This window comes from Vulpes lagopus, chromosome 7 (genome assembly GCF_018345385.1).
Source record: "Vulpes lagopus strain Blue_001 chromosome 7, ASM1834538v1, whole genome shotgun sequence".
In the NCBI taxonomy this organism is placed as follows: Eukaryota; Metazoa; Chordata; class Mammalia; order Carnivora; family Canidae; genus Vulpes; species Vulpes lagopus.
In genome coordinates this window covers 10686208-10757155 of record NC_054830.1, presented here as the reverse complement: position 1 = coordinate 10757155, position 70948 = coordinate 10686208, and the positions used below count along the sequence as shown (strand labels likewise).

General features: G+C 39.6%; 4 protein-coding genes and 1 pseudogene across 4 annotated transcripts; 4 read left to right on the top strand and 1 right to left on the bottom strand.

The window, feature by feature from the left end:
* Positions 1–16913: 16913 nt before the first annotated feature.
* Positions 16914–17879, top strand: LOC121495082 (olfactory receptor 7C1-like). Its single transcript, XM_041762376.1, has one exon. It carries the CDS (start codon positions 16917–16919, stop codon positions 17877–17879), a length of 963 nt encoding a protein of 320 aa, XP_041618310.1. The 5' UTR covers positions 16914–16916.
* A 13164-nt stretch (positions 17880–31043) lies between these two features.
* LOC121495081 (olfactory receptor-like protein OLF4) lies at positions 31044–31913 on the top strand. The gene is made up of 2 exons (XM_041762375.1): positions 31044–31398; positions 31684–31913. Exons 1-2 carry the CDS (start codon positions 31044–31046, stop codon positions 31911–31913), a joined length of 585 nt encoding a protein of 194 aa, XP_041618309.1.
* Positions 31914–50349: 18436 nt separating this feature from the next.
* Positions 50350–51222, top strand: LOC121495356 (olfactory receptor-like protein OLF4). Its single transcript, XM_041762696.1, has one exon. It carries the CDS (start codon positions 50350–50352, stop codon positions 51220–51222), a length of 873 nt encoding a protein of 290 aa, XP_041618630.1.
* Positions 51223–54773: 3551 nt separating this feature from the next.
* On the top strand, positions 54774–63547 carry LOC121495080 (annotated as a pseudogene).
* Positions 63548–64378: 831 nt separating this feature from the next.
* LOC121495079 (olfactory receptor 7C1-like) lies at positions 64379–65335 on the bottom strand. Its single transcript, XM_041762374.1, has one exon. The coding sequence runs from the start codon at positions 65327–65329 to the stop codon at positions 64379–64381; it is 951 nt and encodes a 316-aa protein (XP_041618308.1). The 5' UTR covers positions 65330–65335.
* Between the last annotated feature and the right edge of the window lie 5613 nt (positions 65336–70948).

Genomic DNA, 70948 nt, shown 5'->3' with positions numbered 1-70948 from the left:
AAGATGAAGAAGCAGGTTATTCTGATAATAAACCTTGGGCACCACAGACATTGGTTCAAGACACGTTTGCCATAACAGTTAAGAATTTCTTAGTTTATACAAGAGCTGTCACTTATTCCTTTGTCATAAAATAGTTGATGATTATAACAAATGTATTTAGATCTTTTTATGTACTCTAACTTGAGTGTAACATCTCATAGGGATTGTTTGATTTAATTTTTATAAACATCTCATCCCTGAGAAAGTATATTATGAACTCCAATCTACATTGTAGACATGGTTCTTGTCTGTCTACTGATTTGTCCACATTTAATATCTGAGTTTGTGGTGGGCCTTGAGTGTCATTCTGTCAGGATGCTATTAGTTCTCAAGCTCTGGGACAGTGGTTCTCAAACAGAAATGAAATTTCCCCTGAGGATGTCTGAGAATGTCTGAAGGGATATTGCTGAACACCTATAATCCAATCCAAAAGCACCCCTCAAGTTCTATCCTGCCACACATGTTAACCATCAAAGGTGCAAAACCCACCTAGACCAGCAGCTATGTGCTTGTGAATCCACATGGATTCCACTACAAATGCAGAATCTGATCACACGTCCTGAGTGGCCCAGAGATTTAGCATTTCTCACAAGCTCCCAGGAGATGTTGATGTGTGGGTCCTGGTGTGTGGACCATTCTTTGATTAGCAAGGCTGTGATCCTGTGTTAGAGATAGGTTTAAGTCTTCTGCACCAAATATTGTCAGTGCATGAAATTTTGAAGGAATTGTGTATTCACTCATTCTTCAGGCTGTGTAAAGTCTGTGTTTATTGCTTTCATATGTAACCAAAATAATACATTTATGGAAAAGATCTTGTGGTAGCCAGAATAAGGCCTTCCCAAATATGTCCATGTCATATTATCCAGTCTTTAATGTGTTATTTGTTATAGCAAAGAAGGATTCAGGTAGCACATTGAACAGGATTGCTAATCAGCTGCCATTAAGATAAGAGATTAAATATGATTGTCCAGGGGACGCCTGGGTGGCTCAGTGTTTGAGCGTGAGCCCTTCAGCCCAGGGCATGATCCTGGAATCCCAGGATCGAGTCCCACATTGGGCTTCCTGCACGGAGCCTGCTTCTCCCTCTTCCTATGTCTCTGCCTCTCTCTCTCTGTGTCTTTCATGAATAAATAAATAAAATATTTTTTAAAAAGATATGATTGTCCAGGTGGGATAAGTTAATCATAACAGTCCTCTGGATGTTCAGGAGGGAGATGAAAGTGTTGGAGAGTGATGGGAAATGCTATGCTGTTGGCTCTGAAGGCGGAGGCAGAGCCATCAGCCCAGGAATGCAGACATCCAGCAATAGAGCCTGGAATTGGAAAGGAAACGGATTTTCTCATGAGCCTCTAGAAAGTACTCAACCTCGCAGACATATTGCTATTAGCCTGAAGAGAGTCCTTCCAAGTTTCTTCTCCAGAGCTATAAGGGCATGTATATGTCTGTTTTAAGCAACTAATATGGGGTTACTTTATAGCAGCATGAGGAATCTCATATGGGCATAGTCAATATAATTATTTGAGGAAACTTAGTTTAAGTCTTCCAATTACTCATAGCCTCCTTTGGATAAGGGAAATTGCAATGAAAGAACCCACATTAAGGGGAACCTGGCTGGCTCAGTTGAATAAGCATCTGCCTTTGGCTCAGGTGCCCCACATTCAACTCCTTGCTCAGCAGGGAGTCTGCTTCTCCTTCTTCCTCTACCTCTCCTTCTGCTTATACTTTCTCTCTCTCATTCTGTTGCCCTCTTAAATAAAATATTTTTTAAAAGACCCCACATTAAGTAGAAAAAAATATCAAATCTATTTGGTGATATTCTTCTCCATCATAAGGCTTGGCAAATTCCTCCCAGCTTAAATGTGAGTGTGGTCTGACTCTGAGGCCTTTCAGGCAGACAATAGAAAAGGAACTCATGGTCCAAAATAAAGTCATCCGTTATAATTTACAGTTTTGTGTCTATATTTCTGCATGCTTTTATATCATGTTGACTCAACATTCCTTCTTTCTATAATCACAACACTTGAATGTTTTCTTTGGAGTAAAAAATTAATTTCCACAGATTTCATTCTTTACTTATGATATTCATATGAAATTATGTTGAACATTTCATAGCCTTCAGGAATAAGGAAAGAGGCTCAGCAATTTGAAATTTTTAGCAATTACCTAACAGAGAAGTTAGAGATTTTTTTAAATTTATTTTTTATTGGTGCTCAATTTGCCAACATATAGAATAATACCCAGTGCTCATTCCATCAAGTGTCTCCCTCAGTGTCCGTCATCCAGTCACCCCCACCCCCCGTCCATTGCCCCTTACACCACCCCTAGTTCCTTTCCCAGAGTTAGGAGTCTCTCATGTTCTATCTCCTTTTCTGATATTTCCCACTCATTTTCTCTCCTTTCCCCTTTATTCCCTTTCACTATCTTTTATAATCCCCAAATGAATGATACCACATAATGTTTGCCCTCCTCCGATTGACTTATTTCACTCAGCATAATACCCTCCAGTTCCATCCATGTCGAAGCAAATGGTGGGTACTTGTCATTTCTTTTTCTTTTTATAAATTCATTCTTTATTGGTGTTCAATTTGCCAACATACAGAATAACACCCAGTGCTCATCCCATCAAGTGCCCACCTCAGTTCCTGTCACCCAGTCACCCCCGCCCCCCGCCCTCCTCCCCTTCCACCATCCCTAGTTCGTTTCCCAGAGTTAGGAGTCTCTCATGTTCTGTCTCCCTTCCTGATATTTCCCACACATTTCTTCTCCCTTCCCTTCTATTCCCTTTCACTATTTTTTATATTCCCCAAATGAATGAGACCATATAATGTTTGTCCTTCTCCGATTGACTTATTTCACTCAGCATAATATCCTCCAGTTCCATCCACTTTGAAGCAAATGGTGAGTATTTGTCATTTCTAATGGCTGAGTAATATTCCATTGTATACATAAACCACATCTTATTTATCCATTCATCTTTCGATGGACACTGAGGCTCCTTCCACACTTTGGCTATTGTGAACATTGCCGCTATAAACATCGGGGTGCAGGTGACCCAGCGTTTCATTGCATCTGTATCTTTGGGGGTAAATCTTACACCCAGCAGAAGAAGAGAGTTAATAACGATTCAAGCAGAACTCAACGAAATAGAGACCAGAAGAACTGTGGAACAGATCAACAAAACCAGGAGTTGGTTCTTTGAAAGAATTAATAAGATAGATAAACCATTATCCAGCCTTATTAAAAATAAGAGAGAGAAAACTCAAATTAATAAAATCATGAATGAGAAAGGAGAGATCACTACCAACACAAAACTGGAACAGGAAGAAATAGAAAACCTGAACAGGCCAACAAGCAGGGAGGAAATTGAAGCAGTCATCCAAAACCTCCCAAGACACAAAAGTCCAGGGCCAGATGGCTTCCCTGGGGAATTCTGTCAAGCATTTAAAGAAGAAACCATACCTATTCTACTAAAGCTGTTTGGAAAGATAGAAAGAGATGGAGTACTTCCAAATTCGTTCTATGAGGCCAGCATCACCTTAATTCCAAAACCAGACAAAGACCCCACCAAAAAGGAGAATTATTGACCAGTATCCCTGATGAACATGGATGCAAAAATTCTCAACAGGATACTAGCCAATAGGATCCAACAACACATTAAGAAAATTATTCACCATGACCAAGTAGGATTTATCCCCGGGACACAAGGCTGGTTCAACACTCATAAAACAATCAATGCGATTCATCATATCAGCAAGAGAAAAACCAAGAACCATATGATCCTCTCATTAGATGCAGAGAAAGCATTTGACAAAATACAGCATCCATTCCTGATCAAAACTCTTCAGAGTGTAGGGATAGAGGGAACATTCCTCAACATCTTAAAAGCCATCTACGAAAAGCCCACAGCAAATATCATTCTCAATGGGGAAGCACTGGGAGCCTTTCCCCTAAGATCAGGAACAAGACAGGGATGTCCACTCTCACCACTGCTATTCAACATAGTACTAGAAGTCCTAGCCTCAGCAATCAGGGGGAAAAAAAAGAAATAAAAGTCATTCAAATTGGCAAAGAAGAAGTCAAACTCTCCCTCTTCACCGATGACATGATACTCCACATAGAAAACCCAAAAGCCTCCACCCCAAGATTGCTAGAACTCATACAGCAATTTGGCAGCGTGGCAGGATACAGAATCAATGCCCAGAAATCAGTGGCATTTCTATACAGTAACAATGAGACTGAATGAAGAGAAATTAAGGAGTCAATCCCATTTACAATTGCACCCAGAAGCATAAGATACTTAGGAATAAACCTAACCAAAGAGGTAAAGGATCTATGCCCTAAAAACTATAGTATTTGTCGTTTCTAATAGCCGAGTAATATTCCATTGTATACATAGACCACACCTCCTTTTCCATTCATCTTTCGATGGACACCAAGGCTCCAGGGCAATTTACATGTTTAATGCAATCCCTATCAAAATACCATGGACTTTCTTCAGAGTTGGAACAAATCATCTGAAGATTTGTGTGGAATCAGAAAAGACCCTGAGTAGCCAGGGGAATATTCAATAAAGAAAACCATAGCTGGGGGCATCACAATTCCAAATTTCCAGTTATACTACAGAGCTGTGGTCATCAAGACAGTGTGGTACTGGCACAAAAACAGACACATAGATCAATGGACAGAATAGAGAATCCAGAAGTGGACCCTCAACTTTATGGTCAACTAATATTCGACAAAGGAGGAAAGATTGTCCACTGGAAAAAAGACAGTCTCTTCAATAAATGGTGCTGGGAAAATTGGACAGCCACCTGCAGAAGAATGAAACTAGACCACTCTCTTGCCCCATACACAAAGATAATCTCAAAATGGGTGAAAGGTCTTAATGTGAGACAAAAGTCCATCAAAATCCTAGAGGAGAACACAGGCAACACTCTTTTAGAACTTGGCCACAGTAACTTCTTGCAAGATTCATCCATGAAGGCAAGAGAAAGAATAGCAAAAATGAACTATTGGGACTTCATCAAGATAAGAGGGTTTTACTTTCACATTAACCCAAATGTTCATTCTTTTCATTCTTATCCTCTCCCATTTTCTCTCAAGTTTACTGTGTCATGAAAGATCACACACAGATAATGAGTCTGTGTGTGTGCATATGAGCACCCATGTTTACTTGAGACAAAAAAGTACATAAACACACACACATATCATACCTCTCACCATTGAACAATTTCTTAGGGATCTAAAAAATATGACCACCCAATTTTGTGTTCCCCACATATTACCCCTGAAATTACCTTTATTATCCTATGTTACCTTAAGAAATAAGAAAATTGAGGCTCAAGGGAATTAAATTTTAATAAGTTACAGAACTAAGTAGTTAAGCATATTGTACACTTTCTAGAATCACATAGAAATGGAATAATTCAAAATATGCTCCAAATTTTGTACAACTTTTTGAATGCAGCAAAATGCAACTTTATTTATTTTTTTATTGAAGTTTAGTTGACACACAATGTTACATTAGTTTCCTTTACAACATAGTGATTCAACCAACAACTCTTTATGTTATGCTGTGCTCATCACAGGTGTCAAATTATACACTTTGAGTAGGTGCAGTTTGTTAAATAAAAATATTAAATGTAATTATATATTAGTTATATAGCTGAAAGGAAAAAGTGTAGTGGAGCAGGCTATGGGTAGGATCTAGAGCACTGATGTAGCTTATTCACTTCAACCAGGGATGGTAGATATACCTCTTAACTAGAAAGAGAGCACAGTGTCTATATGGATATAGGACCAATGAAATTAAGCAATGTTTGATATACCTGCTCTAAATCACTATCAGTTTCTGATTTTATTTTCAAAGTATTCTTTCCTAAAGAATAAACTATGTCCATTGTGAGTAGAAGAGGGAAATAATAAGGATCAGAGCAGATTGGGAAGAGGCAAGATGGAAGAAGAGTAGGGATTCTCGTTTCATCTGGTACTTTAGTTTAGCTAGATAACTATCAAATCATCCTGAATACCTATGAATGCAACCTGAGATGTAAGAAAAGAATGGCTGGAATTATACAAATAGAAAAGTGACCACTTTTTGCATGGTAGTAGTGCAGAGAAGAGATACAGAAAGGATGTATAAGAAGATAAATGGTGGTGGTGCAGATCCTGCATAAGCCGGCTACTGGACAGTGTTACAGCCCTGGAGCTCAAAATTAGGACCTTATAATCTGCTGGAGTGAAAGACTTCCCTGCCTGAAAGGTGCTCGATAGTGAAGTGGGGCAGGATCCCAGATGGGACAGTGAGGTCTCAAGATTCCCAGAGTCACAGAAAGAATAGGGGTGCTTAAACCTACAGGATGCCCAAACATTGGAGCAGGGAAACTGGTTTAAATCAGAGGGCGGGGGGCTCTCAGTTCAGTTTACCATGAAATGCAAACCATGAAAGGTGTCTCTCATGAATAAATAAATAAAACCCTAAAAAAAATCAGACTAATATTAAAAATGATGTAAGTGAGATGCAGTATAAATTGGATGCTCCAACAGCTAGGGTAAATGAGGTAGAAGAGAGAATAAGTGACAGAGACAAGTTGATGGAAAGGAAGGAAGCTGAGGAAAAAAGAGAAAACCAATGGCCTATGAGGAGGGGCTCTGAAAAATTACTGGTGCTATGAAAAGAACCCCCATCATATTTATTGGAGTGCCTGAGAATGAAGAGAAAGGGCCAGAAAGCCAGAAGGCCTATTTAAGCAAATATCAACTGAGAACTTCCCTAATCTGGGGAAGGAAATAGGCATTCATAGCCAAGAGGTAGAGGGGATCCTTCCCAAAATCAGTAAAAATAGATCAACACCCTGACATATACTAGTGAAGCTCACAAATTCCAGAGATAAAGAGAAAAGCAGCTTGAGACAAGAAGTTCTTAACTTACAGACATAGGAACATTAGACTGACAGTGGACCTATCCATAGAGACCTGGCAGCCCAGAAAGGGCTGGTATGATATATTTAGGATACTAAATGAGAAAAACCTGTAGCCAAGAATACTTTTTAAAATACATTTATGCTGAGTGAAATAAGTCAATTGGAAAAGGACAAACATTATATGGTCTCATTCATTTGGGGAATATAAAAATTAGTGAAAGGGAATAAAGAGAAAGGAGAGAAAATGAGTGAAAATATCAGTGTGGGTGACAAAACCCTGAGAGACAGGTCACTGAGAGACAGCTAACTCTGGGAAATGAACAAGGGGTAATGGAAGGGGAGGTGGGCGGGGGGGTTGGGGTGACTGGGTGGTGGGCACTGAGGGGGGCACTTGGCGGGATGAGCACTGGGTGTTATGCTATATGTTGGCAAATTGAACTCCAATAAAAAATAAAAAAACATTTAAATTTTTTTTTACATTTTTAAAAAATTTAAATTCAATTTGCCAACATATAGTATAACTCCCAGTGCTCATCCCATCATAGCCAAGAATACTTTATCCAGCAAGACTTTCATTCAGAATCAGAGAGATAAAGAGCTTCCAGGGAAGACAGAAACTGAAAGAATATGTGACCATGAAGCCAGCCTTGCAAGAAATATTTAGGAATATTCTGTAAGCAAAGAGGGAGCCCAAGAGTAATGTAAACCAGAAAGAAACAATCTACAGAAACAGGGACTTTACAAGTAATACAATGGCACTAAATACATATCTTTCAATAGTTAATATGAATGTAAATGGGCTTAATGCTTCAGTCAAAAGACACAAGGTATCAGATTGGTTAAAAAAACAAGACTCATCCATATGCTGTCTACAAAAGACTTATTTTAGACCTAAAGACACCTGAAGACTGAAAATGAGGGGGTGGAAAACTATTTACCATGCAAATGGATCTCAAAAGAAAGCTGTGGTAGCAATCCTCATATTGGATAAATTAGATTTCAAACCAAAGACTGTAGTAAGAGATGAAGAGGTACACAATAGCATACATAAAGTGTATATGAAAAAGAAGATCTAAAAGTTATAAATATTTATGTTCTTAATTGGGGAACAGCCAATTATATCAACCAATTAATAACCAAAGTAAAGAAACACAGAGATAAAAATACATTCATAGTAGGGGACTTCAACACACCACTCATAGCAATGGACAGATAATCTAAGCAGAAGATCAACAAAGAAACAAAGGCCTTGAATGACACACCGCACCAGATGGACCTCAGAGTTATATACAGAACATTCCAATCAAAAGAAACAGAATACACATTCTTCTCAACTGCACATGGGACATTCTCCAGGGTAGACCACATCCTGGTTCATAAATAGGTCTCAGTCAATATCAAAAGATTGTGATTATTCTCTGAATATTTTCAGACCACAATTCTTTGAAACCTGAACTCAATCACAAAAGGAAATTTGGAAGGAACTCAAACACTTGGAGGTAAAAGAGCATCCTACTAAATAATGAATGGCTCAACCAGGAGATGAATGGAGAATTAAAGATTTACACAAACTCACAAAAATGAAAGCAGAATTGTCCAAAGCCTTTGGTATACAGCAAAGGCAATCTTAAGAGGGAAGTACATTTCAATACTGCCCTCTCTCAAAAAATTAGAAAAATTTCAAATACCTTCCACCTAATGGAGCCTGAGAAAGAACAGCAAATAATGCCTAAACCAAGCTGATGAAGAGAAATAGTAAAGATTAGGGCAAAACTCACTGAAATAGAAAGAAGAACAGTAGAAAAGATCAATGAAACTAGGAGCTGGTTCTTTGACTCCACTTCAAAATTGCTAAAACTCATACAGCAATTCAGCAATGTGGCCGGATACAAAATAAATGCACAGAAATAAGTTGCATTTCTATATACTAACAATGATACTGAAGAAAGAGAAATTAAGGAATAAATACCATTTACAAGTGCACCCAAAACCATAAGATATCTTGGAATACACTTAACTGAAGAAGTAAACAATCTGTGCTCTAAAACCCACAGAACACTTATGAAAGAAATTGAGGAAGACACAAAGAGATGGAAAAACATTCCATCCTCACGCACTGGAAGAATAAATATTGTGGAGCTATCTATGGTACCCAGAGAAATCTACACATTCAATGCAATGCCTATCAAAATACCATAGACATTTTTCACAAAGTTGGAAGAAATAATCCCAAGATTTCTATGGAACCAAAAAAGACCCCAAATATCAGACGAATGTTGAAAAAGAAAACCAAAGCTGAGGACATAACAGCTCCTGATTTCAAGCTATAGTACAAAGCTGTGATCATCAAGACAGTATGGTACTGGCACAAAAACAGACAATAGATCAATGGAACAGAATAGAGAACCCAGAAATGGACCCTCAACTCTATGGTCAACTCATCTTTGACAAAGCAGGAAAGAATATCCACTGGACGAAAAACAGTCTCTTTAATAAATGGTGCTGAGAAAAGTGGACAACTACATGCAGAAGAATGAAACTAGACCATTCCTTTAGAAAATACATAGAGATAAACTCAAAATGGATGAAAGACCTATATGTGAGATAGGAATCCATCAAAATCCTATTAGAGAACATAGGCAGCAACATTTTTGACGTTGGCTACAGCAACTTCTTGCAAACATGTCTTTAAAGGCAAGGGGAAAAAAGCAAAAATAAACTATTGGGCTTTCATCAAGACAAAAGCTTCTATACAGTAATGGGAACAGTTACCAGAAGTAAAAGGTAACCTATGGAATGGTAGAAGATATTTTCAAATGACATCAGATAAAGGGCTAGTATCTAAGATCTATAAAGAATGCATCACACTGAACACCCAAAAATAAACAATCCAGTCAAGAAATGGGCAAAAGACATGAACAGACATCCAAAGAAGACCTACACATGGCCAACAGGCGTATGAAAAAATACTCCACATCACTTGTCAGTAGGGAAATACAAATCAAACCACTATGAAATAGCACCTCACACCAGTCAGAATAGCTAAAATTAACAAGACAGGAAACAAAAATGTTGGTGAGGATGTGGAGAAAGGGGAACCCTCTTTCACTGTTGGTGGGAATGCAAGCTGGTACAGCCACTGTAGAAAACAGTATGGAAGTTCCTCAAGAAGTTAAAAATAGAGGCTACCCTATGTCCCAGCAATTGCACTACCTGAATGATACAGATGTAGTGAAATGAAGGGTCATCTGCACTCCAATGTTCATAGCAGCAATGTTCACATTAATCAAACTGTGGAAGGAGCTGAGATATCCTTCGGCAGATGAATGTATAAAGAACATATAGTATATATATCCAGTGGTATATCACTCAGTCACCAGAAAGGTTGAATACTTACTGCTTACACTGATGTAGATAAAACTGGAGGATGTAAAGCTAAGTGAGATATGTCAATCAGAAAAAAACAATTATGATATAGTTTCACCCATATGTGGAATATAAGAAGTAGCACAGAGGACAATATGGGAAGGGAGGGAGAAACGGAGAAACTAATGGTAAAAAATCAGAGAGGAGACAAATCATGAGAGCCTTTTAACTCTGGGAAACAAACTGGATTATTGAAGGGGAGGTGGGTGAAGGTTGGGGTAACTGAGTGATGAGCATTAAAGGGTGCTCAATAGTTAAAAACAGAGCTTTTCCCTAATGTCAGGAGCAAGACAAAGATGTCCACTCTCACCGCTTTTATTCAACTTAGTACTGGAAGTCCTAGACACAGCAATCAGACAAGAAAAAGAAACAAGGGGCATCTTTATTGGGAAAGAAAAAATTACTGTCACTGTTTATGACATGGTATTATGTATTGAAAATACTAAAGATTCTATCAAGAAACTACTAGAAATAACAAATAATTTCAGTAAAGTGCAAGTTACAAAATCAGTGACATTTCTACACACTAACAATGAAATATCAGAAAAAATTAGAAACACCATTACAATTGCACCAAAACCAATAAAATACATACAAATAAATTTAACCAAAAAGACCTATACTCCAAAAATAGAAAACAATGGTGAAATAAATTGAGATGATATGAACAAATGAAAGGATATACGGCATTCATGGATTGGGAGAATTAATATTGTGAAAATGTCCATATTACCAAAAGCAATCTACTTACTTAAATCAATCTCTAGCAAAATGCCAATAGTGGTTTTCACAAAACTAGAACAAGTAATACTAAAACTTGTATTGAACCATGGAAGACCCTGAATGGCCAAAGCAATTCTGAGAAAGAAGAATAGAGTTGGAGGTATCACAACATCATATTTCAAGATATACTACAAAGCTGTAGTAATCAAAATAGTATGGTACTGGCACATAAATAGATACAAAAGCCAATGGAACAGATTAGTGACCCCAGATATAAACTATGATTATATGGTTAATTAATCTATGACAAAAGAGCAAGAGTATGAGGAAAAGGCACTCTTTTCATGAAGTGGTGTTGGGTAAACTGGACACTACATGTAAAAAATGGAATTGCACCATGCTCTAATTACATACACAAACTCAAAATGAATTAAAGACCTAAATGTGAGACCTAATACCATAACAGTCCTTGAAGAGAGCACAGGCAGTAATTTCTCTGACTTCAGACAGCAAGATTTTTCTAGATAAGTCTCCCAAGGTTAGAGAAACAAAAGCAAAAGTAAACTATCAGCATAACATTAAAATTAAAAGCCTTTACACTGTAAAGGAAATAATCAATAACACAAAAAGACAACTTAATGAATGGGAGAAGATATTACACATGATATATCTGATAAGGGGTTAATATCTAAAATACTTAAGGAACTCCTACAACTCAACATAACCCCCCCAATATCCCAGTTAAAAATGGGCAGGGCATCTGAATAGAAGTTTCTTTAAAAGAGACATACAGGGATGCCTGGGTGGCTCAGTGGTTGAGCGTCCGCCTTCGGCCCAGGGCATGAACCTGGAGTCCTGGGATCAAGTCCCACATAAGGATCCCTGCAGGGAGCCTGATTCTCTCTCTGCCTGTGTCTCTGCCTCTCTCTCTCTGTCTCTCATGAATAAATGAATAAAATATTAAAAAAAATAAAAGAGACATACAGATTACCCAACAGGCACATGAAAAGATGTTCAATATCACTTACCATCAGGGGCTTTCAAATCAAAACCACAATGATATGTCACCTCATACATATCAGAATGGTTAAATAAAAAGCCCAAGAAACAACAAGTGTTGGTGAGGATGTGGAGAAAAGGGAACCCTACTGCACCATTGGTGGGAATGCAAACTGATATGGCCACAGTGAGAAACATTGTGGAGGTTCCTCAAAAACTTATAAATAGCACTACTGTATGACCCAATAATTCCACTACTGTTTTCAAAGAAAACAAAAAAATATTAAAAGATGTACACACCTTATGTTATTGCAGCATTATTTACAATAGCCAACACATGGAAGCAACCTAAGTATCTATCAATTATAGATAAAAGGATAAGGAAAATGTGGTGTACACACACACACACACACACACACACACACACACAGGAATATTTCTCAGTCATAAAAAAGGATGAGATCATGCCATTTAAGACAACATGGATGGACCTAGAGGATATTATGCTAAGTGAAATAAATCGTACTGAGAAAGATAAATACCATATGATTCCACTCATAAGTGAAATCCAAAAAAATGAGTGAACAAAAAGCAAAATCAGACTTATAAATACAAAGAACAAACTGATGGTTACTAAAGAGGAGAATTGTGCAGGGATGAGCTGAGTGAGTGAAGGGGTGAGGGTACAGGCTTCCAGGCATGGAATGAATATCTTGAGAATAAAAGGCACAGTATCCAGAATAGAGTCAATGACATTATAATAGTGATGTATCAGGACAGATGGTAGCTACACTTGTGGTGAACATAGTGCAGTGTATAAACTTGTCAAATCACTTTGTGGCACACTTGAAACTAATGTAACAATATGTGTCAACTACATTCATATAAACAAAACAACAATAAGAAAATGCAGAAAGTATTCTTTCCCATGAGAAAAGAATGCTCTGAATAGCCCACCTAGGAATATAGTCAGAAAAAAAATACCCCTGTGTGTTTAAAGATGTGAATGCATTTACCCCAGATGAAAAACCTGAATAACTGGATTTGGGGAGCATGTATGAAGAAGAAAATTCTACCTTTATAGCCAAAAAAATTACCATCCACCAAATGTAATGGTTCACACATTTTCTTCGGAATCTGTCTGAAGTGTTGAAAATAGAAGTTGGAACAAAGTTCCAGGGAGGATCCTAGTTGGGATGGTTGTGGTCAGGTGACATAGCTATATCTCTGAGTTAAACACTGGAGACTGGGATCCCTGGGTGGCGCAGCGGTTAGGCGCCTGCCTTTGGCCCAGGGCGCGATCCTGGAGACCCGGGATCGAATCCCACATCGGGCTCCCGGTGCATGGAGCCTGCTTCTTCCTCCGCCTGTGTCTCTGCCTCTCTCTCTCTCTCTGTGACTATCATAAATAAATAAAAAAAAATTAAAAAAAAAAACAAAAACAAGAAAACACTGGAGACTGTCAGTCACAGCAGCCCAGAGGTCACAGAGTGGTCTATTGATGTGCCTACATTGAGAAGTTATATACTTTGGAGAGATGTCCACTCAAGGGGGAGATGAACCCATTGGTAGAAAGGGAATATTCACTTGGCTCCCAAGGTGGACGCATGGGGACTGAAATGACATAAAATTTTACTTTATTTATTGTCCCTTGGGTCAGGAGAGCTGAATTGCTTAGAGAATTGAGCAACTTGAAGTGAAATTACTTACTAAGGAGCTCTGAGCATTCAGCCTCTGAATCCCCTCTGCAGAGCTCACCTGCTGCTCATCAACCAGAGGTTAGGAGCATACTCTCTGTGCCTTTCTGAGATGTCCAATCACTCCAAAAAACCAGCCTGGCCCCCATTTCTTATCCTTTCTACATCAATTGTCCTTGGCAGGAAGGACCAGTAGAGCCACATCCATTGAATGAGGCCTTGGGGGAGGACAAAATAGTCCAGTAAGTACTCCAGGAAAATGATGCAGAAGGAAAGAAAGCTTTTTATTAATCATGTCTTCTATGGAAACAGTCAGGTTGATGAAATAGTAAAGTGGGATTGATTTCAAATCCTGAACATTTCATGTCTGCAGAGGATTCCTGCTCTTCATTCCTTCTCAACTCTTGCTTCTCTTCTCAGAGCATCATTGCGGGGCTCCCCCTCCTCCTACAGAAGGAACCAAACCTCCCTTAGGTTTTTCACCTCTCAGGTTCTGCTTTATTTCAACATTAGCCTTTCCTCCTATTTGTGAAAAACTGACTGCCTGAGACAGCCCAGCAGAGTGAAAAGAGCCTTAACTTGGAGTCAGGCAGATGTGAATTTCAAATGCCCCTTTCCATCTGGTCCTTGATGGACCATGGAAATGTTTCTTCTATTATATGGATCTTTTTTTCCCATCAGCGCAAAAGTGAGTATAAGATGGTCTCAGAGAATGCTTGTGGGAGGGCATATGTGAAGGATTGAAGTGTCCAGGACATGGTGCCATTTATTTACTCATTCATTCTTTTACATGACATGTTTCAAAAGAATTTTAAGGTGCCTACACAAACTTGGAAAAACAAAAACTATTTAAATGTATATGACAAGAAAAATATTGTGGCCAAGAGAAAAGGACACATAAAGCCATAATTACATGAGCAAACCAAATATCTACCACGAAATGCTACCTAGTTACCACAATTGGGCCCCTGATATGAATCTGTGAATTCCAGTGAAGGCAAAAGACTCTGTGCTGTTAAGATGAAATTTGACTACACAGATCGAAAAAACTACAAAGAAAACATGTCCCTATTCAATTAGGGATTAATTTGTCTCTGCCATCAAAAAGGAGCTTAATGTCTCTATGCTAACATGAGGGAATTGAGGGACAAGGGTCTATTCCATCTTTGCTTCCACATCCACAGTGTGTGGTTTCCCAAGATACATCATCTGTGGGAGTCCCAGTATCATGTGTGAATTCTAGACAAGGAGGAGATACGAAAGGGAGCATTTCAGTATTCCCATTCAGTAACTTCTCATACTTCCCACCAACTGTCCATGATTGAAAAAAAGGTAGGAAATATAGTATCTTAGCTGGGCATATGACAACCTTCAAATTTAATCAGGTCATGATAACAGGAAGAGGAGAATGGATTTGTTATGTTGGCCATCTCTGGCCCAATGATCAATTACAAGAGTCACAGTATCCATAACACTAATACAAACAATTGTTTGATAGAAGCATGACTCTTATTGACATTAAAGCAAGAAGACAATTCTTTCCCCAATTCTCAGGGAAAATGACACCCATCCAGGATGTGATAATTATGTTTGCAGGTTACAAACTGCAGGGCCCAGAGATCTGTCTTGTCAAATTTACATAAGGCCAGGATGCAAAATTACAACAGCTCCAGAAAATATTTATTTGAATATAAAAGTAGGATCAGATGGTGACTTGCTGTTCGGAGCCACCAAAATTAATGTTAATACAGCTAAACAAGATGCCAACATTAGTCTTTATGATTCATGAATCTTAATACTCTTGAAACACAGATGGGCTAGGTACCTTTAAATTTGGTCAAGGTTTACTTCTGATTTTTTTCAGAATGCTTTATTTTAATATTTGAGCCATGATAATATGCTCCTGCCTCACCTCTCCCACATTGTGGCTCTTACCCCTTGTGTGATGCCTCTAGCCTACATTAAGAAACATTTCAAATATCTTAAAATGTATTCTGGATTCTTTGAAGGGAATTGGCTACACACATTTCTACCATCACACAGTGTGACTTTTCTGACAATTGGGGATTTCACTGTTTTTTGTTTTGTTTTGTTTTGTTTTGTTTTTGTTTTTTGCCTACTCAGGCATGAATGAGCAAGGGAAACCCCCATGATCTCTCACAATGTGGATTCTGATTCAGCAGGTCCAAATGCAGCCTGAGGCTCTATTCAAAGAATCCCTGGGCAATGCTGCTCCTGCTGGTACACAGACCACACTCTGAGTACCTAAGCTATAAGGGGAACAACTGCTGTGGAACTGGGATTACATTTTCCAGAGAGCAGTGGCAGCAGAAGGGAGGATGGAAGCATTTCATTTTATATATACATATATATTTTTTTTCTTTTTTTTTTTATTGGAGTTCAATTTGCCAACATATAGCATAACCGTGCTCATCCCATCAAGTGCCCCCCTCAGTGCCGGTGACCCAGTCACTCCCACCCCCTGCCCATCCCCCCTTCCACCACCCCTTGTTCGTTTCCCAGAGTTAGGAGTCTCTCATGTTCTGTCTCCCTTTCTGATATTTCCCACTCATTTTTTCTCCTTTTCCCTTTATTCCCTTCCACTATTTTTTATATTCCCCAAATGAATGAGACCATATAATGTCTGTCCTTCTCTGATTGACTTATTTCACTCAGCATAATACCCTCCAATTCCAACCACATCAAAGCAAATGGTGGGTATTTGTCATTTCTAAAGGCTGAGTAATATTCCATTGTATACATAAACCACATCTTCTTTATGGATGGAAGCATTTCAAATTACCCAAGCAAGGCAATTATAACAGGGTAGAGGGAATCCCTGCCTGCCTTCAGCCCAGGTCGTGATCCTGGGGTCCTGGGATTGAGTCCCACATCAGGCTCCCTGCATGGAGCCTGCTTCTCCCTCTGCCTATGTCTCTGCCTCTCTCTCTCTCTCTAATGAATAAGTAAATAAAATCTTTAAAAAATATATAACAGGGTAGTACTTTGTTAATTAATTTGCCTGAAATTAAAGACAATCACATTTTTGTGCTGTCAACGTGATGGTCATCGAATGTTGATTTTTTCTCTTTCCTGTTAGTTCATCCACATGGAATCAGGAAATCAAACACACACTTCAGAATTTCTCCTCCTGGGTTTTTCAGGGAAGCTAGAGATTCAGTTCATGCTCTTTGGGATGTTCCTATCTGTATACCTGGTCACCTTCACTGGGAATCTGCTCATCATCCTGGCCATCTGCTCAGACTCCCATCTCCACACACCCATGTATTTCTTCCTCGCCAACCTGTCCTTTGCTGACATCTGTTTCACCTCCACCACCATCCCCAAGATGCTGTTGAACATTCAGACTCAGAGCAAAACCATAACATATGAAGGATGTCTCAGCCAGATATTTTTTTTCATTGTGTTTGGATGCCTGGACAATTTACTCCTGACCGTGATGGCCTATGACCGCTTTGTGGCCATCTGTCATCCCCTGCACTACTTGGTCATCATGAACCCCCAGCTCTGTGGACTGCTAGCCTTGGGGTCTTGGTGCGTCAGTGTCATGGGCTCCCTTCTCGAGACCTTGACCCTTTTGAGGCTATCTTTCTGCACAAACATGAAAATCCCACACTTTTTTTGTGATCTTCCTGAAGTCCTGAAGCTTGCCTGTTCTGACACCCTCATCAATAACATAGTGGTGTATTCTACAACTGGGCTTCTGGCTGTGATTCCTTTCCATGGAATACTTTTTTCGTACTATCAAATTGTTTCCTCTGTACTCAGCATTTCCTCAGCTGCAGGCAAGTACAAAGCCTTTTCCACGTGTTTGTCTCACCTCTTGGTGGTCTCCTTGTTCTATGGCACAGGCCTGGGGGTCTACCTCAGTTCTGCAGTCACTTCATCCTCTAGAATGAGTCTGGTGGCCTCAGTTATGTACACCATTGTCACTCCCATGCTGAACCCCTTCATCTATAGCTTGAAGAATAGGGACATGAAGGGGGCTCTGAGAAGTGTCCTGGGCAGGGTGGTACCTGTCAGCATTGGGACCATTATAGGATTCTCCTGAGTAGCTGGAACACAACATGGAGGCCCAGAAACCCTGGCATCTTTCATCCACTATTGATGTTTTTCCCCAAGTGTACACAAATTAAAGCAGTTCTCTCCTTGGGTCTTCCTTGTCTTCTCTATTTTCCTTCAGGTTATATCTTGGGTTCCCCTTTTTACTTTATAAACAGTCATTTTCACTTGGTGTGAATACAACCTGTATTTTCTCAGTAATATTCAATGATGGTTTGGATTTCTTAAAAAAGTAAGTCAGACTTCATGTAGTTAATATCTATCCTCAAAGTGATGGGATGTGTGCCTATTTTGGAAATGTCCTGAAAACTCATTTACAGAGATGATTTTCTTTGGTCACTTGAATAACGTCAACCCAAAGATTTGCCCTCCCCAGTTTTTCTTGATCTGATTCACTTTCCTTCCAGTCACATCAACTTTACTAAATTTATCTGCTTGTCCACGATATAGATTCCTTGAATTTCAGAACTCTTAACTAACTTTGAGACTGAAGTACCTAGTACGGTTCTCAGGATGGAGTTAATGCTCAGTGAATTTTTGTTTTGAGTGAAAAATAGATGAGCAGATGGTAAAATACAGTCAGAACCATAAAATAAAAATCTGTTGTTTTAATGAAAGCTTTTGAGGTGGAAAAGAAATGTTTTTTTTCGTTGTTTGTTTGCTTGTTTAATTTTTGTAGGCTCCATGCACAGCATGGAGCCCAACACTGGGCTTAAACTCAGCACCTAGAGATCAACACCTGAGCTGAGATCAAGAGTTGGCTGCTTAACAGACTTAGCCACCCAGGAACCTCAAGAAATTTGGTTATTGATATGGATCTTGATAACAAAAAATAATAATAGTACTTTGCCAGCACTACTTAAGTGTTTATACACACGATCTCACTTATGTTTTCCAATAATACTTATGTGATTAGTATTATTCCCCAGAGAGATTATTACAGAGGAGGAAGAGCTTATGGTATCTAGCTGACTCACTCAAGGTCAGGCTGTGGTGAAAAGACTCAAACCTTCTGAGGTCTGTGGAGAGCTCCCTGATTCAGATGCTCTCTCAGGTATCATGTTTTGTTGCCTCCAGCCAAGTCTTATTATAATAACTGTTCAGCCCCTAGCACATAAATGTGTACTTCTAGAAATCAGCACCCCAGGTAAGAAATGTCTAGTTTCTGGGGGCTGCAGCCTTAGAAATAAATCACACCCTACTGTGAGATTTATTAAGGTTTCCTTCATTTTATAATTTCACTTCATTTGACTGTTAACAATGTTTAGCACATTTTTATGTTTATGGATTTACTCACATGTATTCTTTCTACATTTTTTTTGTCTGCATCCTTAGATCATCTCTCATCTTAGGTATTTTTATTCTAAAATGTTTAAAAAGAACTTTTTAAATGTCTACACTTTATGCATTCTAATAGACAATGTGTTCTAAAATTTTTCACTAATTTTACACTTGTTTTAAAATTTTCTTTATCATTGACCTATAAGTTTTCACATACTGGAATCCATCAATTATATTCTCAGTTCCTTTACTTTCACCTGGTTTATGTCCAGAGGATTAATCTAATCTGTCTTCTGGAAGTCAGTTGCTATTTTATATTTTTTTCCAACAAGTTATTTTAGTCATTTTATTTTCCTATAAGTTCACTCACTTTATACCAACAGATGGTTGGTGTTACAGTAGAAATTTAATGTTACATTTCTTCTAATAGTAATTACCCAAGCACTATTTATATCAAATCTTGTTTTAATTTTTTAATTTAATTTTTAAAATTTAATTTCATTTTGCTAACATATAACACCCAGTGCTTATCACATCATGTGCCCTCCTTAAAGCCAGTCACTCAGTAACCCCATCCCCCACCCACCTCCCCTTCAGCAATCCTCAGTTTGTTTTCCAGAGTTAAGAGTCTCTCATGGTTTGTCTTCCTCCCTGATTTTTCCTCAGTTTCCTCTCCTTCCCTTATGGTCACTTGCACTATTTCTTATATTTCACATATGAGTGAAGCCATATAATTGTCTTTTTTTGGATTGACTTATTTCACTTAACATTATACCTTCCAGTTCCATCCACATCATTGTAAATGGTAGGTATTCACCTTTTCAGATGGCTAAGCAATATAGTGTAGTGTAGTCTTTTGGGCTTTCTGCATAAAGATTCATGTCATTCATAAAGAATGAGAGTTTGACTTCTTTGCCAGTTTGAATAGCTTTATTTCTTTTTGTTTTCTGACTACTGAGGCTAAGACTTCTAGTACTATGTTGAACAATAGTGGTGAGAGTGAACGTTGCTGTCATGTTCCTGATCTTAGAGGCAAAGCTCTCAGTTTTTCCTCCTCTTGAGGATGATGTTTGCTCTGAGTTTTCCATATGCCTTTTATTATATTCAGGTATGTTCCTTCTCTCCATACACTGCAGAGAGCTTTTATCAAGAAAGGATGCTGTAGGGCACTTGACGGGGTGAGCACTAGTTGTTATTCTGTAAGTTGGCAAATTGAACACCAATAAAAAATAAATTTATTATATAAAAAAGAAAAGATGCTGTATTTTGTCAAATGTTTTTTTCTGTATCAATTGAGAGGGTCATATTGCTCTTGTCCTTCTTTTGTTAATGTAGTGCATCACAGTGATTGATTGGCTGGTGTTGAACCATCCTTGCATACCAGAAATAAAACCCACTTGGTCAAAACCTACTTGGTCATTGTGAATATTCTTTTCGTGTACTGTTGGATCCTATTAGCTAGTAACTTGGTGATAATTTTTGCATCCACATTCATAAGGGAAATTGGTCTGTAATTCTCCTTTTTGATGGAGTCTTTGGTTTTGGGATCAAAGTAATACTAGCCTCATAGAATGAGTTTAGAAATTCTTTCATCCTATTTTTTTAAATAAGTATTTTTTTAATATATTTATTCAGAGAGAGAGAGAGAGAGAGAGAGAGACTGAAAGGCAGAGACACAGGCAGAGGGAGAAGCGGGCTCCATGCAGGGAGCCTGAAGCAGGACTCGATCCTGAGTCTCCAGGATCAGACGCCAGGCTGCAGGCGGCGCTAAACTGCTGTGCCACCGGGGGTGCCCTCATCCTATTTTTTTAAATAATAAATTTATTTTTTATTGGTGTTCAATTCGCCAACATACAGAATAACACCCAGTGCTCATCCCGTCAAGTGCCCCCCTCAGTGCCCGCCACCGAGTCACCCCCACCCCCTGCCCTCCTCCCCTTCCACCACCCTTAGTTCGTTTCCCAGAGTTAGGAGTCTTCCATGTTCTGTCTCCCTTTCTGATATTTCCTACCCATTTCTTCTACCTTCACCTCTATTCCCTTTCACTATTATTTATATTCCCCAAATGAATGAGACCATATAATGTTTGTCCTTCTCCGATTGACTCATTTCACTCAGCATAATACCCTCCAGTTCCATCCACGTCAAAGCAAATTGTGGGTATTTGTAATTTCTAATGGCTGAGTAATATTCCATTGTATACCACATCTTCTTTATCCATTCAACTTTTGATGGACACCGAGGCTCCTTCCACAGTTTGGCTATTGTAGACAGTGCTGCTATAAACATCGGGGTGCAGGTGTCCCGGCATTTCATTGCATCTGAATCTTTGGGGTAAATCCCCAGCAGTGCAATTGCTGGGTCGTAGGGCAGGTCTATTTTTAACTCTTTGAGGAACCTCCACACAGTTTTCCAGAGTGGCTGCACCAGTTCACATTCCCACCAACAGTGTAAGAGGTCTCCGCATCTCTCCAACATTTGTGGTTTCCTGCCTTGTTAATTTTCCCCATTCTCACTGGTGTGAGGTGGTATCTCATTGTGGTTTTGATTTGTATTTCCCTGATGGCAAGTGATGCAGAGCATTTTCTCATGTGCTTGTTGGCCATGTCTATGTCTTCCTCTGTGAGATTTCTGTTCATGTCTTTTGCCCATTTCATGATTGGATTGTTTGTTTCTTTGGTGTTGAGTTTAATAAGCTCTTTATAGATCTTGGAAACTAGCTTTTTATCTGATAGGTCATTTGCAAATATCTTCTCCCATTCTGTAGGTTGTCTTTTAGTTTTGTTGACTGTATCCTTTGCTGTGCAAAAGCTTCTTATCTTGATGAAGTCCCAATAGTTAATTTTTGCCTTTGTTTCTTTTGCCATCGTGGATGTATCTTGCAAGAAGTTGCTGTGGCCGAGTACAAAATGGGTGTTGCCTTTGTTCTCCTCTAGGATTTTGATGGAATCTTGTCTCACATTTAGATCTCTCATCCATTTTGAGTTTATCTTTGTGTATGGTGCAAGAGAGTGGTCTAGTTTCATTCTTCTGCATGTGGATGTCCTATTTTCCCAACACCATTTATTGAAGAGACTGCCTTTCTTCCAGTAGATAGTCTTTCCTGCTTTGTCGAATATTAGTTGACCATAAAGTTGAGGGTCCACTTCTGGGTTCTCTATTCTGTTCCATTGATCTATGTGTCTGTTTTTGTGTAAGTACCACACTGTCTTGATGATCACAGCTTTGTAGTACAACATGAATGCCCGGAAGTCAGTGGCATTTCTATGCACTAGCAATGAGACTGAAGAAAGCGAAATTAAGGAGTCAATCCCATTTACAATTGCACCCAAAAGCATAAGATACCTAGGAATAAACCTAGCCAAGGAGGTAAAGGATCTATACCCTAAAAACTATGGAACACCTCTGAAAGAAATTGAGGAAGACACAAAGAGATGGAAAAATATTCCATGCTCATGGATTGGCAGAATTAATATTGTGAAAATGTCAATGTTACCCAGGGCAATTTACACGTTTAATGCAATCCCTATCAAAATACCATGAACTTTCTTCAGAGAGTTAGAACAAATTATTTTAAGATTTGTGTGGAATCAGAAAAGACCCCAAATAGCCAGGGGAATTTTTTTTTTTATTTTTTTATTTATTTATTTTTTTTAGCCAGGGGAATTTTAAAAAGAAAACCATAGCTGGGGGCATCACAATGCCAGATTTCATCCTATTTTTTAAAAGCAGATTCAAAGACAAGGTATTAATGCTTCTTTAAATGTTCAGGAGAATTCTCCTGGGTGGCCATCTGGCCTTGGACTCTTGTTTGTTGGGAGAAGTTTTGATTACTGCTTTAATTTTTTTGTTAGTTATGGGTCTGTTCAGATCAACAAAACTAGAAGCTGGTTCTTTGAAAGAATTAGTAAGATCATTAAACCACTAGCCAGACTTATCAAAAAGAGAAAAGAACCAAGGAAATAACATCATGAATGAAAGAGGAGAGATCACAACCAACACTGATGAAATGCAAACAAGTATAAGAAAATATTATTAGTGATTATATGGAACATTTTAGGCAACCTTGAAGAAATGGATCCATTCATAGAAACATATAAACTCCAAAAATCAAAATAGGAAGAAACAAATGTTTTTTAAAATAGAACTTTATCAGACTTTTTAATCTTGGACAGAGCCTAGATTGGTTTTCCAATATTGATTCTTTGCTTTTCCTAGCAGCAGGACAACTGATTTAATAGGGGTCTCAATATACTCAGATTAAAATATCCATATAGGGGTGATAATGTGCCTTAGCTTACTGTTGCTGTGGTAACTAATAACCACAGACTTAGTGACTTCAAAGATCACAAAGATATTACCTTATGGTTCTGGAGATCAGAAGTCCAAAATGGTTCTCCCCGTAATAAAAATCAAATTGTCTGCATGGCTGTATTTCTGGAGACTCTAAGGAATAATCCATTTTCTTGCATTTTCCAGGTTCTAGAGATCACCTCCATCCCTTGTCCATAGTCCTGCCCTCCATCTTCAATGCCTGCCATGGCTGGCTGAGTTTTTCCTCATGTCTCATCTCTTGGACTCTTATTTCTGCCCCCCTTTTCCATTCACAGACCCTTGTAATTCTAGCTTCCTTAAGATAACGCCAGATAACCTCTGTTTTATGGTTGGATGATTATGAAACCTAATTCCTTCAATAATTCCGTTTCTCTTTTAATCTAACATTTTCACAGGTTCTGAGGATTGGGATGCAGGCATTTTTGGAAGGCTATTATTCTGCCTAACATACCATGAGACAGAAATATGCTCAAATATATGTGAAATGAAATCTGTCAGTGGAACTTCAAGGAAAACATGTTTTCTTAATGAAAAAAGAAAAATATCCTCAAAATGATCTAAAATAGATCCTACTCCTCCTGCAATATGAGTTTTCTCACATCTTTCCCCAAAGAGCACCACTTTTGACAGTAACTCATGGCTGAGAGTACTATCGTGGAAAACAAGGGATCCATCAAAGAAACTCAAGCCCAAATTGCACAATAAACACTCAATATTGAACACACTGAAGAGAGTAAGATTAAAAATTGCACTAACCACATACCCTCTATCCCAAGGCAGCACACTCAGTGCCACAGGAGATTGTCTACACCAGGGACTTTTCCCAGGGATGAATGTGAGTGTGCAAGTGAGAGCCTAGCTTCCCCAGCTGTGCAGGATGCTGCCACTGACAACCACTTCATTCCCAACCTACTCAGAAAACTGTCCCAGAGGCAGAGGGATCCTAGACTCACTTCCTATCCCAAGAGATCATTTTTGGTGTCATCAGGAGCTTTGGAAATGTGGAACAATAGTCCCTATGGATGGAATACCTGCTCAGTGTCCAGGGAATTTCCTGTGAGGCTCTAAAATATTATTAAGATCTCAGACCAAACCCTTGGATGGAATTTCTCCAGTTTATGGATAAGGGTACAAAGACTTTGCAGGTTCATTTCCTGTCCTGAGGAAAAATAGACATCTGTAAATTTGTTTGACCACCTAAAGTCAGATCTGAGGTGGGTGAGGGGATTCTGGGAGAAGAAGAACACATCTGAAATTGACACTGGACCACAGTCTTACCATACAAATATGTATACAGACCAAGAGAATAAATTGCTTTTGGCTGGTTTATTATTCTGGGCATCAAGGTGCTATAACTGGGGCCAGAGTGTTGCCAGAATCAAGGACGTTTGCTCATCCTCACCATTTCTAGGGGCTACCTGAACTTATTAGATCTTTCCCCCACACTTCTTCCTCAAAATTCTTGGATTGAATTTTTATGTTTCTCTAAGTATTGACACAAAATGGTCCTATTAATTTGGAGACCCAAAGATCATATGCTCATAGGAGACTGAACTGGAATTTGGATGCAGTTTTACATTTGTAGGGGAAAGACAATCAGATGTTGACAGCTGGCCTTGTATCATTGTTTGCCTAATTATTGTGGCTGGAGGTGAGAATAGCCTAAAGTGACATGGTCCCAAGAGGCCATAGTATGTGTTTGTGTCTATGTGTGTGTGTAACAAGAGCATTGTTACCATTTCCAATGGTATCTGCTAATATGACTCTTATATTGTAACATAAAATAACTCCCTTTTCCTAATATTTGTCAAAAATGCTAAGGGATGGGAAATGAACAGTATTAGAATCATCCATTTTGTACCTCCTTCCTGCTCTGAAATGTCTTCCACTTGCATGATCAGAGGATGCTTCATACAGGAGTCGTATATCTTGCTGGTCATGTGGATCATGGTCTCCAGTTCTTAAATTCTCCCAGAAATCCAGAAAGAAGCCCACATATGGTCACTTCCTCATAAAATCATTGGAAATAAACTTGAATAACAGAATGATCATGCCTGCTCTCCTTAAAGTCAGATCATATGCCACAAATAAAAAGCAGCATGGGATCCCTGGGTGGCGCAGCGGTTTGGTTCCTGCCTTTGGCCCAGGGCGCGATCCTGGAGACCCGGGATCGAATCCCACATCGGGCTCCCGGTGCATGGATCCTGCTTCTCCTTCTGCCTGTGTCTTTGCCTCTCTCTCTCTCTCTCTCTCTCTCTCTGTGACTATCATAAATAAATAAAAAAATTAAAAAAAAAGCAGCATGTATTCTAATTGTCCCATGAGCGTTTGCTTGGATTATTGTGTCAGTCAGCTCTTGCTGTGTAACAGGCTGTCCTTGTCAAATGGGATGTCATAATACATTTACAGTCAAATGGAATTATATGCTAGGGAGTGTTTCTGATATCTGCTGGGTCTCATGGATCAAAAGTCAGGTGTGAATCTCTAGACAGTTTTTCTAAATTCATCCATAGTGTTGTGTGGCTGTAGTGCTTTTCTAACTTAGCCGATTTGTGGACTCTTATTATTACTTTTCCATAGGTAGGTTAATCTTCTATTCAGAAAAAAATGGTTTATAATGTGAATTAGATTTAATTCCATTGTTATACATCCTTAATTAACACTTGGCTTTTTTCCCATTAGAATTGCTATATATCACCCCTTTGTAAGTAAGGATCAGCTACCTATGCTCTAGATCTTACCTGTATCCACGTACCATTTGATTTGTTCCACTGAGTTAAATCACTGGAGTATAATTACACACAATAACCTGCATATAAAACGCACACTTTGGTGAATTAAAAGACATGCACGAAAATGAAGAGTCCGCAGTGCATGTTTCTATTTGTGTATAATTAGGACTGTTACATAACTTTTATCTGCTTTGTTAGGTAATTACTAAAAATTTAAGCATCCTAAATATCATATTCCCTATTTCTGCAGGTAATGTGGGATTCTAAACATAAGTTTATATGGACATTTTGGTTAATAATAAAACGTGAGGAGCTTCCTTTTTTTACCTCAAAGAAAACATTTGAGAGTAATCATTTTGTCTTGGATATGTGTGTGTTTGCATACAATTACGTTCAAATAAGCTTACTCATACATGTAAACACACAGACACATTTATGGTTTCATCTTTTATGTTGACAGGAATCTTGAGGAAGCTGGAGAGGATAGCACTAAAAAAGAATGAAATTTTGAATTTATGTGAAATTAAAGGATTCAGAAATGCAGAAAAAGATGTAAATTACAGTGAGGGAACTTAATTTTGAACATGAGTTCCTTTCCTATGTCACTGTCTCAAAGGCCTCAGAGTCAGACCACACTCACATTTATGCCATGAGGAATTCACTGGACTAGCTGATAGGGAAAAATATAACCACATCGATTTAAAATTCCTTTTTATCTACTGTGGGCTTTTAATATAAATTGCCCTTATCCAAGGGAAGCTGGTGATTTAATTGAGAGGCTTAAACTCAGTTCCCTCAAATAATTTTGTTGACTATGTCCATATGAGATTCTCCTGCTGATGCAAAATATCCCCCCACTAGTTGCTTGAAGCAAAGATGTATGTGTTCTTACAGTTCAGGAGTAGAAGCTTGGAAGGAGTCTCATTAAGCTATTAACAACATGTCTGCAAGGGTTGAGTTCCCTCTAGAGCCTCAAGGGAGGATCTGTTTCCTTTCCAAGCGCAGTCTTTCTTGCTGGCTTTCTGCATTCCTGGGTTCATGGCTCTTCTCCACCTTCAGAGCCACAGGATAGGATTTTCAGTCTTTCTGACACCATCTCTTTTGCCTCCCACCCCCCATCAACATATGGGAACCACTGTGATTATCTAAGTCCCACCTGGGCAATTATGGCTAATCAATTTATCTTTTATTTTTTTCTTTAAAAAATTTAAATTGTTGGATAATTAACATACAGTGTTTTCTTAGTTTCAGGGGTACAATATAATGATTCAACACTTCCATACATCACCTGATGCTCATCACAACAAGTGATATATATATATATATATATATATATATATATATATATATATATATATATATATGTCTGGGCCATTTAGACATGAAAAAGGGAGATGGTTTCTCTCCAGGTTGGCCTAGTCACTGCTTCTGGCCACCTGACTGACATCTAGGGTGAAACCTCTTCCATCAGCCCTGGTGAGCAACGCTGTAGGATTATACACTGTAAGGACTGCAGCATGTACCATATATCAGCAGGAAGCATAAGAATATATAATAATATATTGTAATATATTAATACATATAATATAATATAATACATATAATATATATGTAATATATATATTACATATAATATAATATTATAATATATATATATTGTAATATATATATACATATAATATAGAATATTGGTTAGGCATAGCAAAGAATGAAATCTTGCCTTAGACTATATTTTCCATTTCTATATGTATATGATGGATAGATAAACATATATATATATATATATCTCCACATATAAATCTATCATACATTCATCTATCAATGGACACTGGGCTATTTCCATATATAAGTTATTGTAAACAATGCTGCAAATAAACATAGGGATGCATTTAGTTTTTCTAATTAATGTTTTTGTTTTCTCTGGGTAAATACTCACAAGTAAAAATACAGCATCATATGTTAATTCTATTTTTTCTTAGTACTGTATTTCACAGTGGCTTCACCAACATGCAGTTTCATCAACAGTACACAAGCGTTCCGATATCTCTAAACCTTGTTAATATTTTATCTGAAGGTAAGTTGATTAGCAACTCTGTTCAGTGTGCCACCTTAATTCTTCCTTGCTACAAATGATATTATGTGCATAGATACTGGGGATTAGGATATGCACATATTTTGGAGGCCTTTATTATGCTTTCCAAAACATTTTTTCAGAAGTATTTTAATATGTGTCATTCAAGGACTATATATAAAAGAAATAAACGCAGAATTTACACAGCCTCTAGAATGAATGAATATCCTATTCCTTCAAAGTATATTCAATGATGATTTTTAAAAAATATTTAATTTATTTATTCATGAGAGACACAGACAGAGAGAGGCAGAGACACAGGCAGAGAGAAAAGCAGGCTCCATGCAGGGAGCCTGACGTGGGACTTGATCCCAGGACCCCAGGATCATACCCTAGGCCGAAGGCAGATGCTCAACCGCTGAGTCACCAAGGCATCCCTGCAATGATGATTTTTGGCTTGGAGACCTAAAATTACCTACACCTAACTCTAACACAGGATCACAGCCTTGCTAATTAAAGAGTGGTCGGTCCTCAGCTGGACCCAAACATCAACAGCAACTGAGAGCTTGTCAAAAGGCAGAATCTTTGGGCCACCTGGACTTGTGACCAGATTCTGTATTTGTAGTGGAATCCATGTGGATTCATGTACAAGTTGTAGATAATTTGAAGTTGGAGAAGTGCTGGTCCAGAAAAGGTTTTCTCACTTGTTCCCTTTGACATTTGGGACAGTGTAGCCCTATTTTTGGAGGACGCTTTCTTGTGAATGTAGGTGTTTAGAGCATCAGACATTACCAGGCATCTCCAGGGGAAAATTCATTTCTGGTTGAGAACCACTGCTCCAGAGCTTGAGAACTAGAAGCATCCTGAGAGAATGACACCTCAAAGCTCACCACATACTTGAGCATTAACTTGGGGCAGATCACTATATGTAACCAAGTGCCACTCCTGCATGGAGAATGGAGCTGAGAAATGTACTTTCTCAGGGATAACACATTTTCAAGAACAAAATCAAACAATTCCTATGAGGTGTCAGGATAGGTGATAGCTCTCAGAAAGGCCTAGGAATATCACTTAGAATTAATAAACATTTTACAACAAGGGACAGGTGACAGCTTTTAACTTGAGATGGAGAAATTCCTAATTGTAATGGCAAATGTGTCTTTAAGTCATTGTGTGTAGTGGCCAAGGTATATTATCATAGGAACCCACTTCTCCACTTTCTTGAAAAGAATAATAGAGCCTATCTGGAGATAGCAGGCCTGGGTCCCCACCACATATCAGTGCTTTGAAGATCAAGAGACCTAACCCAGGTAGATTACTCAGTCATAGACTTGGAGAAAATTATAACTTTGAGGTGGAATAAGATCCTAGGGGATTCACACATCAGGAAGACAGCATGTTCAGGGAAAGGGAGTTAAAAAAAAAAAAACCTCAGTGGAGTCACTACTTCTGAATGGGTCTCTTGGGAACAGAGGTTCATTAGAACAATTTCCTTTGTGTACAAAACAGTTTTCCTCTAGGGAACCATGTTGGAGTAACAAGAGTAAGTGTATCCAATGAGCAGACACAGGGAGCTGTAAATATCTCATCTCCAGTGCCTCAGCCCCTGCAACTTTGGACAGGAAGGGCCATGCTCCTTGTCTGGTTGTTATATTATATATTATAATTATATATTATATCATATATTGATATATTAATTATATATATTATTATTTTAATTATATATTAATTATAAATATATTGCATCTTTTTTTCTTCAGGTCTAGGATTAGAGTTAGGGTTAGTGTTACAGTTATGTTTAGGGTCAGAGTGAGGGTATGTGCATGGTATCTTGCATTTCAGGGACCCCTCCAGAGGGTTAGGCCTTGATTAGGGTTAGGCATTAAGGTTGGGACTAGGGTTAGGGTTTGGGTATGTGTCTAGCATCCTGAAGTTCAGATACCTCTTCAGAAAATAATACCCCAGATTTCTGCTGGGGTGAAAAAAAAGCACAGCCATCAACTGAGTAGAGGCAAGAGGGGATTCGAAGGTCTAAATTCTCTTTAAATAGATATCCAATTGTTCCTTCTGCTTTTATCTCTAACTTCGAGCAATTTAAAAAATATTGCCAGTTGTTTAATATTTGGGTTCCACTTCAGAATAACTAGGCTGGGGATGCCTGGGTGGCTCAGCAGTTGAGCGTCTGCCTTTGGCTCAGAGTGTGATCCTGGAGTCCTGGGATTGAGTTCCACATCTAGTTCCCCACATGGAGCCTGCTTCTCCCTCTGCTGTGTCTCTTCCTCACCCTCTGACGAGAAGGCACAACAGAATTCTAGAGACATATGTTCTTTAGTACTCTAGACTCCTTGCTTAACAATTGGTAAGCACTCAATTTATAATCTTTAAAATTGGAAGGATATCTCATTAAAACTGTAGAATATATAAACCATTAAGGGAAAGAGTGTTGGAAGAAAAATTGGATAACTAAGATGACATGGGAATCTCCTACAGGGGATGATACACATACATAGAATACTAAAATAAATTTCTGGATGGCAAAATATAAAATGTAAGATTTCAAATATGTGAATAATGCAAGTTTGTATGAAAATCAGTCAAGCTATTTTGTTCTTTCCCAGAAGTCACCTCCACCACATGGAATCAGGAAATGATACACAAATTTCTGAATTTTTTTCTTCTGGGATTTTCAGAGGAACCAGAACAGCAGCCCCTCATATTCGGGCTTTTCTTCTCCATGTACCTCATCACTGTGTTTGGAAACATGCTCCTCATCCTGGCCGTCATCTCTGACTCCCATCTCCACACCCCCATGTACTTCTTCCTTGCCAACCTGTCCTTTGTAGACATTTGTTTCACCTCCACCACTATTCCCAAGATGCTGTGGAACATCCAGACTCAGAGCAAAGTCATCACCTATGCAGGCTGCATCACTCAGATGTACTTTTTCACCCTCTTTGCTGTGTTGGATGTCTTTCTCCTGAGTGTAATGGCCTATGACCGGTATGTGGTCATCTGTCACCCCCTGCACTACATGGTCATCATGAACCCCCTCCTCTGTGGACTGCTGGTTCTGGTGTCCTGGATCATGTGTATTCTGAACTCCTTGTTACAAAGTTTAATGATGTTGCGGCTTTCCTTCTGTACACACCTGCATATCCCCCACTTTTTCTGTGAACTCAACGAAATGGTCCAACTTGCCTGTTGTGATACATTTCTTAATAACTTGGTGATGTATTTTGCAGCTCTCCTGCTGGGAGGTGGTGCTTTTGCTGGGATCCTTTACTCTTACTCTAAGATCGTTTCCTCCATATGTGGAATCTTATCAGCTCAGGGCAAGTATAAAGCATTTTCCACCTGTGCATCTCACCTATAAGTTGTATGTTTATTTTATTGTACAATGCTTGGTGTGTACCTTAGCTCTGCTGCTCCCCAGAGCTCCCACGCAAGCGCAGTAGCCTCGTTGATGTACATGGTGGTCACGCTCATGCTGAACCCCTTCATCTACAGCTTGAGGAACAGAGACATAAAGAGGGCTCTGAAAAGAATTGTTAGGGTTCCAGTGATACCAGGGCCAATCGTCCCAGGTCTGAAGAAGTGCCCATGATTGCAGGGCTCACAGTCACAGAACCAGGATCTGCTATTATTTGATCAGGCTGTGGAAGTAGAATCTGCTGCTTATATTTATTTCCTGGAACTTCCATTTGTATGATTTCAACATATCCATACATTTAAGTAACTCACTTTATTAAGCTTCTGCTCTGTCTGATATACAAACAATTTCCTCTTTGTCCACTTTCCAGACATTCCCAGTGTTTTCCCCAATCTTGGATCACAAATGCCTAGAAATTTCTGTATCTTACATTGGACATATTGGATTTCTTTTTTTAAAAAGATTTTATTTATTTATTAGAAAGAGAGAGAGAGAGAGAGAGAGAGAGAGAGAGAGAGAGAGAGAGAGGCAGAGGGAGAAGCAGGCTCCACGCAGGGAGCCTGAGGTGGGACTTGATCCTGGGTCTCCAGGATCATGCCCTGGGCTAAAAGCAGCACTAAACTGCTGAGCCATCCAGGCTGCCCTATGTTGGATTTCTTAAAGATAATTTCATTTAAAATAACTATATCATGCCAAGTAAATTTTCCCTACTAGATTTCCCAAAAGAATAATCATGGGTTGTGTTATTCTTATGGAAAAAGAACTATACTAAGAAAAGAAAAAAAAAAAAAAAAAGAAAAAGAACTATGCTTAGCCACTAGGCTTTTACATAATTTTACTGTGGATAAAAATACAAAAACCCAGTTTTCACCTTGAGCTTGTCAATCTATTTACATCACTACTTTCACTCCTCTTCCTGATAATGTGGACTCTAACATTGTTCTGTTTAGGACTCAGGCTACTGACAGGGATGCTCAGGCTAGAAAAGCTTGGGCACTCCCTTGTACCCATGTGCTTGTGTACCTTCCCACAGAGACTTCTCTGAGCCTCTTCTGTGGCTGCACCTGCCCTTTGCCTCTTATTGTGATTGCAGTGCATGCCTCAGCAACACCTATCAGAAAACTCTAACAAAACCAGGTTTATTATTCACAGGTCCTGGGTGATACATGGGCTGCCCAAAGGCCATTTGGGGAGATCTCAGGGCAGGTTGGGGAGAGGCATTGAGAGAGAGAGAGAGAGACTGAGGTATCTATCTTCACTGGAGTCCATGGGTATGGTGGCTGGGAGTCTGTGGGCTTATTTTTTATTGGAGAATTTAAAACATGGGTGGAATTGGAGGATGGGCAAAATTGACAAAGGAGAGTGGAAATGGAGTTATAGAATGAATTAGGTCATAGGAATGGGAAAGTACAGCTTAGGGAATACAGTCAATGATATTGTACTAGTGATGTAATGGGCCATAGGGCAATTAGAATTGGGGTGAACACAGCATAAGGTCTAGAGGAGTTGAATTACTATGTTGTACTTCTGAAACTAATGTAATATTGTGTGTCAATATACTCAAATAAAAAATTAAAGAGAAAGTAATAAAATATTTTCCTACAGAGCTTAAAAATAATAACAACAAAACCATACAAAGAGCACACTAATATAATTTGGTACAGAAAGGGAAAAATAGAGTCACTCATGATAGTTATCTAGATTACCAGGGCTTTCTAAAGGGGTGCTTCCTGGATGCAGTGGCCTCAGAGCTTATATAATAATTATGTGATACATACAACTGGCAATATGTTAATTTGAATTACTGTCTTTGAAATGGATGCCTCAGAAATCAAAATCATAATTTCAGGCATGTACATTACAATCAAAAAGCTTAATGTCAGCCACTTACTCTACAAACCTGCTACTGTGTTTCCTAACTGGTCTCCTGCTTTAATTCTGTGATTCAGTTTAGTGTCCAGAAAGCCATCCATAGTCACTGCAAACACTGATTAGCAAGTATATATCTTCCAGTGGAATCTACATGGAAAGACAAATTTGAAGAAATACATTGTTCTAATGCATTCTTAGCATTAGAGATGTCCACAAACATGAGAAAGCAAAATTTCATTACACCCATCTTACTATGCAAAGCATTTCTGTTTAATGCTGTGCACGTATTTGTGGAAGCATAGAATATTAGTGTCAAAGACTGAAGAGATTTATTCATTGGGGTGAAGGGTTGATAGTGTCATATATATTTATTACCGAATTATCTTCTGTTTCTACTTGAAAACTTCCAATGCTACCTGTTAATCTGACTCTTCCTATTCTCACACGAATAAGCCCCCTTTCCTAATATTTGTCACAAATGCTAAGGGATGGCAATGAACAATACCAACATTATCCATTTCATACCTCCTTCCTTCTCTGAAATTCCTTCTTCCTGCATGACCAGAGGATGCTTCACAGGAGAGCTGGATGTCCTGCTGGTCATGTGGTTCAGGGTCACCGGTTCTTCTGCACAAATGTGCATGTCCTTCAAACTCTCCCAGTGCTCCAGAAGGGAGGCCACATATAGTCACTTGTTTGTAAAGACATCAGAAATAAACTTGAATAATGGAATTATCATGCCGTCTCTCCTTAATGTCAGATCATATATCCAAAGCAAGAAACAGCACATATTCTAATTGCCTCATGCATGTTTGCTTTGATTATTATGTCAGTCAGCTATTGTTCTATAACAGGTTTTCCTTGTCAAATGGGATATCATAATGGAATTACAATCAAAGGGAATTATATGCTGGGAGCATTTCTGATCTCTTCTGGGTCCTCATGGATCTGGAGTCAGGTGAAAATCTCTACATTGTGTTTCTAAGTCTCATCCATGGTATTGTGTGTGGCTACAGTGGTGTTGCATGTGGCTATAGTGCTCTTCTGTTTCAGTCAACTTATGGTTAGATTACTATGTTTCTATATGTAAGTTGATCTATTTATAGATAGAAATTAGTTTACCATGTAAATTACTTAAATTTAATTACACTATTCATATAGTCATATTAACGCTTGGCTTTCTTCCCCATTAGAAGTGCTGTCTCCCACTCTTCTCTTTTTAAAGATATTATTTATTTATTTGAGAGAAAGACCATGAGCAGGGGGAGGGGAAAAAGGAGAAGTAGACTCCCCACTGAGCAGGGAGACTGATCCAGAACTCGATCCCAGGACTCTGAGATCATGACCTGAGCAAAAGGCAGTCATTTAACTACCTGACCCACCGAGGTGCCCCCTTCCACCTCTCTTAAGTGATAGTTAGCTACCTATGTTTTAGATCCAACCTGCAGCCATGCACCATTAGTTTTTTTTCCACTGAATAAATCACTGGAGAATAATTATACACAATAACCGGCATGAGTAAAGTGTACACTTTGATGAATTAAAGGAACTCCACAAAAATGAAGAGTATGTAGTGCAAGTTTCTATTTGTGTAAAATTAAACACTGTCACATGAGTTTTAACTGCTTCGTTAGGGGATTTTTATTTTTTAAGAGGCTCCACACGCTTCATGGAGCCCAGTGTGGGGCTTGAACTCACAACCTGACATCAAAACCTGAGCTGAGGGGCACCTGGGTAGCTCAGTTGTTGAGCACCTGCCTTTGGCTCAGGCTGTGATTCCAGGATCTGGGATGGAGTCCTGCATCGGGCTCCCTGCAGAGAGCCTGCTTCTCCCTCTGCCTATGTCTCTGCCTCTCTCTGTGTGCCTCTCATGAATAGATAAAATCTGAAGAAAAAAAACCCCAAAAACCTGATCTGAGATCAAGAGTTGGACACTTAACTGAGCCACTGAGGTGCCCCAGTGCTTTATTAGGTAATTTCTAAAAATTTAAGGAGCCGGAGCCTTGGTATCCTTATTTCTGAGGGCAGTGTTGCATACTGAACATAACTCCATGTGGTTATTGTGAGGATGAATGACACGTGTGGAACTTCCTTTCTTACCTCAAAGGTAAGGGTAAGGGTAAAAGTTGTGCATTGTGTATGTATGTGTTTGTATACATTTTCTTTTACATAAGCTCACTCATATAGGTACACATACATTTATGATTTCATCATTTATGTTGAAAGGAAAACTTCCAGGAAGTTGGAAAGGGTACCATGATGAGAATGAATATTTGAATCAACATGAAATAAAAAGATGCAGAAATATAGCCACAAAGATGTAAATTACAATGAGTGACCTTGATTTTGATCCTGAGTTCCTTTTCTGTGTCACTGCCTCAAGGGCCTCAGAGTCAGACCATGCTCACATTTTATATCATGAGGATTTCACTGTCCTAGCTGATGGGGAAGTGTACCTCCAAATAAAAATAAATTTTCCTTTCTACCTACTGTGGGTTTCAACTTAAAATGCCCATTCCCAAGAGAAGCTGATGGATGAATGAAGATTGTATTCAGTTTCCTCAAATAATTCAAATAATTCTGTTGATTATGTCCATATGATGTTCCTCCTGCTGCTGTAAAATATCGCTACACTAGTTGCTTAAAACAAACACATGCTCTTAGAATTCTGGAGAGAGAAAGCTGGAAAGGAGTCTCACTGGGCTAATAACAACATCTCTGCAGGGTCGAGTTCCTTCTAGAGGCTCAAGGGAGGGAGGATCTGTTTCCTTTCCAATTCCAGTCTCTGTTGCTGGCCACCTGCATTCCTGGGCTCACGGCTCTTCTCCACCTTCAGGGTCAGCAGGGTAGGATTTTCAAAGTCTCTCTGACACCAACTCTTTTGTCTCCCTTGTCAAAATTTGGAAAACCATTGTTATTACCTTTGTCCCACCTGGGCAGTCATAGCTAATCTTTTTATCTTAATGGCAGCTGATTAGCAACCTTGTTCAATCTGCTGCTTAATTTCCCCATGCTCTAGAACTTTCAAAACTTTTCATAAGTACTGATTAGGATGTGGGCATATTTGGTAAGCCTTTATTCTGTCTTATATTTTTTAAATATTTAAAAATTTTTATTTTTTTTATTGAAGTTCGATTTACCAACATATAGTATACCACTCACTACTCATTCCATCAAGCGTCCTCCTCAGTTCGGTTTTCTAAAAAGTTTTTTCAAAAGTGTATTGTTTTCAATGTACAACATAGTCATTTGAGAAGTTCATACATTATGCTCTGCTCACCATAATTATAGCTCCCATATGTCCCCATACAAATCTATTACAAGGTACTGACTGTATTCCGTATGCTGTAACTTTTATTCCTGTGACATATCATTTCATATCTGGAAACCTGTATCTCCCACTGTTGGACTCCTGAAATTTTTTGTATATTTTTTATTGGAGTTTTATTTGCCAATATAGAGTGTAATATCCAGTGCTCACCCCATCAAGTGCCCTCTTCAGTGCCCATCACCTGGGCACCCCATCCTACTGCCCACCTCGCCTTCCACTACCCCTTGTTCATTTCCCAGAGTTAGGAGTCTCTCATACTTTGTCACCCTCTCTGATTTTTCCCTCTCATTTTCTCTCCTTTCCCCTATAAGGCCTTAAACTATTTTTTATATTCCCAGTATGATTGAAACCATATGATGATTGTCCTTCTCGGATTGACTTACTTCACTCAGCATAATACCCTCCATTTCCATTCATGTCAAAGAAAATGGTGGGTATTTGTTGTTTCCAATGGCTGAGTAATATTCCATTATACATATATTTAATTTATTTCATATATATATATATATATATACACACACATATACATACCACATCTTCTTTATCCATTCATCTTTCGAGGGACACCGAGGCTCCTTCCACAGTTTGGCTATTGTGGTCATTGCTGCTATAAACATGGGGGTAAAGGTGCCTTGGTCTCTCACTCCATTTGTATCTTTGGGGTAAATCCCCAGCAGTGCAATTACTGGGTCATAGGGCAGATCTATTTTTAACTCTTTGAGGAACCTCCACACAGTTTTCCAGAGTGGCTGTACCAGTTCACATTCCCACCAACAGTGCAAGAGGGTTCCCCTTTCTCTACATCCTCTCCAACATTTGTGGTTTCCTGGCTTCTTAATTTTACCCATTCTCAGTGATGTGAGGTGGTATCTCATTGTGGTTTTGATTTGTATTTCTCTGATGGCCAGTGATGTGAAGCATTTTCTCATGTGCTGGTTGACCATGTATATGTCTTCCTCTGTGAGATTTCTGGTCATGTCTTTGCCCATATCAGGATTGGATTGTTTGTGTCTTTGGTGTTGAGTTTAATAAGTTCTTTATAGATCTTGGATACTATCCCTTTATCCGATAGGTTATTTGCAAATATCTTCTCCCATTCTGTAGGTTGTCTTGTAGTTTTGTTGACTGTTTCTTTTGCTGTGCAAAAACTTCTTATCTTGATGAAGTCCCAATAGTTCATTTTTGCTTTTGTTTCTCTTGCCTTCATAGATGTATCTTGCAAGAAGTTGCCGTGGCCAAGTTCAAAAAGGGTGTTGCCTGTGTTCTCTAGGATTTTGATGGAATGTTGTCTCACATTTAGGTCTTTCATTCATTTTGAGTTTATCTTTGTGTGTGGTGCAAGAGAATGGTCTAGTTTCATTTTCTGTATGTGGCTATCCAATGTTCCCAGCACCATTATTGAAGAGATTGTCCTTTTTCCAGTGGATAGTCTTTCCTGCTTTGTCAAATATTAATTGACCATAGAGTTGATGTCCCACTTCTGGTTTCTCCAATCTGTTCTATTGATATATGTGTCTGTTTCTGTTCCAGTACCACACTCTTTTGATGATCACAGCTTTGTAGTACAACTTGAAATCTGGCATTGTGATGCCCCTTACTCTGGCTTTCTTTTACAATATTCCCCTGGCTATTCAGGGTCTTTTCTGATTCCACACAAATCTTAAGATGATTTGTCCAACTCTCTGAAGAAAGTCCATGGTATTTTGATAGGGATTGCATTAAACGTGTAAATTGCCCTGGGTAGCATTAACATTTTCACAATATTAATTCTTCCAATCCGTGAGCATGGAATATTTTTCCATCTCTTTGTGTCTTCCTCAATTTCTTTCATAAGCGTTCCGTAGTTTTTAGGGTATAGATCCTTTACCTCTTTGGTTAGGTTTATTCCTAGGTATCGTACACTTTTGGGTGCAATTGTAAATGGGATTCACTCCTTAATTTCTCTTTCTTCAGTCTCATTGTTAGTGTATAGAAATGCCACTGATCTGGGCATTGATTTTGTATCCTGACACACTGCCAAATTACTATATGAGTCCTAGCAATCTTGGGTGGAGTCTTTTGGGTTTTCTATGTGCAGTACCATGTTCATCTGCGAAGAGGGAGAGTTTGACTTCTTCTTTGCCAATTTGAATGCATTTTATTTCTTTTTGTTGCCTGATTGCTGAGGCTAGGACTTCTAGTACTATGTTGAATAGCAGTGGTGAGAGTGGACATCCCTGTCTTGTTCCTGATCTTAGGGGAAAGGCTCCCAGTGCTTCCCCATTGAGAATGATATTTGCTGTGGGCTTTTCCTAGATGGCTTTTAAGATGTTGAGGAATGTTCCCTTTATCCCGAAACTCTGAAGAGTTTTGATCAGGAATGGATGCTGTTTTTTGTCAAATGCTTTCTCTGCATCTATTGAGAGGATCATATGGTTCTTGTTTTTTCTCTTTCTGATATGATCTATCACATTGATTGTTGAACCAACGTTGCATTCTGGGGATGAACATGGTCCCACTTGGTCAAGTGAATAGTCTTCTTAATGTATTTTGGATCCTATTGGCTAGTATCTTGTTGAGAATTTTTGCATCTGTGTTCATCAGGGATATTGCTCTATAATTCTCCTTTTTGGTGGCGTGTTTGTCTGTTTTTGGAATTAAGGTGATGCTGGCCTCATAAACTGAGTTTGGAAGTATTCCGCTCCTTCCTATCTTTCAGAACAGCTTTAGTAGAATAGGTATTATTTCTTCTTTAAACATTTGATAGAATTCACCTGGGAAGCTATCCGGCCCTGGACTTTTGTGTCTTGGATGACTGCTTCAATTTCCTCCCTGGTTATCAGCCTGTTCAGGTTTTCTATTTCTTCCTGTTCCAGTTTTGGTAATTATGTGGTTTTCCAGAAATGCATCTATTTCTTCTAGATTGCCTTATTTATTGGCGTTTAGCTGCTCATAATAAGTTTTTTTTTTTTTGATTTTCTATTTCTTCTTTTTTTTTTTTAATTAACTTTTATTGGTGTTTAATTTACCAACATACAGAAAAACACCCAGTGCTCATCCCGTCAAGTGTCCACCTCAGTGCCCGTCACCCATTCCCCTCCAACACCCGCCCTCCTCCCCTTCCACCACCCCTAGTTCGTTTCCCCGAGTTAGGAGTCTTTATGTTCTGTCTCCCTTCCTGATATTTCCCAACATTTCTTTTCCCTTCCTTTATATTCCCTTTCACTATTATTCATATTCCCCAAATGAATGAGAACATACACTGTTTGTCCTTCTCCGATTGACTTATTTCATAATAAGTTTTTAAAATCTTTTGTATTTCCTTGGTATTAGTAGTGATCTCTCGTTTCTCATTCATGATTTTATTAATTTGAATCTTTTCTCTCTTCTTTTTAATAAGGCTGGCTAATGGTTTATCTATCTTATTAATTCTTTCAAAAAACGAACTCCTGGTTTTGTTAATGTGTTCTACAGTTCTTCTGGTCTCTATTTCATTGAGTTTTGCTCGAATTTTATTAACTTTCTTCTTATGCTTAGTGTAGGTTTGATTTGCTGTTCTTTCTCCAGTTTTTTTAGGTGCAAGGTTATCTTGTGTATTTGAGTTTTTTCCAGTTTTTTGAGGGATGTTTGTATTGCGATGTACTTCCCTTTTAAGACTGCTTTTGCGGTATCCCAAATATTTTTAATGGTTATATCTTCATTCTCGTTAGTTTCCATGAATCTTTTTAATTCTTCTCTAATTTCCTAGTTGACCCATTTTCTTTTTTTAGGATGCTCTTTAACCTCAACGTGCCTGAATTTCCTCCAAATTTCTTCTTTGATTGAGTTCTGGTTTTAAAGCATTGTGGTCTGAAAATATGCAGGGCACAATCTCAATCTTTTGGTATTGGTTGAGACCTGATTTGCGACCCAGCATGTGTTCTATTCTGGAGAAAGTTCCATGTGCACTTGAGAAGAATGTGTATTCAGTTGCGTTTGGATGCAAAGTTCTGTATATACTGTGAAATCCATCTGGTCCAGTGTATCATTTAAAGCTCTTGTTTCTTGGATGATGTTGTGCTTAGAAGATCTGTCATTTGCAGAAAGTTCCATGTTGAATTCTCTTACTACTAGTGCACCATTATCTAAGTATTTCTTTACTTTGGTTATTAATTGATTGATACACTTGGCAGCTCCCACATTATGGGCATAAATTTTTATGATTTTTAGGTCCTCTTGTTGGATAGATCCTTGTAGTTTGATATAGTGTCCCTCTTCATCTCCTACTAGAGTCTTTGGGATAAAATTTTATTTATCTGACATGAGGATTGCTTCCCTAGCTTTCTTTTGAGGACCATTTGAATGGTAAATAGTTCACCCTTTCATTTTCAAGCTGGAGGTGTCCTAGGGTCTAAAATGAGTCTCTTGTAGACAGCAAATAGATGGGTCTTGCTTTTTTATCCAGTCTGAAACACTGCATCTTTTGATGCAATCATTTAGTCCATTCATGTTCAGAGTTACTATTGAAAGATATGAATTTAGTGTCATCATAATACCTATTCAGTCCCTGGTTTTGTGGATTGTTTCTTTGGATTTCCTCTTTCTTTTACAGGGTCCCCCTTAATATTTCTTGCAGAGCTGTTTGGAGGCCACATATTCTTTCAGTTTCTGCCTATCTTGGAAGCTCTTTATCTCTCCTTCTATTCTGAATGACAGCCTTGCTGGATAAAGTATTCTTGGCTGCATGTTCTTCTCAGTTAGTATCCTTAATATATCCTGCAAGCCCTTTTTGGCTTGCCAGGTCTCTGTGGATAGGTCTGCTGTTAATCTAATATTTCTCCCTATAAGTTAGAGATCTCTTGTCTCTTGCTGTTTTAAGGGTTTTCTCTTTATCTTTGGAATTTGCAATTTTCACTATTAATTGTTGAGGTGTTGAATAGTTGTTTTTTTTTTTTGGGGTGGGGGACCTCTCTATCTCCTGGACCTGAATGACAGTTTCTCTCCTCAAATTAGAGAAGTTCTCAACTATGATTGAGAATGATTTGTTCAAATATGCTTTCTGGTACTCTGTCCCTCTCGGCGCTTTCTGGAACCCCAATTATATGTAGATTTTTCCTTCTGAGGCTATCATTTATTTCCCTAACCTTTCCTCATGGTCTTTTAATTGTTTTTCTCGTTTCTCCTCAGCTTCCTTCCTTGCCATCAACTTGTCTTCTATGTTGCTCACTCTTCTACCTCATTAACCCTCAGCATTAGGACCTCCAGTTTAGGTTGCATCTCATTTAATTGACGTTGAATTTCGGTCTGATTAGATCTAAATTCTGCAATCATGAGGTTTCTTCAATCCTTTATGCTTTTTTCCAGAGCCACAGTAGCTTTATAATTGTGATTCTGATTGGCTCTCTGACATTGAATTGTAATCCAAATTCTGCAACTCTGTGGCAGAGAGTAGTTTCTGATTCTTTCTTCTGTGGTGTGTACTCCTGAAATTTATGTAACCTTGCTTGTCAATTCTATTACAAAACATTATAATATATAAATATATTTAAAAATCCCCCAAAAAACAAGTGCATTATTTTGTGTCGCTCATGGGCCTGTATAAAAAAGAAACAAACATAGAATTTATGCAGCCTCTAGAATGAGGGGATGTACTATTCCCTCAAAAGTACATACAACCACAGTTTTTGGTGCAGAAGACATAAAACTACCTACACTTATCTCCAACACAGGATCACAGTCTTGATAATCAAAGTGGCCCACAGACTAGAATCTGACCATCAACATCACCCAGGAGCTTGCTAGAAATGCAGAATCTCTGGGGCCCAGGACCTGTGATCAGATTCTGCATTAGTAGTATGATCTGTGTGGATGCACGGATATGTTGTAAAAATTGAACTTGGAGAAGTGCTGGTTTAGAATACATTTTCTCACTTTTCCTTCTGACATTTGGGGCAGTGTAATTCCATTTTTGGAGGATGCTTTCTTTTGGATGTAGACATTAGAGCATTAGACATTACCAGGAATCCCTAGAGGAAAACTCATTTCTGGCTGAGAACCATTGCTCCAGAGCTTGAAAACTGGAAGGATCCTGGGAAAATTACACTCAATGCCCATCACATACTTGAACATTAAGTTGGGGTAGATCACTAGATGCCACCACGTGCTACTCTTGCATGGAGAATGGAGCTGAGAAACGTACTTCCTCAAGGACTTCCTCAATTTTATGTTTACCAAAATAAACATGTTATATAAATTGAACAACCACTATAAGGTTCTCAGTACAAGTGATAGCATATACAGAGACCTAGGTATACCTCTTTATATTAAGAAATGTTGTATAATGAAGGACTAAATGACAGCTCTGATCTTGTGATAAAGAAATCCCTAATTGTACCAGCAAAAATACATTAAAAAAGTGGTCTCCAAACTCATCTTGGAGCCCATGCAGGGCTTGAACTCACAACCCTGAGATTAAGAGTTGGGCACTTAACCCACAGAGCCACCCAGTTGCCTCTTATAATGGCAAAATTGTCGTGATGTTAATGTGTTTAGTGCCAAATGTTTATTATCAAGAATCTGAAAGCAATTAAAAGCAAAAAGTTAAACAAAAATCCACATTGCTCTTTTACAGCTTGGCTACAGAGCTGAGCTGAGATGTCCAGTGACAGATGAATGGATAAAGAAGCTGTCACACACACACACACACACACACACACACACTGGAATATTGCTCAGCCATCAGAAAAGATGAATACTTACCATTTATATCAAAATGGTTGGAACTGGAGGGTATTATGCTGAATGAAATAAGTCAATAAGAGAAACACAATTATCATATGATTTCACTTATATGTGGAATATAAGAGACAGAGCAGAGGATCATAGGGAAAGGGGGGGAAAACTGAATGGTAAGTCATCAGAGAGGGAGAAAAACTATGAGAGACCCTAGGAAAAAACTGAGGATGCTGGAAGGAGGTAGGTAGGGGGGGAATGGGGTGACTGGGTGATGGGCATTAAGGAGGGCCTGTGATGTGTGTGATGAGGACTGAGTGCTATACGAAACTGATACATTGTTGAGCACTACATCTGAATCTGATGATGTACTACTATATGTTAGCTAATTGAATTCAAATAAAAAATTGCTGCACTATTGCTTCAATAAAGCTTATTTTTTTCATGGAAATAAATTTATCCTTTGGGGGATTTCCTCTCCACATTGTGTCAAGAAAAAAAAAGTTTTAATCCAGAGGATGATCTAGTTGTGGAGTCAGGAAGGGGATGAGGGGCACCCAGCAGGGATGGACCATCAAGTTAAGGCTGGAAGGTAGGTTGTTGTGTCTCTGGGTGCTGCTGGGTGGGGAGGTCTCCCTGGAAGGGGGAGAGCTCAGCCTTCTCCTGACTGACCTGGGACTTCAACCCTTAAAGTAACTTTTTTCTTCCCTTCCACAAATGTCCTCTCCTCCCTTCTCAGCCTTTTGTTTCAAGAACCCAGTAACCACCCTGAAGAGTGACAAAGGAGCTCTTGACACAATTCCTGCCAAAACCAACTAGACCCTCTATTTCTCTAAAAAAAATCCCAGCCCCTTCTTCCTGGTTGGGCTTTCAGTTTTTTTTTTCTTTCTTTTTTTTTTTTATTTTTAATTTTTAATTTTTTTTTATTTTTTTTGTTTTTTTTTATTTTTTTTTTAATTTTTTTTAATTTATTTTTTTATTTTTATTTTTTTTTATTTTTTTTATTTATTTATTTATTTTATTTTTATTTTTTTATTTATTTATTTTTTTTGGGCTTTCAGTTTTTTGAAGGCCTGGCATGCTGCAGCCTCCTTTGCCTGGCAAAACAATAAAGCTAGTGTTCTTTATCCCAAACTATGCCTTCCCATTGTACTTTGGCTCCAAAGCTCAGGGGTAGGTTTTAAAAAACAAACCAGCTTCTCCACCTTATTAAAAAAAACTTCTCCCTGTGAGGAGATAGTGGGGCTGGGTCCCCATCACAGGTCAATGATTTGAAGATCAAGAGACCTAATCCAGGCAGGTTACTTGGTCACAGACTTTGAGAAAATTATAACTTCAAGCTGGGATAAGATGCTAGGGGATTCACACATCAGGAAGGTGGTTAAGTTCAGAGAAAGGGAATAAAAAGAAATCAACTGGAATTTACATAAAAACTTAAAAAACCTGGATTCACCACTTCTAAACAGGTCTCCTGGGAACAAAGATTCATTAGAGAAATTTCCTTATCTGCAAAACAATTTTTCACTTGGGAACCATGCTGGAGACACAAGAGGGAAAGATGCCTAATAAGCAGATACAGAGAACTGTAAATACCTCTTCATCTCCAGTCCTTTAGCCCTTGCAACCTTGGACAGGAATGGCTATGCTTCTTGTCTGGCTGGAGGCCGATGCCTCACTCCTTCCTACTTCCTTGGCTGAGGTCAGAGCTTGAGTCCCTATCATCTGTCATCCACGGAGGAAGTCAGAATTCCACAAGGTGACCTTCCTGTCATAAGGACTCACCTCAGCCAGGTGAGTCCAACACTCCAGTAGACTGTAGATGAGATGGTCAGAGAGAATGAAAGCCAAGAACATGGACCCATCATCACCTGAGACCCAATTCAACTTAGGCCAGAGCAAGAGATCATTGTGTTTGTTTGCTTTAGTAATTAATGTATTTATCCAGTGCTAATGTCACAGAGTGACTGCAGCTCAGACTTTTGAAGGTCTTTCATATTGTTTATCATTAAATTGCTGTTATTGCAATGCTAGAAAAAGTATGTTGAGATTGTTAAATTCAATGTATGGCCTAATTGGGTGTGATTTTATTTCCAATGTCCCTGGAGGACATTGATCACTGTCTGGAGCCAGCTTTGCCTGTCACACTGGAGAGAGTGGGTGGAGGCTACGGATGCTCTAAACACTCTACCATACTCAGGACACACCTCACTCCAGGGCAAACTCTGGCCAGAATGTCCTTGGTGCAGAGACAGAGAAACCCTGAGTTAAAGACTATCAGTATTTGGAACACACCTGTCTTCAGAATCTGCCTTCCACCTTGTAACACTTATTTTCTGCCAGAAAATTCACAGTAACCCCTTGGCTATCAGTTTAAAAGTTCCAACTACAAAGAATGTAACAGGTGTAAGCTTCTTCTCCAGGTTGCTAGTGATAGCGATGTTTCTTCTTTTCTTTTCTTTTTTTTCCTTTTCCTTTCCTTTCTTTTCTTTTTTTCTTTTCTTTCTTTCTTTCTTTCTTTCTTCTTTCTTTCTTTCTTTCTTTCTTTCTTCCTCTTTCTTTTTCTTTCTTTCTTTTCTTTTCTTTCTTCTTTCTTTCTTTCTCTTTCTCTCTTTCTTTTTCTTCTTTTGATTTTATTTATTTATTCATGACAGACAGAGGGAGAGAGGCAGACACATAGACAGAGGAAGAAGCAGGCTCCTCACAGGGAGCCTGATGCAGGACTCAATCCCTGGACCAGGATCATGCCCCGAGCCAAAGGCAGATGCTCAACTGCTGAGCCATCCAGGCATCTCTCTTGTTGTTTCTGTCAATTTCAGTGAACTTCAGATATTTGATGGCCAATCTGTTTGGAATTTATTATTATATGCCTTTATGTTACTCTCTTTATTTAAAAAACATTATCAGCATTTCAAATGATGTCCTCAGATCATTGTTTCTTAATTGATATTTGGAAGATATTTTGACCATAAAATTTTAAACTTTTATTTAAATATGTGTACCTACTTACTTCTGAGTTTCTTTCTTTATTTAAGTGGTGTTTCCCATCTGTAAATTTTATGTAGTTTTCTTGATGTTTTATTATATTTTATGGTTACACACTGACGTCATAATCCCTCTGGGTTTTTATAAGATCTGAGAGATGGGACCAATTTCATTTTGTTCCAGATATATATCCCTTTATGCCAGCATTTATTTAGCAATTCAAACTTTCCCACTGAAATGAAATACTATCTTACCATATGGTAGATGCCCTGAGATACCCTCAGATACACTGAGACCTAATTCTTGACTATTTTTTTAATAATAAATTTATTTTTATTGGTGTTCAATTTGCCAACATACAGAATAACACCCAGTGCTCATCCCATCAAGTGCCCACCTCAGTGCCCGCCACCCAGTCACCCCCACCCCCCGCCCTCCTCCCCTTCCACCACCCCTAGTTTGTTTCCCAGAGTTAGGAGTCTTCCATGTTCTGTCTCCCTTTCTGATATTTTCCACTTATTTTTTCTCCTTTCCCATTTTTTCCCTTTCACTATTATTTATATTCCCCAAATGAATGAGACCATATAATGTTTGTCCTTCTCCAATTGACTTATTTCACTCAGCATAATACCCTCTAGTTCCATCCACGTCGAAGCAAATGGTGGGTATTATAATTCTTGACTCTTAACAAATAAAAACTGAGCATTCTAGGGACATTATATGTTACACTCTTTTGTGTAGGCCCTTGACAATTTTATTATTGATCCATGTTGATATTAATAATTGCTATTTCATATCTGATTTCATTTAGTTTTAATCTTTCATATAATTTTGCCTAGGACAGTTGGTTTGAAACTTATCCATTTTAACCTAGTTTCATTATCCTCTCTTTTTTTTATTCCATAACTTTTCATATTTTTTAAGATTTTTATTTACTTATTCACGAAAGACACTGAGAGAGAGAGAGAGAGAGAGAGAGAGAGAGAGAGAGAGAGAGGCAGAGACACAGGCAGAGGGAGAAGCAGGCTCCATGCTGGGAGCCTGATGTGGGACTTGATCCTAGGACTCCAGGATCATGCCCTGGGCTGAAGGCAGGCGCTAAACTGCTGCGCCACCCAGGGATCCCACTTTTCATCTTCTTAGATATTTTTATATTAAACACATATATTTGCAGATTTTGTGACAAACTGAAAAATGAACAAATAAGGCAAAGTCCCTTCTTTTTTTTTGCATGTTGCAGTATAGCACTGAGGACAGAGTACAACAATATAAATGTACAGGTGACATAACGCTCTCAAGCATAATCATATGAAGCAAAATTGTTTGGTATAAAAAGATAGACTGTCATAAATCAGCAAGATTTATAGAGCATGGTCTGCATGTACCTTTGCACATTGGATGAAATCAAGAATGAGGATTAGAGTATGCCCAATGTCTTTGTCAAAAGAGGGATCAATATCTAAATCCCAGGAATATCAATGAATGGCTGCCACTTAAGGGAAGGGAGAAAGGGGCTAAATTCACCCCCATCAGACCACATAGAAATAAATCAGCCAATTATGCAGGAGGCACATGAAAAATAAGTCTTCTATGCTTGATATTTCAAATGCCCACCTTTTGTTGTATTATGTATACTTGCTTTTGTGAAGTACTGGTTTTACCTTGCTCAATTTTTCTCCTGGGTCTACCATATAAAAGTTTTTGACATTATAAAGGTATCACTACTTTTGTTTTTTGGATGTGTTTAATTTATTCTCCTATTATTTTTGCTGGGCATCAGGGAATATAATCAAGGTGGAATGCTGCCAGAAATAAGGGAGAATATTCTTCCTCAGAGTCTCTCAGGGGCACCTGAGCTTATTATTTTCCCTCTTTTATTTCATGTCCCCCTCTCTCACTCTTTTTATTTCCTCTTCTTAGATTTTTAAAAAATGTTTGTGAAATATACAGCAGAAGATGGCCACCTGAATATGGTGACCCAGTTCTATTTGTCCATGGAAGATGTAAGAATTGGCATTTCTGGGAGCCACTTCTGCATTTTGCAGGGGAAAGATCACTGACCTGACCTATTTGGGTTGGGTCCATCCTGGCATCATCAGGCTGACAAAGTTGAGAAAGGCAGGGGAATAACACAACCCAGGAGGCCATGCTGTCCTGTGGTTGTGTGACCTGTAGAGTGTGAACAGTCCCCATAGTAGGGTGCCAGGACTCATAAATCCCAAGCTGACACAATCCAGGGGCCAGAACTCAATCGAGGGAGGCCACTAAGAAGGAGATCTGGTTCAATTCTTGGGATGCTTTTGCAGCAGGATAAACACAATGGAAGAGGACAGGGAAGTCCCTGTGCCATGAGGTTTCAGAGGTAGCAGAGAGGCCACTTCCCTCTTCAGCATGTCTGACCATGTCTTTCTTCCGTCTCCCTCCTGATCATTCCCCTTGCAGCACTGGCTGTGCTTCTTTGACTTGAACATTGGAGACAACTACCTTCCTTGGGGCCTTTGCACTGGCCATTCTCTGCAGGTACACACTTCTACAAAACCATGAAAATAGAATGTACTATTCACACTCTGCTTTATCCCTGTTCTCCTTTTCTTCCTAGTACTCCTTACCATCTGAAAAATTCTATAATTTTGTTACTTGCTTATCCATTCTTTCTCCATCACTGTAGGGACTTCTGTTCTTTAGCACTTTATCCTCATTGCTTAGTTAGTGCCTGAAACTTGGTCAGAGATTTATATTCCTGAAATATTTGAAGTATTTCTCAGTAAAATTATAAATATATGATTTACTATGAAGGAATCTAATTTAAAAAACATGTCAGATGTGGCAGAGGAGATCCCCTAAAGGGGACCATACCACAAAAACTTATTAAGAAGTATTCCTGGGGGCATCTGTTTGGCTAGGTCCATTGAGCAGCTGACTCTTGATTTCAGCTCAGTTTTTTAAGAGATTTTATTTATTTCTTTGAGGGAGAGAGAGAGAGAGAGAAGAGAGAGAGAGAGAAGGAGTGAGGTGGAGGGGAGGGAGGGAGAAGCAGGGAGCCCAATGTGTGACTCAATCCCACCACCCCAGGATCATGACCTGAACCAAAAGCAGACACCTACCCGACTGAGCCACCCAGGCACTCTCAGATTAGGTCTTGATCTAGGGTCATTGCTTCAAGCACCATGTTGGGCTCCATGCTGGGGAATCAAAAACAGAACAAAACAAAAACAAAAAACAAAATAAGAAATATCTCTGAAGTCTCTCATGTTTTGTCACCCTCTCTAATTTTTCCCGCTCATTTTCCCTCCTTTCCCCTATAATCCCTTTCACTATTTCTTATATTGCCCATATGAGTGAAACAATATAATGATTGTCCTTCTCGGATTGACTTACTTCACTCAGCAAAATACTCTCTAGTTATACTATATGTTGGCAAATCAAACTTCAATAAAAAAATAGAAAATAAAAAAAATTAAGTTATTGGTTATCACAGGGGAGAAAGTTCAGTAAAACATAAGATTCCAGCACACAAAACCACTTTTCTACCATGGTTTATTGCATATTGTCATCCTTTTGTTGAGGCTACACAGCTCAGCACTAGTGGAAATAAAATTTATATGGGATAAAAAAAAAGAGGTATCTCTGGGCTGCAAAATATAAAATAGAGCATTTCAAGTCTTTGAGTAATGCAAATTTGTATGAATATCAGTTATGTTATTTCCCTATTTTTCCAGAAGTCAACTCCACCACATGGAATCAGGAAATGATACACAAATTTCTGAATTTTATCTTCTGGGATTTTCAGAGAAACCAGAACTGCAGCCCCTCATATTTGGACTTTTCCTCTCCATGTACCTGATCACTGTGTTTGGAAATCTGCTCATCATCCTGTCCATCAGCACAGACCCCAATCTGCACACGCCCATGTACTTCTTCCTTGCCAACCTGTCCTTTGTAGACATTTGCTTCACCTCCACCACCATCCCCAAGATGCTGTGGAACATCCAGACTCAGAGCAAAGTCATAAGCTATGCAGGTTGCATTACACAGATTTATTTCCTCATACTCTTTGCTGTGTTGGATGTCTTTCTTCTGAGTGTGATGGCCTATGACCGGTATGTGGCCATCTGCCACCCCCTGCACTACATGGTCATCATGAACCCCCTGCTCTGTGGACTGCTGGTTCTGGTATCCTGGATAATATGTATCCTGAATTCCTTGCTACAGAGTTTAATGATGTTGCGGCTTTCCTTCTGTACACACTTGAATATCCCCCACTTTTTCTGTGAACTCAATGAAATGGTCCAACTTGCCTGTTCTGACACCTTTCTTAATAACTTGGTGATGTATTTTGCAGCTCTCCTGCTGGGTGGGGGTCCTTTTGCTGGGATCCTTTACTCTTATTCTAAGATCGTATCCTCCATTCGTGGAATATCATCAGCTCAGGGCAAGTATAAAGCATTTTCCACCTGTGCATCTCACCTCTCGGTTGTCTGTTTATTTTATTGTACGATGCTTGGTGTGTACCTTAGCTCTGCTGCTACCCAGAGCTCCCACGCAAGTGCAGTGGCCTCAGGTGATGTACACGGTGGTCACACCCATGCTGAACCCCTTCATCTATAGTCTGAGGAACAGGGACATAAAAATGGCTCTGAGAAGAATCATTGGGGTTCCAGTGATGTAAGGGCCAATTGTCACGGGGCTGTACAAGTGCCTATGATTGCAGGGCTCATAGTTGCAGAGCCAGTCTTTGATCAGACTGAGGAAGTAGAAATCTATACTTTCTGTTTATTTCCTGGAATTTCCATTTCTTTGAATTAAACTGTCTTCATATATTTAAGTACCCCCTTTTTTAAGCTTCAGCTCTTTCTGTTATACAGTTTCCCCTTTGTCCATTTTCAAAGGATCCAATGTTTTCCCCAACCTTGGATCACGAATGCCTACAAATTTCTGTATCTTACATGGGACATGTTGGATTTCTTAAAAATAATTTCATTTCAAATGACTTGGATCATGTCAAATAAATTTTCCTTAGATTTCCCGAAAGAATAGTCATAGGTTGTGTTCTTCAGATGGAAGAAACTCCACTTGTCCACTAATCCCTTCAAGTAACTTTATTGTACAGGAGAATACAAAACCCCAATTTACACCCTGAAAATCTTTTCTGTCACTACCTTCACTCTTCTTCCTGATAATGTGAATTCTTACACTGTTCTGTTTATGTCTTAAGCTCCTGACAGGGATGCATAGGCTAGGGAAGCCGGGCAGTCCCCTGTGCCCATGTGCTTGTGGACATTCCCACAGATTCTTCTCTGACCAGAGCCTTTGCTGTGTGCCTTGCATTCTTATTGTGATTGCAAGACATGACTTAGCAACACCCATCAGAGAACTCTAACAAAACCATGTTTATTCCTCACAAGGTCTTGAGGGCATATGGGATGCCCAAGGGTCATTCAAGGAGGTCTCAGAGATGGGAATACGTCAATCAGAAGGAGAGAGAGTGCAGCTGAGGGATCTGCCTTTATTAAGGTCCATGGCCAGAGTGGGTTGTGGGTTCACCCTTTTGTAGAATATTGTATGAGTAGAATTCAGGTGCTGAAGGGAAAAGCAGAGTCACTCATGTGTCAGTCTCAAGGTTACTCAGGGCTTTCTGAAGAGGTATTCATGGCTGGGGCAAATTGAGTGCTTATCTGGTAGTTGTGTCTCATCTGACAAGGTGTTTCTTCAACAGAACTGTCTTTGAAATGGATGCCTTCGAAATAAAAAACTTAAAGTCAGGAACTTATATTACAATCAAAAAGATTAATGTCAGGCACTTACTCTACAAATACGTTCTTGTGTTTCTAAATTGGTCTCTTGCTTTTATTCTGTGATTCACCTAGATGTCCAGAAAGCCTATCATAGTCCCTGCAAACACTGATTAGCAAGTACCTATCTCTCAGTGGAATCTACATGGAAAGACAAATCTGAATAAATAGATGGGCTGGGTATATTCTTAGCATCAAGATGAACATAAATATGATGAAGGCAAAATTTCTAAATATTTATTTTGTTACTACACAAAATCTTTCTTTCTTTCTTTTTTCTTCTTTATTTCTTTTTCTTTCTTTCTTCTTTCTTTCTTTCTGTTTCTTTCTCTCTTTCTATCACTGTTCATGCTGTACATCTATTTACTGAAGCATGTGGACACCAATGTCCACAATGGGAGGGTTTATTCTTTGAGGTGAAGGGTTGGTTAGTGTTTTGTATGTTTTATCACTGAATTATCTTCCTGTTTCTACTTGAAAATTTCCAATGTTACCTGCTATCATGACTCTTTCTGTTGGTACACAAAACGACTCCCTTTTCCCAATATTTGTCACAAATGCTAAGGGAGGGCAGATGAACAGTATTAATATCATCTATTTCCTATCTCCTTCCTGCTCAGAAATCCCTTCCCCCTGCATGACCTGAGGATGCTTCACAGGAGAGCTTGATGTCTTACCATTTATGTGGGTCAGGGTTACCAGTTCTGCACAAACATGCATGTCTTTCAAATTCTTCCAGGGACCTGGAAGAGAGCCCACATGTAGTTACCTGTTCATAAAGTCATTGGAAATAAGCTTGAATGACAGAATGATCATGAGTGCTCTCCTCATTTGTCAGAACATATGCTACAAATAAAAAGTAGCACATATTTTAATTGCCTCAAGTCTGATCACTTGGATTACTGTGTCAGTTTTTGATATATAACAGGCTATCCTTGTCAAATGGAATATCATTTATGATGTGCGTTGCTACATGCAAAGGTCAGGACAGAATTCTTGAGTCATTTTATGATGGAAAAATGTGCTTTTACTATAGCAAGAGTCAGGACTCATGGACAGAGAGAGCTGCATGGGGACTGTGAGGAAGACTGGCTATACACTTTTCAGCTTGTGGAGGGAGGGTGGTAAAGATAACAAGTTTCTAAGGACTTTCTGTAGGCTGAATGTGAGGTTCACAGGACTTTAGAACTTGCCTATTGTCAAGTTAAGCTTGCTTTGAGTCTCTAATGAAATATAAACATTAAAACAACCATGTCTTACATAATTCCTTAAACATGATCAGCAGTCAATTAATATTCCTGAGATATTTGAAGAATTTCTTTGTAAAACTATACAATATATGATTTGTTTTTTTATATTTTATTTATTTATTCATGAGAGGCACAGAGAGAGAGGCAGAGACACAGGCAGAGGGAGAAGCAGGCTTCATGCAGGGAGCTTGACGTGGGAGTTGATCTTGGGTCTCCAGGATCACATCCTGGGCTGAAGGTGGTGCTAAACCGCTGGGCCACCGGGGCTGCCCAAGTGATGAAGAATATATGAATCATGAAGAATATATGATTTCTTAGGAAAGAAGCTAGTTGGTAAAAAAAATGATTAGATATGACGCAGTGGATTCTTTAAAGGGGGCCATATCCATGCACAACATATTAAAATTAATTCATGGGCTACAAAATATAAAAAGTTGATTTTCAAATCTGTGATTAATGCAAATCTTAATGTGGGGAAACAAAGGCAAAAGAAATTCAGCTTAAATTAAATTTTGTAGGGCTTGCAGCCCATTGATACATACTTGAAACATGCAGAGCATGACCTTTTTCATGGAAGGAAATCATGGTTGCTGTGAAGTATGAAAGTTTATGACTAAAAGAGCTTTATCTTTTTTTAATAATAATTTTTTTATTGGTGTTCAATTTGCCAACATACAGAATAACATCCAGTGCTCATCCTTTCAAGTGCCCCCCTCAGTGCCTGTCACCCATTCACCCCCACCACCTGCCCTCCTCCCCTTCCACCACCCCTAGTTCGTTTCCCAGAGTTAGGAGTCAAAAAGAGCTTTATCTTAAAAGCAGTTAGCCCCTTAACATTCTGAAAACCTTGCTTCTAAATCCCTTAGAGACTTAGGCTATCCATAACCCCCACTGACTAAAAAGTACATAATCACTCCTCACAACCCCAGTGTAGCAGCTCTTTCTGCCCACAGGTCCTGTTTTGAGCTTTAATAAAATCACCTTTTTTGCAGCAAAGACATCTCAAGGATTCTGTTTTGGTCTTTGGCTCTGAATCTCACCAACATTCCAAAACTACATTAGTTTGTGTGGAAATCAGTCACGTTACTTCCTTCTTCCCAGAAGTCACTTCCACCACATGGAACCTAGCAAGGGAACAAAAATTTCAAAGTTTCTTCTTCTGGGATTATCAGAGGAACCAGAATTACAGCCCCTCCTATTTGGGATGCTCCTCTCCATGTACCTGATCACTGTGTTTGGAAACCTGCTCATCATCCTGGTCATCAGTACAGATCCCAGCCTCCTCACCCCAGTGTACTTCTTCCTCACCAACCTCTCCTTTGTCACATCTGTTTCACCTCCACCACTGTCCTGAAGATGCTGCAGAATATCAAGACTCAGAGCAAGGTAATCACCTATGTAGCCTGCATCACACAGATGTACTTTATAGTAATCTTTACAGTGTTGGACATGGATCTTCTAGCCGTGATGACTTATGACCAACATGTGGCCATCTGTCACCCTTGCACTACATGGTCATCATGAACCCCTGGTTCTGTGTGTGGCTGGTTCTTGTGTCCTGGGTCATAGGTGTCTTGCATTTCTTGTTATAAACCTCAATGGTGTTGCAACTGTCCTTCTATAGAGAGGTGGAAATCCCTCCCTTTTTCTGTGAACTCAGTCAGATGACCCAACTTGCCTTTTCTGACATCTTTCTTAGTAAAATGGTAATGAATTTTGTAGCTATGTTTCTGGGGTTGGTCTCTCACTGGGATAATTTACTCTTATTCTAAGATAATCTCCATATGTGGAATCTCATCAGCTCAGGGCAAGTATAAAGCATTTTCCACCTGTGCTTCTCACCTCTTTGTTGTCTCCTTATTTTATTCTATGGACCTAGGAGTGTACCTTAGTTCTGCTGCTCCCCAGAGCTCCCACTCAAGTGCAGTAGCCTCAGTGATGTACATGGTGGTCACCCCCATGCTGAACCCCTTCATCTCCAGCCTGAGTTTGTTTCTTATAGTTAAGTGTCTCTGATAAAACATTTGCAAAAATATCCCATTCTGTAGGTTGTCTTTGGCTTTGTCCAGTGTTTCCTTCACTGTGCAAAAGCTTTTTATCTTGATGAAAGTCCTGATCTTCATTTTTTTTTTTGCATTTGGAGACATATCTAGCAAAAAGTTTCAGCAGCAGAGGTCAAAGAGGTTTCTGCTCGAGTTCTCCTCTAGGAATTTAATGAATTCCTGCTGCACATTTAGGTCTTTTATTTGTTTTGAGTTTATCTTTGTGGATGCTGTAAGAAAATGACCAGGTTTCATTCTTCCATGTGGCTGTCCAATTTTTCCAACACCATTTGTTGAAGAGATTGTCTTTTTTCCATTGGATAGTATTTCCTGCTTTGTTGAAGATTAATTGACTGTAGAGTTGAGGGTTCATTTCTGGGTTCCCTATTCTGTTCCATTGATCTATGGCTCCATTTTTGTGCGAGTATTCTACTGTCTTAATGATTACAGCTTTTTAATAGAGCGTGAAGTCCTAAATTTTGATGCCACCAGATTTGGTTTTCTTTTTCAACAGTACTTTGCCTATTTGGGGGCTTTTCTGGTTCCATGCAAATTTTAGGATTATTTGTTACAGCTCTGTGAAAAATGTCAATGGGAGGGAGGCAGGGCAAGACGGCGGAAGAGTAGGGTCCCCAAGTCACCTGTCCCCACCAAATTACCTAGATAACCTTCAAATCATCCTGAAAACCTACAAATTCGGCTTGAGATTGAAAGAGAGAACAGCTGGAATGCTACAGTGAGAAGAATTCATGCTTCTATCAAGGTAGGAAGACGGGGGCGGGGTGGGGAGTGGGGGTAAGAAAGAAACAAAAGGCATCCAAGGGGGAGGAGCTGAGCAAAGGCCAGGGTGAGTGCCCCCAGGACAGGAAAGCCCCATCCCCGGAGAAGCAGGAGCTTCACCAATCTTCTCGGGGGGGAAAGGCACTCGCAGGGAGTTAGAGCAGGACCCCAGGAGGGGCGGGGATGCCCTCATGCTCCCTGGGACACTAACAGACACCTGCGCCCCAGGGAGAGTGCACCACACCCCCGGCCGAGCTCCCTAAAGGGCTGCAGCGTGCGCTCGGCTGGACCCGGGAGCAGCTCCGAGGGGCTCGGGATGCGGCTCCGCGTGGAGGGGTCTGCGCGCCGGGAGCGCAAATCCAACAGCGCAGGCCCGGGAGCACAGGGCACCGGGGACACAGCCCAGGATCCGGCCTCCCCCCGGGACAGGCAGAGGCCGGGAGGGCTCAGGACAGCAAGGACACTCCAGCCTACGGGCAGCACAGAGCTGAGCACATCAGCGGCCCCGCCCCCGGAGCGTCCAGGCCCCTGCAGACTGAGAGCTCCATAGTTGCTGCAGGAGCTGAATCCAGCTGCTACTGTTGCTGTTCCTCCTGGGGCCTCACAGGATAAACAACCCCCACTGAGCCTCACAGTGGCCTTACCAGATAAACAGCTTAAACATCTTTCACTGAGCCCAGCATCAGGCTGGGGGCTGAACAGCTCCCCCAAGTGCTAACTCCTGAAAATCAGCACAGCAGGCCCCTCCCCCAGAACATCAGCTAGATGGACAGGGGAAAAACAAATTATTGACCACGCAGCGCTGGAAAGTTCCAGGGGAAGTCGAGGGATTTACAGTATACAGAATCAGAGGTTACTCCCCCTTGTTTTTTTTAATTTCTGTTTGCTTCCCCCCCTTTTTCTTATCTTTTCTTCTCTTTTTTTTCCTTTTTTTCTTTTTTCTTTTTTCTTCTTTCTCTTCTCTCTTTTTCTCCTTTTCCCAATACAATTTGTTTTTGGCCACTCTGCACTGAGCAAAATGACTAGAAGGAAAACCTCACCTCAAAAGAAAGAATCAGAAACAGTCCTCTCTCCCACAGAGTTACAGAATTTGGATTACACTTCAATGTCAGAAAGCCAATTCAGAAGCACAATTATAAAGCTACTGGTGGTTCTAGAAAAAAAGCATAAAGGACTCAAGAGACTTCATAACTGCAGAATTTAGGTCCAATCAGGAAGAAATTAAAAATCAATTAAATAAGATGCAATCCAAACTAGAGGTCCTAATGACGAGGGTTAACAAGGTAGAGGAAAGAGTGAGTGACATAGAAGACAAGTTGATGGCAAAGAGGGATACTGAGGAAAAAAGAGACAAACAAATCATGAGGATAGATTAAGGGAATTAAATGGCAGCCTCAGAAAGAAAAATCCCAAAGATTTTGAACAGTTGTATCTTCATTCTCATTCGTGTCCATGAATCTTTTTAATTGTTCCCTAATTTCCTGGTTGACCCTTTCATCTTTTAGCAGGATGGTCCTTAACCTCCACGTGTTTGAAATCCTTCCATACTTCTTCTTGTGATTTAGTTCTAATTTCAAAGCATTATGGTCTGAAAATACGCAGGGGACGATCCCAATCTTTTGGTATCAGTTAAGACCTGATTTGTGACCCAGTATGTGGTCCATTCTGGAGAAAGTTCCATGTGCACTTGAGAAGAATGTGTACTTACTTGCCTTTGGATGTAAAGTTCTGTAAATATCTCTGAAATCCCTCTGGTCCAGTATATCATTTAAAGCTTTTGTTTCTTTGGAGATGTTGTGCTTAGAAGATTAGTCAATTACAGGAAGCTGTGATCCAGCTCCCAGTATAAGTGTATTATTATCTAAGTATGTCTTTACTTTGGTTATTAATTGAGTGATATACTTGGCAGCTCCCACATTATGGGCATAAATATTCATGATTGTTAGGTCCTCTTGTTGAATAGATCCTTGAAGTATGATATAATGTCCCTATTCATCTCTTACTACAGAATTTGGGATAAACTTTAGTTTATCTGATATGAGGATGGCTACCCCTGCTTTCTTTTGAGGACCTTTTGAATGGTAAATGGTTCTCCAACTTTTTATTTTCAGGCTGTAGGTGTCCTTACATCTAAAATGAGTCTCTTGAAAAAAATAAAATAAAATGAGTCTCTTGTAGACAGCAAATAGATGGGTCTTCCTTTTTTATCCAGTCTGAAACCCTGTGCCTTTTGATGGGATCATTAAGCCCATTCACATTCAGAGTTACTATTGAAAGATATGAATTTAGTGTCATCATGATACCTATTCAATCCCTGTTTTTTTGGATTGTTTCCCTGAACTTTGTCTTTCTTTTACAGAGTCGCCCTTAATATTTCTTGCAGAGCTGGTTTGGAGGTCACATATTCTTTCAGTTTCTTATTTATTTATTTATTTATTTATTTATTTATTTATTTATTTATTTTAATAAATTTATTTTTTATTGGTGTTCATTTGCCAACATGCAGAATAACACCCAGTGCTCATCCCGTCAAGTGCCGCCCTCAGTGCCTGTCTCCCATTCACCCCCACCCCCCTGCCCTCCTCCCCTTCCACCACCCCTAGTTTGTTTCCCAGAGTTAGGAGTCTTTATGTTCTGTCTCCCTTTCTGATATTTCCTACCCATCTTCTCCCTTCCCTTCTATTTCCTTTCACTATTATTTATATTCCCCAGATGAATGAGACCATATAATGGTTGTCCTTCTCCGATTGACTTATTTCACTCAGCATAATACCCTCCAGTTCCATCCACATCGAAGCAAATGGTGGGTATTTGTCGTTTCTAATGGCTCAGTAATATTCCATTGTATACATAAACCACATAGTCTTTATCCATTCATCTTTCGATGGACACCGAGGCTCCTTCCACAGTTTGGCTATTGTGGACATTGCTGCTAGAAACATCGGGGTGCAGGTGTCCCGGCGTTTCATTGCACCTGCATCTTTGGGGTAAATCCCCAGCAGTGCAATTGCTGGGTCGTAGGGCAAGTCTATTTTTAACTCTTTGAGGAACCTCCACACATATTCTGAAAATGTCAATGTTACCCAGGGCAATTTACACGTTTAATGCAATCCCTATCAAAATACCATGGACTTTCTTCAGAGAGTTAGAACAAATTATTTTGAGATTTGTGTGGAATCAGAAAAGACCCCGAATAGCCAGGGGAATATTAAGAAAGAAAACCATAGCTGGGGACATCACCATGCCAGATTTCGGGTTGTTCTACAAAGCTGTGGTCATCGAGACAGTGTGGTACTGGCACAAAAACAGACACATAGATCAATGGAACAGAATAGAGAACCCAGAAGTGGACCCTCAACTTTATGGTCAACTAATATTCGATAAAGGAGGAAAGACTATCCATTGGAAGAAAGACAGTCTCTTCAATAAATGGTGCTGGGAAAATTGGACATCCACATGCAGAAGAATGAAACTGGACCACTCTCTTTCACCATACACAAAGATAAACTCAAAATGGATGAGAGATCTAAATGTGAGACAAGATTCCATCAAAATCCTAGAGGAGAACACAGGCAACACCCTTTTTGAACTTGGCCACAGTAACTTCTTGCAAGATACATCCACGAAAGCAAAAGAAACAAAAGCAAAAATGAACTATTGGGACTTCATCAAGATAAGAAGCTTTTGCACAGCAAAGGATACAGTCAACAAAACTAAAAGACAACCTACAGAATGGGAGAAGATATTTGCAAATGACGTATCAGATAAAGGGCTAGTTTCCAAGATCTATGCAGAACTTATTAAACTCAACACCAAAGAAACAAACAATCCAATCATGAAATGGGCAAAAGACATGAAGAGAACTCTCACAGGGGAAGACATAGACATGGCCAACACGTATATGAGAAAATGCTCCACATCACTTGGCATCAGGGAAATACAAATCAAAAACCACAATGAGATACCACCTCACACCAGTGAGAATGGGGAAAATTAACAAGGCAGGAAACCACAAATGTTGGAGAGAATGTGGAGAAAACGGAACCCTCTTACACTGTTGGTGGGAATGTGAACTGGTGTAGGCACTCTGGAAAACTGTGGAGCTTCTTCTTTCAGTTTCTGCCTATCTTGGAAGCTCTTGATCTCTCCTTCTTTTTTTTGAATGCCATCCTTGCTGGTTAAAGTATTCTTTGCTGAAGGATCTTTTCGTTTATGACCTTGAAATTATCCTTCCAGCCTTTTCTAGCCTGACAGGTCCCTGTGGAGAGGTCTGCTGTTAATCTAATACTTCTCCCCATAAAGTTTCAGGATTTCTTGTCTCTTGGTGTTTTAAGGATCTTCTCCTTATCTTTGGAATTTGCAGGTTTCACTGTTAAATGTTGTAGTGTTTAACGGTTTTTATTGATTTTGTGGGGTGGGGGGGGGTTCTCTATCTCCTGGATGTGAATGCTGGTTTCCCTTCCCAAGTTAGGGACGTTCTAAGCTATGATTTGTTTAAATGTACTTTCTCATCCTCTGTCCCTTTCGGCGACCTCTAGAACCCCCATTAAACGTAGTTTTTTCCTTCTGAGGCTGTTATTTATTTCCCTTAACCTTTCCTCATGATATTTTAATTCTTTTTTCCTCAGCTTCCTTCCTTGCCATCAAATTGTCTTCTTTGTCACTTACTCCTTCTACCTCCTTAACCCTCGTCATTAGGACCTCCAGTTTGGATTGCATCTCATTTAATGGATATTTAATTTTGGCCTGATTAGATCTAAATTCTGCAGTCTTAACGCCTCTTGAATCCTTTATGCTTTTGTCCCGAACCACCAGTAGCTTTATAATTGTGCTTCTGAATTGTCTTTCTGACGTTGAATTGTAATCCAAATTCTGTAACTCTGTGGGAGTGAGTACTGTTTTGATTCTTTTTTTTTGTGATGAGTTCTTCCTTCTAGTCATTTTGCTCAGTGCAGAGTGGCAGAAAACAAGTTGTATTGGAGAAAGGAAGGAAAAAGGGGGAAGAAAGTGGGAAAACAAACAAACAAAAAACAAAACAAACAAACAAAAAACCCCAAGGAGGTGTATCCTCTGATTCTATATACTGTAAGTCCCTTGACTTCCCTTGGAGCTTTCCAGTGCTACTTGGTTAAGAATTTGTTCTTCCCCTCTCCTTCTAGAGGGTCTTCTGGGGGAGAGGCTTCCTGTGCTGATTCCCAGGTGTGTGCACCTGGGGGAGCTGCCCGGCCCCTGCCAAGTCCACGGCTCAGTGGGAGCTGTTTATCCTGTGTGGCCTCTGCTCCCTGGCGGCCTTGCTCAGTCCCATGCACAAGGTGACACTAGGAAGAACATCAACAGTGGTGGCAGCCAGCTCTCCAGCCCTGGAGTCAGCTCCCGCAGTAACTACTGCAGTCTCCCAGTTCGCTGGGGCCTGGATGCTCTGGGGGCAGGGGCGCCCATATGCACAGCTCGGGGGCACCCGGTGGCAAGAGCGTCCTCGCTATCCTGTGCCCACTGGCCTCTGCCTGTCCCAGGGAGAGTGCTGGATTCTGGGCTGTGTCCCCTGGCGCCCTGGGCTCCAGGGTCTGCACAGCTGGAATCACGCTCCTGGGGTTGTGCAGCCCCCTCCACTCGGAGCCCCAGCCTGAGCCGCCTGAGCTGCTCCCAGGGCTGCTGGGCGTGCGCTCCAGCCTGTTAGGGTGCTTGGCCCGCGGTGTGTGATGCACTCTCCCCTGGGTTGCACTTCCTCTGTTAGTGACCCCGGGAACCTGGGGGCTCCACTGCCCCTCCTGGGATCCTGCCCGAGTTCCCTGCAAGTGCCTTACAGTCAGGGAAGATTGGTTAAGTTCCTGCTTCTCCAGGCCTGGACTTTCCTGTCCTGGAAGCACTCGCAGCCCAGCATTAGTCCGGCTCCTCCCAGGGGACCCTCCCCCACTGGATGCTTTTAAAATTATTTATTTCCATCTTCCTACCTTGATAGATGCCAAACTCCTATCACGGTAGCATTCCAGCTGTTCTCTATTTAAATCTCAGGCCGAATTCATAGGTTTTAAGTATGATTCCAAAGTTATCTAGGTAAGTTGGTGGGGACAGGTGACTTGGGGACACTACTCTTCCGTCATCTTGCCCCCTTCTCTCCAGTCCTTCACTTTTAAAACCATTGGTATTATAATAGATCTATTTAGAACTTTAAAGACACCACAGGCTGAACTTAGAATCTTATATGGGTTGTATCATTTATTTCCAACAAAGCCATTCTTGGGGACTGTAAAATTATGACCCTCTTTCTACATTTGTAGAAATGTGATTCAAAATGGTTGAGTGATTGACCCAGAATTATGAACTGGGTCATTATGAACTGATTTGCTTTTATTGGAATGCAACAAGATAGGCCAGTGGTTCTCAGCCAAGGATGATTATTCCTCCAGAAGACACTTGGAAATATCTGGAGAAATTTTTGGCTGTCATAGCTGGGCTAGTACTACTATTAATATGGCATGTCTAGGGTTGCCCAGAGAGTCTGCTTCTATAACTAGCTCCCAGTCATTGAAATTGGCTGTCTTGGTCTGTGACACTTTTGTGTGTTAAGGCTGTGGTCCATTATCAGAATCAAGTGTGTTCTTCTCCTCCCAGAATCCTCCCAACCACCTCAGATCTGTCTTTAGGTGGTCAAACAAGTATATAGATGTCTCTTTTTCCTCAAGACATGAAATGGGCCTTTCAAATCTTTGTTCCCTTATCTGTAATCTGGATTCAGTCTGAGAAATTAGAGATATTTTAGAGCTCAAAGGAAATTCCCTGGCACAGAGCAGGTTCTCCATCCACAGGGACTATTGTTACACTTAATTCCACATTTCCTCAGCTCATGATGACACAAAAAAAGAACTCTTAAGACAGGAAGTGAGTTTCAGATTCCTTTGCCTTTGGGACACTTTTTCTGGGTGGGTAGAGAATGAAATGGGTATCATTGACAGCTTCCTGCACAACTGGGGAAGTCAGGCGGGCACTCATACACTATCACATTCATTCTCCAGTGAAGTACCTGGCTGAGAAGATCTCCTGTGGCACTGAATGTGCTGATTTGGAATAGAGGGTATGTGGGTAAAGTGTTAGAATGGCTAAAATTAACAACTCAGGAAACAACAGATGTTGATGAGGATGTAGGGAAAACGGAACCGACTTTTGATCTTAGGGTCTTGGGTTCAGTCTCTTCCATGGTCTTGATGATGGGCATGGAGCCTACTAAAAACAAACAAAAATCCCACCAAATTTCTTTTCTAGCTCAAAAGCTTTCATTAAATCAGTATATTTTTATTTTTTGGTTTTGATTGTATTTAATCACCTGCTCATCTATTTTTCACTCAACAAGGATTCACTGAGAATAAACTCCATCCTGAGAACTGTACTAGACACTGTAGTTTCAAAATTAGTTAAGAGATGGTTCTGAAATTAAAGGAGTCTGTATTGTGGACAAGCAAAGAAATTTAGTAAAGTTGATGTGACTGGAAGGAAAGTAAATCAGATTGGGGAAAAAAGGGAGGGGGTCAGATCTTTCAGTTGATTTTATTCATGTGACCTGAGAAAACATCTCTGGAATGAATTTTCAGGACATTTCCAAAATAGGCACACATCCCATCACTCTGAGGATAGATATTAACTACATGATGTTTGACTTATTTTTTAAAAGAAATCCAAATTATCTGAAGATTACTGAGAAAATACTTAGTATATTCACACTAAATGAAGATGACTGGTTATAAAGTGAAAAGGGGAACCTAAGATATAACCTGAACAACAATAGAGAAGACAGGAAGACCCAAGGAGAGAACTGCTTTAAAATGTGTACACCTGGGGAAAAAAATAAAAATATTGAATGGAGGAAGCCAGGATCTCTGGGCCTTCATATTGTATGCCTGGTGACTCAGGAGAGTCCTGTAATGGTCCTGATGCTGAGAGGCACCAACCTACCCAGGGCCCCCTTCATGTCCCCATTCCTCAAGCTGTAGATGAAGGGGTTCAGCATAGGGGTGACAATGGCGTACATCACTGAGGCCACCAGACTTGTCCTGGAGGATGTAGTTGCTGCAGAACTGAGGTAGTCCCCTAGGCCTGTGCCATAGAACAAGCAGACCACTGAGAGGTGAGACCCACATGTGGAAAAGGCTTTGTACTTATCTGCAGTTGAGGAAATTCTCAAGATGGAGGAGAAAATCTGAGAATAAGAAAAAAAGATCCCAGAGAGAGGAAAAACACCTAGGACAATAGTCACAAAATACACCACTATGTTATTGATAAGGGTGTCAGAACAGGCGAGCTTCAAGACTTCAGGAAGATCACAAAAAAAGTGTGATATTTCCATGTTTGTGCAGAAGGGTAGCCTCAAAAGGGTCAAGGTCTCGAGAAGGGAGCCCATTACACTGATGCACCAGGACCCCAGGGCCAGCAACCCACAGAGCTGTGGGTTCATGATGAGTGAGTAGTGCAGGGGGTGACAGATGGCCACAAAGCGGTCATAGGCCATTACGGTCAGGAGTAAATTGTCCAGGCATCCAAACAGAAAGAAAAAAAATATCTGGCTGAGACATCCTTCATATGTTATGGTTTTGCTCTGAGTCTGGATGTTCACCAGCATCTTGGGGACAGTGGTGGAAGTGAAACAGATGTCAGCAAAGGACAAGTTGGCAAGGAAGAAATACATGGGTGTGTGGAGACGGGAGTCTGAGCAGATGGCCAGGATGATGAGCAGATTCCCAGTGAACGAGACCAAGTATATGGACAGGAACAACCCAAAGAGCATGAACTGAATCTCTGACTTCTCTGAAAATCCCAGGAGGAGAAATTCTGAAGCATGTGTTTGATTTCCTGATTTCATGTGGATGAAATAACTAACAGGAAAGAGAAAAATCAACATTTAATGACCTTCACCTTGACAGCACAAAAATGTGATTGTCTTTAATTTCAGGCAAATGGATAATAAAGTACTACCCTGTTATAATTGCCTTGTTTTGGGGGAATTTTAAATGCTTCCATCATTCCTTCTGGAGCCACTGCTTTCTGGAAAATGTAATCGCAGTTCCACAGCAGTCGTTCCCCCCTATAGCCTAGGCACTCAGAGTGTGGTCTGTATACCGGCAGGAGCAGCATTGCCCAGGGCTTCTTTGAATGCAGAGTCCCAGGCTGCATTCGGACTTGCTGAATCAGAATCCACATTGTGAGAAGGTCTTGGTTTTTTCCCCCCTGCTCATTCATGACTCAATAGTGTTGTTCTAGAAAATCTGTAGCTTCTAGTCCTTTAACTTTTATCTCCTCACCTTTATTTTCTTCTACACCTTCCTTCAAACCTCCTTACTTGATATATAGGCAAAAAGAGAACCCAATAATTACAGGGTTTTTTTTTCTGCCATCTCTGTGGAGTAAAATATTGTCATACATTGGCCTTGACTATTCCAAACACTGGGTATGAATCCTGTATTTAGTTTTCTAATGGAAATATCTACAACTTTCACAATGATTTGTCTAGTTTCTATGATTCATATTATATTATTTTGCATGTTTGTTTGTAACACTGTTCTTTGTCATGGGAAAATCTGCCATTATGCCTTCTTTCTTTTATTTTTGAGTAGAATTTCTTTAAATACTATTTTTAAAAAGATTTTATTTATTCATGAGAGACATACACACACACACACACACACACAGAGAGAGAGAGAGAGAGAGAGGCAGAGACACAGGCAGAGGGAGAAGCAGGCTCCATGCAGGAAGCATGAACATGGAACTTGATCTCGGGTCTCCAGGATCAAACCCTGGGCTGAAGGCGGCGCTAAACTGCTGAGCCACCTGGGCTTCCCTAAATACTATTTTTAAAAATGAAGAAGCACCACGCATTAGGCCATTGTTATACTTGGGCATGTTTTGTTTTTAAAGGTAGGACTGAAAGTTTTGATATACATATGCATATATACATCATATACATGTTTTAAAAAGTTAGACCATCACAAGATAGTCAGTGTCAAGGAAAATGATAGCGTAGGGAACTCCAAAGGCCTAATACTTCACAAAAGCATTGAAATTACTGGGGACAACTAACAGTATCTAGGAATGTAAAAAATAGTTTCTGATTTTGAAAAAGGAAGTGAACCTTTGCTTCCTTGTTAAATTCCCTTACTACATGTGGTACATGTCTGTACCACAGACACAGGGGTTCTTTTGTAAGGAGAGCAATTCCTTTTTCAGCTTAAGCCTCCACTCTGAAATATGCCCAAGGAAACAATCCCAGAGTCCCTAATTGGGATTTCCCTACACTCAAAGGGAATGAGATACACATGGGTTCAAGGCCCATCAGAATTCTAGTACTTTCATTCAGAGATATGGTGATACCCCTGAATGCACTCAGCCTCACCTAAGATATTTCCAAGACCATCCCCCTGGCTCTCATATAGATAGTGAGGGAGGACCAAAAAAATGAAAATAATACCAAGAAAAAAAAAGAAAATAATTCCAAGGATGAAAGACAGGAAAATGATACCCATCCTGGATCTGATAACAATTTTTTCAGGTTACACCCAACAGGGCACAGAAATCTTTCTTGTCAAAATCATATAAGATCAGTACATAGAAATTACAACAGGTCCAGGAAATATTAATTTGAATATCAAAGTAGTATCAGATGGTGACTTGTTATTTGGAGCCACCAAAATTAATATTAGTACAGCTAACCAAGACTGTGCAATTAGTCTTCACTACTCAAGAATCTGAAGTCTTGTAGCTGAGATGGATTAGGTACCTTTAAATTTGATCAAGTTTTACTGCTGATTTTTTCAATACACTTTATTTTTTTGTATATTTTTTATTGGAGTTCGATTTGTCAACATATAGTATAATACCCAGTGCTCATCCCATCAAGTGCCCCCCTCAGTGCCCATCACCCAGTCACTTTAATACCTGAGCCATGATAATAGTGCTCCTGCTTCACCTCTTCCCTCCTGTGGCTCTTACTCTATGTGTGATGCCTCTAGCTTGCCTTAAGAAACATTTCAAGAACTTTAAATTGCATCTTGGATTCTGTGAAGAAAATTGGCTGCACAAATTGCTCCTTCCATCACACAATGAGAATTGGGGAGATTACTGTCTTTATTGCCTTAGTGTCAGAAAGGGTCATGCTTCTCTCAAGTGATTATTTGTTGTCACATTATGGATACTGTGACCCTTCCAATTGATCACTGGGCCAGATATTGCTGACATAACAAATCCATTCTCTTCTTCCATGTTATTGGAACCTGATTAAATTTGGAGGTGATCATATGCCAGCTAAGATACTATATTTCCCAACTTCTTTTTCAATCACAGACAGTGGGTAGAGAGTATGAGAATTGCTGAGTGGGAATACTAGAATGCCCTTTAGAAGACTTTCCCTTTTATATCTCCTTCTTGCCTAGAATTCATACATGACACTGGGACTCCCATAGATGACATATCTTGGAAAACCACATAGTGGGGGTGTGGAAGCAGAGATGGAATAGACCCTTGTCCATCATATTAGCATAGAGACATCATGCCCCTTCTTTGATGAGGGAGACAAATTAACCCCTAAAGGAATAAGGACACTATTCCTTCTTAATTTTTCTATGTATTTATGTAGCCATATTTCATCCTAACAGCACAAACACAGTCCTCTACCTTCACTGGAATTCTCAGTCATATCAAGGGCCCAATTTTGACAACAATGTAACATTTCATGGTAGATATTTGGTTTGCTCATGTAATTATTCACCTAGTTTTATGTCTCCTTTCTCTTAGCCACACTATTTCTCTTATCATATATGTTTAAGGTGTTTTGGTTTGTTCTAAGTTTTGTGCAGGTTCCTTAAAATTCTTTTGGAAAATGTCATGTGAATGAGTGAATGAGTAGATAAATGGTGTTTTTCAGATGCCACAATGGCATGGACTCTCAATCCATCACATTTGCCCTCCGATAAGCGTTCTCTGAGACCTCTTTATATTTACTCTTGTGCTGATGGGAACAATATCCACAGAATAAAATAAACACTTCCAAGTCCATCAGGCACTAGATAGAAAGGGGCGATTGCAACTCACATCTGCCTAACTGCAAGTCAAGGCTATTCTCACTCTGCAGGGCTGTCTTAGGCAGTCAATGCTTCACAAATAAGAGGAAAGGCTAATGTTGGAATAAAGCAGAACCCGAGAGGAGAGCAGACATAAGGGAAGGTTGGTTCCTGCAGGAGGAGAGGGGCCCTGCAAGATGCTCTGAGAAGAGAAACAAGAAGGGCTGAGAAGGAATGGGGGGGCAAGAATCCTCTGCAAACTGGTATTCTCACTTTGGAAAACAGTGTGAAAGTTCCTCAAGAAGTTAAAAATAGAGATACTCTATGATCCAGCAATTATACTACTGGGTGTTTACCCCAAAGATACTGATGTAGTGAAATGCCAGGACACCTGTACCCCAATGTTCATAGCAGCAATGTTCACAGTGGCTGAGCTGTGGAAGAGCCATGATGTGCATTGAAAGATGAATGGGTAAAGAAGATGTGGTCTACATACACATTGGAATATTACTGAGCCATCAGAAAAGACTAATACCCACCATTTGCTTCAACGTGGGTGGAACTGGAGGGTTATTATGCTGAGTGAAGTAAGTCAATCTGAGAAGGACAATCATCATATGGTTTCACTCATATGAAGAATATAAGAAATAGTGAAAAGGATTATAAGGGAAAAGAGGGGGACTGAGTGGGAAAAATTAGAGAGGGAGATAAACCATGATAGACTCCTAACTCTGGGAAACAAACAAAGGGTTGCAGAAGGGGAGGTGGGTGGTGGTATGGGGTAACTGGGTGGCAGGCACTAAGGAGGGTACTTGATGAGATGAACACTAGGTGTTATATTATATGTTGGAAAATTGAATTTCAATTAAAACATGTAAAAAAAAAAAAGAATCCTCTGCAGGCATGAAGTGGGCAATTTTGGAATCAGTCCCACCACACTATCTCATCAATCTGACTGGAATCCAGAAGACATGGTTAATAAAACTTTCCTTCTCTCGACACAATTTTCCCAGAGTACTTACTGGATTGTTCTGGCTTCTTCTGATGCCTCATCCAATGGATGTGGCTCTACTGGTCCTTCCTGCCAAGGATAGTTGATGTAGAAAGGACAAGAAATGGAGTCAGATGCTGGTTCTTTGGAGTTGTTGGACATCTCAGAGAGGCACCAAGAGGAGGATGCTCTTGGCCTGCAGTTGATGAACAGCAGGTGAGCCCTAAGAAGGTGGATTCAGAGACTTAATTCTCAGAGCACCTTATTAAGTAAATTACTTTCATATTGCTCAATTCTCTAAACAATCCAGCTCCACTGAAACCAAGGGCCTAAAAACAAAGGAAAATTTTCTGCCATTTCAGTTCCCGTGTGTCCACCTTGGGATCCAGGTGCATATTCCCTTTCTACCAATGGGTCCATCCCCCTGGAGTGGACATCTCTCCAATGTACATAACCTCTCATGTAGGCACATCAAAAGCCCACACTGAGACTCTGAGCTGTTGTGAGTGACAGTCTCCAGTGTCTGACTCAAAGCTATAGCTATGTCACCTGACCACTTTTTGTTTTATTGATTGTTTACTTTGATGTGTAAAAGCCTCTAAGTTTGATATTGTCCCAATAGTATTTCTGCTTTTGATTCTCTAACCTTAGGAGGCTTATCTAGAAAAATGCGCTATGACTCATGTCAGAGAAATTACTGCATGTGCTCTCAATAGGATTTTTATGGTTTTAGGCCATTTAGGTTTTTAAATCCTTTTTTCAGTTATTTTTGTATATGCTATTAGAATGTGGTCCAGTTTCATTCTTTTACACGTAGCTCTAGTTTTTCCAGCACCATTTACTGAAAAGATTGTCTTTTCCCCATATTCTTGCCTCTTTTGTCATAGATTAATTGATAATATAATCATGGTTTTATTTCCAGGGTCTGCAGCCAAGAATACTTTATCCAGCAAGGCTCTCATTCAAAATAGAAGGAGAGATGAAGAGCTTCCAGGATAGGCAGAAACTGAAAGACTATGTGACCACCAAACCAGCTCTGCAAGAAATATTAAGGGGGACTCTGTGAAAGAAAGACGATGTCCAAAGAAACAATCTACAAAAACAGGGACTGAATAGGTATCATGATGACATTAAATTCACATTTTTTCAATAGTAACTCTGAACATGAATGGGTTTAATGACCCCATCAAAAGGCGCAGGGTTTCAGATTGGATAAAAAAGCAAGACACATCTATTTGCTGTTTACAAGAGACCAATTTTAGACATAAGGATGCCTACAGCCTGAAAATAAAAGGTTGGAGAAACACTTACCATTCAAATGGTCCTCAAAAGAAAGCAGGAGTAGCCATCCTTATATCAAATAAACTAAAGTTTATCCCAAACACTGTAGTAAGAGATGAAGAGGGGCACTATATCATATATCATACTTCAAGGATCT

What these genes read in the sequence shown, in the direction of transcription:
- LOC121495082 (XM_041762376.1), top strand. Translation starts at nt 16,917, where the DNA reads ATGGAATCAGGAAATCAAACACACACTTCAGAATTTCTCCTCCTGGGT.
- LOC121495081 (XM_041762375.1), top strand. Translation starts at nt 31,044, where the DNA reads ATGTACCTCATCACTGTGTTTGGAAACATGCTCCTCATCCTGGCCGTC. An exon ending in TCTGGTGTCCTGGATCATGT is followed by an intron (nt 31,399 to 31,683) that starts GTATTCTGAACT and finishes CTCACCTATAAG; the next exon opens with TTGTATGTTTATTTTATTGT.
- LOC121495356 (XM_041762696.1), top strand. Translation starts at nt 50,350, where the DNA reads ATGGAATCAGGAAATGATACACAAATTTCTGAATTTTATCTTCTGGGA.
- LOC121495079 (XM_041762374.1), bottom strand. Translation starts at nt 65,329, where the DNA reads ATGAAATCAGGAAATCAAACACATGCTTCAGAATTTCTCCTCCTGGGA.